General features: G+C 32.5%; 5 protein-coding genes across 6 annotated transcripts; 2 read left to right on the plus strand and 3 right to left on the minus strand.

Moving 5' to 3' along the window:
• Positions 1–27373: 27373 nt before the first annotated feature.
• LOC135962391 (CAAX prenyl protease 1 homolog) lies at positions 27374–31012 on the minus strand. The gene is made up of 3 exons (XM_065514300.1): positions 30994–31012; positions 30802–30926; positions 27374–28929 (listed from the first exon to the last, which is right to left on the minus strand). The coding sequence occupies exons 2-3, from the start codon at positions 30892–30894 to the stop codon at positions 27664–27666; spliced, it is 1359 nt and encodes a 452-aa protein (XP_065370372.1). The 5' UTR covers positions 30895–30926; positions 30994–31012; the 3' UTR covers positions 27374–27663.
• A 1526-nt stretch (positions 31013–32538) lies between these two features.
• On the minus strand, positions 32539–37142 carry Sting (sting). Of its 2 annotated transcripts, none has more exons than XM_065514302.1 (4): positions 36870–37142; positions 36263–36813; positions 35849–36131; positions 32539–32776 (listed from the first exon to the last, which is right to left on the minus strand). In XM_065514302.1, exons 1-4 carry the CDS (start codon positions 36970–36972, stop codon positions 32700–32702), a joined length of 1014 nt encoding a protein of 337 aa, XP_065370374.1. In that variant the 5' UTR covers positions 36973–37142; the 3' UTR covers positions 32539–32699. The 2 variants fall into 2 exon arrangements, with proteins under 2 accessions (XP_065370374.1, XP_065370373.1); XM_065514301.1 differs by lacking the exon at positions 32539–32776 and adding an exon at positions 34467–35468 and having other exon boundaries at positions 36870–37128.
• Orc6 (Origin recognition complex subunit 6) lies at positions 32854–34064 on the plus strand. The gene is made up of 3 exons (XM_065514304.1): positions 32854–32977; positions 33032–33161; positions 33232–34064. The coding sequence occupies exons 1-3, from the start codon at positions 32913–32915 to the stop codon at positions 33865–33867; spliced, it is 831 nt and encodes a 276-aa protein (XP_065370376.1). The 5' UTR covers positions 32854–32912; the 3' UTR covers positions 33868–34064.
• A 529-nt stretch (positions 37143–37671) lies between the features above and the next one.
• Positions 37672–39526, plus strand: wash (washout). Its single transcript, XM_065514299.1, has one exon. It carries the CDS (start codon positions 37767–37769, stop codon positions 39297–39299), a length of 1533 nt encoding a protein of 510 aa, XP_065370371.1. The 5' UTR covers positions 37672–37766; the 3' UTR covers positions 39300–39526.
• A 3299-nt stretch (positions 39527–42825) lies between these two features.
• PRAS40 (Proline-rich Akt substrate 40 kDa) lies at positions 42826–60436 on the minus strand. Its single transcript, XM_065511036.1, has 4 exons — positions 59452–60436; positions 43809–45177; positions 43565–43743; positions 42826–43494 (listed from the first exon to the last, which is right to left on the minus strand). The coding sequence occupies exons 1-4, from the start codon at positions 59827–59829 to the stop codon at positions 43381–43383; spliced, it is 2040 nt and encodes a 679-aa protein (XP_065367108.1). The 5' UTR covers positions 59830–60436; the 3' UTR covers positions 42826–43380.
• Positions 60437–60948: the final 512 nt, after the last annotated feature.

The raw sequence follows: 60948 nt of genomic DNA on the forward strand, positions 1-60948 counted from the left end.
TTACCCCCTCCCAAAAAAAAATAACTTAAAAACAGGAAACAGCTATAAAAATGAAATTTTAATCAAAAAATAACAAATAAATCTAATAAAAATACATATTTAAAGCATTAAACTTTACAAGTCCCTTAAAAATTAACAACAATCAAACATTATCTTAAATAAAATGTCCTCAAACATTAATTATCTTTAATAAAATTTAAGTCCTTTAAATTTATAAAAGTATGAAACATTATAATATTATCGTAATTAAACACCCTCTACCAAGTTTTAGCTGAAAACAACTGATGAGGTTGGGTCTTATTTAAACATTTTCATTATAACTTTTATTGTTATACATTGACCGACTGGCGTTTCTTTTAGTAGAATTTTGTCTTGTTCATTTTTTCTTTGGTACTTTGAGGCAACAAAGTTTAAGCAAATTTTCTTTGTTTAACACACAATTTGTTTTTAGTTGCTGTTTTTTTTTATAACTTTTTGTTAAGTTGTTGTGACTTTCTGTTGGCCAAGGGGGGCATAAATTGTCAAAAAAATTAAAAACAAAAGAAGCCAAAGTAGAGGTCAGAGCAACATTTAACATTTTTATTAATGAAAGTTACTAAATTATGGGAAATGTATTCATTGGCTTGTTTTATTTGTGAAACAATGTAATAATTTAATCGTAGGTCTTACCCTTGTAGGTTTTAGCTAAAATCATATACGATCTTCAATAGCTACGATCGAAATTTCAATCCTTTAATCATCTAAATGATTTCGACCAATTCTAGCTTCAATCGTACACCTTTTTGTAGTCCAATTCAAGCTTCAATCGTAATCCTGTCTTTACTCCAATTGTAGTCCTTTTTATATTCCAATTCTAGCTTTAATTGTGGTCCTTTTTCCAATCGAATTCTAGCTTCGATCGAAGTCTTTTTTGTATTCCAATTATAGCTTCAATTGTAGTTCTTTTTTTAGTCCAGTTCTAGCTTCAATTGTTGTCCTTTTTATAGTCCAGTTCTAGCTTCAATTGTAGTCCCTTATCTAGTCCAATTCAAGCTTCAGTCGTAGACCTTTTTGTGGTCCAATTCTTGCCTCAATAGTAGTACTTTTTGTAGTCCAATTCTAGCTTCAATCGTAGTCCATTTTGTATTCCAATACTAGCTTCAATTGTAGTCCTTTTGTAGTCGAATTCTGGATTCAATCCTAGTTCTTTTTGTAGTCCATATCTAGCTTCAATTTTAGTCCTTTTATAGTCCAATTCTAAGTTCGATTCTAGTCCTTTTTGTAGTTCACTTCTAGCTTCAATCGTAGTCGTTTTTGTAGTCCAATTCTAGCTTCAATCGTAGTAATTTTTGAGTTTCAATTCTAGCTTCAATTGTAGTCCTTTTGTAGTCGAATTCTGGATTCAATCATTTTTGTAGTCCATATCTAGCTTCAATTGTAGTCCTTTTATAGTCCAATTCTAAGTTCGATTCTAGTCCTTTTTGTAGTCCAGTTCTAGCTTCAATCGTAGTCCTTTTTGTGTTTCAATTCTAGCTTCAATCGTAGTCCATTTTGTATTCCAATACTAGCTTCAATTGTAGTCCTTTTGTAGTCGTATTCTGGATTCAATCCTAGTCCTTTTAGTAGTCCATACCTAGCTTCAATTGTAGTCCTTTTATAGTCCAATTCTAAGTTCGATCCTAGTCCTTAATGTAGTCCAGTTCTAGCTTCAATCATAGTCCTTTCTGTAATCCAATTCTAGCTTAAATTGTAGTCCTTTTTTAATCCAATTATAGCTTCAACCGTAGTACTTTCTGTAGTCCAATTCTGGCTTCAATTGTAATCCTTTTTGTAGTTCAATTCTAGCTTCAATCGTAATCCTTTATAAGTCCAATTTTAGCTTCTTTGTAGTCCTTTCTGTACTCCAATTCTAGCTTCAATCGTAGTCCCTTTTATAGTCAAATTCTAACTTCAATCGTAGTCCCTTTTGTACTCCAATTCTAGCTTCATTCGTAGTCCCTTTATAGTCCAATTCTAACTGCAATCGTAGTCCCTTTTGTACTCCAATTCTAGCTTCATTCGTAGTCCCTTTTATAGTCCAATTCTAACTTCAATCGCAGTCCCTTTTATAGTCCAATTATAGCTTAAGGGTTGCCGGTTCGATTCCCGCCAAATACTCTGGGTGTATCTGCAGACAATCAAAATGCTTTGCAGTTTGTGTTTGTTTAAAAGAAATCTTTTTAATTTTTAATTTTGTTTCTACCTGTTTTTATTTTAACAATAGAGTATTTAAAATTCGTACGAAATTAAAAAACCAAATTCGCAAAATGACCAATTCCCTTAAATTACAATCGACTGGCGTTTATTTCTTTATTTTTGTTTTTGTTTCACACAAAGTTTCATTTTTCCAATTAAACTTTAATGATATTAAAATGGTAGAAAATTATAAAAAGTTTCAAGCTATTAACATTTTAAAACAAATGGCCAAATGTTTGGCATATAAATGAGCACTAATTAGACATTGTTTTCACAACACATCTCTACAACAATTTCCAATATGTTAATGGTTTTTAAGGGAAGGTTTTTTTATAATTGAATTGTTAAGAACAGTTTGAATTATGTAAATATATAAGAGACTTATTTTTAATTTTATAGATTAAGAAGACTTAAGTTAAGGTATAGGTTGAGAAAAATATTTAAAATTTTTATTATTTTTATACAAATTCATGAACTAAAATGGCGAAAAACTTAGCGAAAATTTATTATTTAAAGAATTTAATAAAGAAATATAACTATTTTTCTTTACTTAAGCTGTTTATTAAACTGTTTTATAACTGGTGGCGTATGATTATTTTTTATTTCATAATATGTCCCAGTGAAATTCTAGTACATTAATCATACGCCTCCATTAATCTTTTAACAACACATTTTGCACTATTTACCAGTAACTTTATTAAAAATACAAAACCATGGTAAACCTAAATCTTTAGCATTTATCTAAATTTATATAAGCAACAACCTTCATCTTTAACTGTGTATTTATAAACCAAATAGTATGCAAATATAGGAGGGCCATTATAAAAGTTCATTAATCCCAGAAAATTTTGGAAATTTTAGGAATTTTTAGATCAACACTCACACAAAAAGTCTCTGGTAAATGCAGTCTCACGTCAATATAGTTTCTCGTCTATATAGTGTCTGGTCTATATAGTCTCTGGTCTATATAGTCTCTAGTCTATATAGTCTCTAGTCTATATAGTCTCTCGTCTATATAGTCTCTCGTCTATATAGTCTCTCTTCTATATAGTCTCTCGTATATATAGTCTCTCGTCTATATAGTCTCTCTTCTATATAGTATCTCGTCTATATAGTTTCCCGTCTATATAGTCTCTGGTCTATATAGTTTCTCGTCTATATAGTCTCTCGTCTATATAGTCTTTGGTTTATATAGTCTCTCGTCTATATAGTCTCTCGTCTATATAGTCTCTGGTCTATATAGTCTCTCTTCTATATAGTATCTTGTCTATATAGTCTCTCTTCTATATAGTCTCTCGTGTATATAGTTTCTCGTCTATATAGTCTCTGATATATATAGTCCCTCGTCTACATAGTCTCTCGTCTATATAATCTCTCTTCTATATAGTATCTCGTCTATACAGTTTCCCGTCAATATAGTCTCTCGTCTATATAGTCTCTCGTCTATATAGTCTCTCGTCTATATAGTCTCTCGTCTATATAGTCTCTCGTCTATATAGTCTCTGGTCTATATAATCTCTCGTCTATATAGTCTCTCTTCTATATATTCTCTCGTCTATATAGTCTCTCGTCTACATAGTCTCTCTTCTATATAGTATCTCGTCTATATAGTTTCCCGTCTATATAGTCTCTGGTCTATATAGTTTCTCGTCTATATAGTCTCTCGTCTATATAGTCTTTGGTTTATATAGTCTCTCGTCTATATAGTCTCTCGTCTATATAGTCTTTGGTTTATATAGTCTCTCGTCTATATAGTCTCTCGTCTATATAGTTTCCCGTCTATATAGTCTCTGGTCTATATAGTCTCTCTTCTATATAGTATCTTGTCTATATAGTCTCTCTTCTATATAGTCTCTCGTCTATATAGTCTCTGGTCTATATAATCTCTCGTCTATATAGCCTCTCTTCTATATAGTCTCTCGTGTATATAGTTTCTCGTCTATATAGTCTCTGATATATATAGTCTCTCGTCTACATAGTCTCTGGTCTATATAGTCGCTCTTCTATATAGTATCTTGTCTATATAGTCTCTCTTCTATATAGTCTCTCGTCTATATAGTCTCTGGTCTATATAATCTCTCGTCTATATAGCCTCTCTTCTATATAGTCTCTCGTGTATATAGTTTCTCGTCTATATAGTCTCTGATATATATAGTCTCTCGTCTACATAGTCTCTCGTCTATATAGTCTCTCTTCTATATAGTATCTCGTCTATACAGTTTCCCGTCAATATAGTCTCTCGTCTATATAGTCTCTCGTCTATATAATCTCTCATCTACTTAGTCTCTCGTCTATATAGTCTGTCATCTATATAGTCTCTCGTCTAAATAGTCTCTGGTCTATATAATCTCTCGTCTATATAGTCTCTCTTCTATATAGTATCTCGTCTATATAGTTTCCCGTCTATATAGTCTCTGGTCTATATAGTCTCTCGTCTATATAGTCTCTCGTCTATATAGTTCTCGTCTATATAGTCTCTGGTCTATATAGTCTCTCTTCTATATAGTATCTTGTCTATATAGTCTCTCTTCTATATAGTCTCTCGTCTATATAGTCTCTGGTCTATATAATCTCTCGTCTATATAGTCTCTCTTCTATATAGTCTCTCGTGTATATAGTTTCTCGTCCTTATAGTCTCTCGTCTATATAGTCTCTCGTCCTTATAGTCTCTCGTCTATACAGTCTCTCGCCTATATAGTATCCCGTCTATATAGTCTCCCGTCTCTCTTTTATATATTAAAGAAACTTAAAATTTTGACAAATTACTGCAACGTTTTCGACCTATCCTCGTTGACAGTTTAGTTACAATCTAATTTCCTGTATTTAGTTAACAAGACAAGGTTGTGAAAACTATTGTTTTACCAAAGAGGGTTTCTTCTTGTGGCTGTTTGCAACCATGTAAGAGTTTATATATGAATGTCGTCAGCTAAGAGTATGAGTTAAATAAATACCGACAAAAATCTAAATAAAACAACATGAAAGACTTAAATAAACAAATGTCAGTAAATATATTTTAAAAACTAAATACATACACATAGCTTGTACACCTGGTACACAATAAGACAAAGGCAGCCAACAACTTACAACTATTTTGAAGAGCTATAACAATGTAGGAACAACATTTTAAACGTTGTAATATTAAACGCTTATTTAAACAACAATCATGTAGAAAATAAAACAATAAAATCTCGTATTTACCCGAGAATTATATAAAAAATGTAATAAAGATTTAAACAAGGTTTTAGGTTTTAATAGAAAATAAGAATAGCCTCAAAAGTAGGACTATAAAAAAACGTACAACTGAAGCTAAAATATGACTGTATAAAGACCTATATAGTGTCTCTAAATAATCTCTCATCTACTTAGTCTCCCGTCTATATAGTCTATCATCTATAGTCTCTCGTCAATATAGTCTCTCGTCTATATAGTCTGTCATCTATATAGTCTCTCGTCTATATAGTCTCTCGTCAATATAGTCTCTCGTCAATATAGTCTCTCGTCTCTATAGTCTCTCGTCTATATAGTCTCTCGTCTATGTAGTCTCTCGTCAATATCGTATCTCGTCTAAATAGTCTCTCGTCTATATAGTCTCTCGTCTATATAGTCTCTCGTCTATATAGCCTCTCTTCTATATAGTCTCTCTTGTCAATATAGTCTCTCTTGTCAATATAGTCTCTCGTCTAAATAGTCTCTCGTCTATATAGTCTCTCGTCTATATAGTGTCTCGTCTATATAGTCTCTCGTATATATAGTCTCTCGTCTATATAGTCTCTCGTCTATATAGTATCTCGTCTATATAGTCTCTCGTCTATGTAGTCTCTCGTCAATATAGTCTCTCGTCTCTATAGTCTCTCGTCTATATAGTCTCTCGTCTCTATAGTCTCTCGTCTCTATAGTCTCTCGTCTATATAGTCTCTCGTGTATATAGTTTCTCGTCTATATAGTATCTGGTCTTTATAGTCGCTTGTCTATATAGTCTCTCGTTATATATGGCCTCATTTTATAAAACGAAGCGTTTAGAAACGAAAGTAATTTGTATGAAGAATACTGGGAAAAAGGTTTGAAACTTGAATTTTTTCCATACAAAATTTGTTTAACGTTTGTCGTTTCGTTTTACAAAATTAGAACCATAGTCTCTCGTCTATATAGTCTCTCGTCTACATAGTCTCTCGTCTATATAGACTCTCGTCTATATAGAATCTCGTCTATATAGTCTCTCTTGTCTATATAATCTCTCGTCTATATAGAATCTCGTCTATATAGTCTCTCTTGTCTATATAGTCTCTCGTCTATATAGTCTCTCTTGTCTATATAGTCTCTCGTCTATATAGTCTCTCGTCTATATAGTCTCTCGTCTATATAGTCTCTCGTCTATATAGTCTCTCGTCTATGTAGTCTCTCGTCAATATAGTCTCTCGTGTATATAGTTTCTCGTCTATATAGTATCTCGTCTATATAGTCTCTCGTCTATATAGTCTCTCGTCTATATAGTCTCTCGTCTATGTAGTCTCTCGTCAATATAGTCTCTTGTCAATATAGTCTCTCGTCTATATAGTCTCTCGTCTATATAGTCTCTCGTCTATATAGTTTCTCGTCTATATAGTATCTCGTCTATATAGTCTCTCGTCTATATAGTCTCTCGTCTATATAGTCTCTCGTCTATGTAGTCTCTCGTCAATATAGTCTCTTGTCAATATAGTCTCTCGTCTATATAGTCTCTCGTCTATATAGTCTCTCGTCTATATAGTTTCTCGTCTATATAGTATCTCGTCTATGTAGTCTCTCGTCAATATAGTCTCTCGTGTATATAGTTTCTCGTCTATATAGTATCTCGTCTATATAGTCTCTCGTCTATATAGTCTCTCGTCTATATAGTCTCTCGTCTATATAGTCTTTCGTCTATGTAGTCTCTCGTCAATATAGTCTCTCGTCTATATAGTCTCTCTTGTCAATATAGTGTCTTGTCTATATAGTCTCTCGTCTATATAGTCTCTCGTCTATATAGTTTCTCGTCTATATAGTCTCTCGTTTATATAGTCTTTCGTTTATATAGTCTTTCATCTATATAGTATCTGGTCTATATAGTCGCTTGTCTATATAATAATACAGTAATACAGGCTAAAATAATACTTTATAAAGACCTACGATTGTAGCTAAAATATGACTGTATAAAGGTCTACGATTGAAGCAAACATTTCACTGTATAAACTCCTTCAATATAAACTAAAGTATGACTGTATAAAACCTACAATAGAAGCTTAAATACGACTATATAAAGGGCAGAAATAGAAGCTTAAATATGACTCCAATTGAAACTAAAAACTACTGTATAAACCTCAACAGTAGTAGTTAAGATGTGACTGTTTATTAAAGCTAAAATATGACTGTTAAAGACCTACTAGGAATTAAAGAATATGGCTATTCTTTAATAAAAACCACTGTTAACATATCCGTAAGTATGCAATTAAATAAAGCAATCTATTTTATAATAAAAACGGATAGGAAATAAATACATACATTGTATGACGGCATGTGTAAGTCTATTTGTAAAATCGTGATGCATATAAAAACTGTTTAAATCTTTAGAGATTTGAAAATGAAATACAAAAAGAAAGCAGAGATTCAGTGAAATGAAATGAGGTTTCTAGTAACAATCATTAAAATGTCATAAAATAAATGGAAACATTTTTCATTTATTTCTTTTTCATATGTGGGAGAGAGAGAGATGAGGTGAAATTAATATTTCTAAAGAAAATTTCAAATAAAATTTAGTTGACAAGGCAGAAAATAATTACATGAGAACTAAAAAAGTTGAGGAAAACAAAAAGTTACCATAACTTTAATAAAAAATATTAAATATCTACTTTATATATCAATCAATATCAATCTTCATTCCAATATAAAACAAATAAATCTATATTTATAAAAATATTTTCATTAAACTTCTTTTTTTTCTGCTGCCACATACTATTACAGTTTTCAATGACTGAATAAAAGCCTGAAGGCCAGACAAAATCAATCACTTTAAATAAATCATTAGATATTTATTATAATGTAGTATGTAGTATATTCATTCTGTCGTAAACATGCACGTAACTTCTAAACAAATATCATGTTAATTTAATTTTCAACACAACCATTATTTATAGCTGCTTGAAAATATTTGGGAATTTTCTCATTCCTTTCAATACAAACCAAAAATACCATATATTACACATTTTACATATTTATAATGTTAAATATCTGTTCATGTAAATATGCATCGAAAATATGTGTAATTATATTCTTAATGTTGGTTTTAATAAAGCAAAAAAAGGGCGTAAGTGCCATTAACACTTGCTGGCTTACAAGAAAAACAAACATATTATAACAGTAGACTACCAGATATTTGCAAGTAATATAACTAAAATATAATTAAATCGTTTCCAAAGTATGATTATAGAGAAGTAAGTTACGCCCTTTTGTATTTTAAACAACCAGTAGTTACTAACATTTTGAATCGGAATTGGCAGCCGGTTTTAAAACTGTGGCAAGTCAATTGACCCTACATAGATTACAAAAAGACATTCTGGTAGTTAGTCCACAATGTTTCTTTGTAATACGAGTCAATATTTAGACTTTATGAAAACCTCATATTGAAATTAAAATATGACTGTATAAAGACAAACGATTGAAAATATGACTGCATAAAGACCTAAGATTCAAGCTTAAATATAAATGCTTCAAGTTAAATATAATTATACCAAGACCTACAATCGAAGCTAAAATATGACTGCAAAACCCCAACATTGGAAGCTAAAATATGACTATATGAAAACCTCATATTGAATCTAAAACTTTTTTTGGGGGGGATTCCTATTTCACTCCCTCTGGATCCGCACCAGGTCTAATGTTTTGTTCAACTAAATTTCTATACTATATCGTTTAACAGGATCACTATAAACTAGGTTATTGACTTAAAAAGATAAATATAATTAATGATTCCAACTGATTACAGCATTGTCTAATAGGGGACAGTAAAAGGACTGAAATAAAAACAAACACAATAATCTGAATCACAATAAAAATAAACTAAGTAACAAATACTACAACTCTGGAGTAAACTAGCAACTTGCTAAAATGAAATATAAGTAAAGTTTAAACTAACTACACTTTATATTACTGGGGGATAATAAAGGGGCCATTGATTCTACACTTGATAATCTAACATAAAAAAAATAGCTATTTCAGTTCTCTTCATATTACAAATTACTCATATGTATTAAATGACCCAAAAATACATAACTTGTCATGGAAACTAGATATTAATGGAAAAAAGATCACTATCAAATTAGAAGGGTTATTATAACTGTCTGTGCTCTTTCCAAAAAACCAATATAGTATATACTCATATGTACATTTATGAATGGTAACCATAACATTAGATATTTATATAAAGTTCCCAAACCATTTACATTTACTCGTTTGAAAATTGAACATATCGTCACCTAAAATGCAAAATAACGTAACGTCAAAGATAACAGAAACCAATGTTTAAATTGGAAATGTGTTTTTGTTTATCTGTTTAATGATTTAATGGCAGAAGTATAAGTTTATATCACAAATACTTTTAATTTTGCAATGGATTTTCGGCCATCACTTTAAACATTTTTGAAATGATGTTACGTTATTTTGCATTTTAGATAACGATATCTACAGAGTATGTCTAGGCACTAACTCAGACTCTTACATTATATTTTTTACATCTAAAATATGTTGGCATGTGTTTATTTGGCAGTTGGCTTATACATTTATAGTATATTTCAATGTTATCAAGATATTTCATATAAAAATTCATCTCATTTATTTAAATTCTTTCCTTAATTACACATTATATGCTGTTACACAAAAAAAAATAAAATAAAAGAAACGTAGGAATCTCGAAACATTAGTAAACCACAAAAAAGTTTAACTATACATTGGTTGTAAGTAAAACCAAATTTTATTTCTGAATGGGTTTTGTAATCATTAAAGACTAAAAACAAAATTGGAGCAGAGAAGATGAGAAGTTTTTGATAAGACAACATCACTCGTTATAGATGCTAATAGAAAAATTACTAAATTTATAACGTTGAATTAGATATCTAGAAAGTTCACTTAGTCTAGTTGCTGATATCTCCTACATGTCATCCAATATGTGTTTTTCCCAGATGCTATGTCTTGTGAACTCAACTAAATCTGTAAGATATGCCAGTGCTAGATCGAACAGGATCATCGTCTAGGAGAGTCCGCTAGCACAACACCTAAGGTACTGTAAGCATCTTCTTGGAATCCGCGACAGCTAACAAAATTCCAGCAAGTAGACCTAGTATTATGCGCAAAGTCAGTTGAAACGCAAGTTTCTGAGGGTAAAACCATAAACTAACTTAACAGCAGAACGTGATCTACAAGTGACTATCATAGATCGTAGTCAACCTGATGGTAAAATGTCTACGGACAGATGGGGGCTAATTGACGAATTCGTCTATATTTAGGATGATTCCTTTAATGCTTTCGATGGCATCAAATTGTGGCATCAAGGGTGTCAAGAGCTTTATCTCCTACATGTCATCCAATATATTTGTTTCCCTGTCTAAGAGAGTCTGCTAGCACAACACCTTAGGTGCTGTCTGCAACTTCCACACCTCGGGAATTTACGACAATTACCAAAATTCCAGCAAGTAGCCCTAATATTATGTGCAAAGCTCAGTTGAAACACAAGTTTCTGAGGGTAAAACCATCAACAAGCTTAACAGCACATATTTGGGATGATTCCTTTAATACCTTCGATGGCATCAAATTGCGGCATCAAGGATGTCAAGAGCTTTCTTGAATTCTGGTTCAATGCAAGAAGACACACTAACACTTATGAAGCGTCACAATGAAGGACTTGGTACAGAGGAGTGCACGATCCAACGATATCACACGAGGAACAAGGGAAAGGGAAGGATCTCTGGATCAAAATTGATACAGAATTCCTCCAGCTCCTGATGTATTCGCAAAGCATCATCAAAATTTGACTAAACCTTGTCCAAAAATTGTAAACTCAATGAGGAATCTATGCGGTTGAGGTTGGTACAGATAAATCAGCACTTCTCCAAAGCAGCAACATATATTGTAAAGTATCAAACTAATTCTAGTTCTCCGATCACCACAGGATAGTTTTACACAGAGAAAACAGATTCGTGATAGCAACCGAATTTGTTTCCAATCGAATGATTCGGTTGTACACATAGAATTTTTCGGTTCTATCAACCGGAAGTCAGTTGATAAAGAAGAATTTCGGTTGAAGCAACCAAACTTTTGTTAATCCTTTCAAAATAGCCACACCTTTAAAATTCGGTTACTAAGGTAGAATCATTCGATTGGCAACAAATTCGGTTGCTATCACGAATCTGTTTTCTCTGTGTACAATACAGAAAATACAGGATAGAGCAAATCTCTTTAGGAAACATACTGGGCAAATTTCACCTCTAGAAAGGTCTATACGAGATCTAGACGACAGAGTATGTTTTCGATCTAGCTCGTTAAGGTAATCATTCAGGCTTCGTGTAGGAAACGGCAGGGACCTAGAAAAATCAGGCAACCAGGGTGGAATCCTAGACTAATGCAGCTATGGAAAGAGTCTTAAGAAAAGTAGTAACAAGGTGAATAGGAACCTAGATTCCTTGAGTTGGGATGACTATCGTTGTAGCTGCAATACTTTCAAAATGGAACCAGAAGGTACATAGAGAGTATCATGGAGGCATAACGTCTGCAGAAATATTTATCCAAAGATCCCGGAATGCTTGTATACCTGATGAATTCAGATGGTATCATTACTGTATGTAATACCTAGATTCCTTGAATTGGGATACCTAGATTCCTCAGCTGCAATAATTTCAAAATGGAAACCAAAAAGACAAAGCGGGAACATAGAAAATACAACGGAGGCATCACGTCTGAAGAAAGAATTATCCAAAGATCCCGGTATTAAGGACAATCAATATGAGTGCTCTGGTTCAGATCACTTCCACATAAGTGAATTATAAACTTCCACAGTTAGTGAGGAGAAAATTTCGATGGCAGTGGTATTTTTTAAGCCATACAATTCTTCAGCGCTACATGGCATATTCCCAGTGTTACTCCAGCAAACGATATTAGGCATCATGCCGTGGCCTATTATGATATTTAGGAGGAAGCCTGGAATCAGGATACATTCCGAAAGATTGAAGATAGTTTACCGTGGTAAGTATTCCCAAACCGGGATAGATAAACCGCATTATCGCTAAGCATTACGGAACTAACTTATCGTTTTTACGACTGGAAATATCGGTTGATGTTCTACCATAACCATCTTCTGCATAAAATTTATGAATTTGATTTTGATAATGATCGAAAAATATTGATTACTAGCTGAACCCGGTCCGCGTTGCTGGCCCTTAGAAAACATCTGTTTTATATTGCATCTCGATTTTAATATACAGTTTCGGACAAAGTCGGTGATCCAATGAATTCAAAAATTCAGTAGGATCATCAAAGGCTTGTTCTTCGTTCATTACTGTGTCAACCTATTTGTATTTTATTATTTTGCCAGGCATTTTCAATTGTATTTGCTTATTGATCTTGTTAACATCATAATTTGTTGGTGCCAAAATTGCATGTTCCCACAGACAATCCAAATTGTTGTAGTTCGTTGTAAGACTTGGGAATACTTTGTCGACAACGTCTTGAATATTCATTTGCATTTGGCAGAAGTCCGGAAATGAAATCTCATTTGTGGACGGATCAATTGGAATTTTTCGTACCGTCATTGGGAAGCGTGAGCAATGATCCAAATCTGTGGTACATTTGGCCTTGAACTTTAAAGGTGGGCATGAAGCCGACGTCATTTGAAAGCATGTGTTGTACTTTAGGATATTTTGAAGGAAGTGTTTGGAAATAGGATTGGCGCCGGAAATGTAACTTAGTAGCAGCTCAAACGGCTCAATAACTGGTGGCAGAATAACTTTACCGTTCGAACAGCACATTCCCGGGGATTCCTTAGGGAACTTCAAAATGCTGCAATGTAAGTATGGTTGTTCATTGCGTCAATTAGTACATCCTTGTGATTCCTGTAGTCATCATACTTATTGTAATAAAATCCGGGCAACTTTAAATCGATTCTTTCTCTTGATCGAGCCATTCGGGAGCGAACAACAATATGCTGTTGAGGTGTTTCTGCAGCACTCGATGAAGATGCACTGCGATGCATTTGTTGAAGCCGTGATTCTCGTTCTCTTCCCGTTTCTACGACTCTAGACGTAGATGCCCTTTCGAAAACAAATTTTATTTGAATAAAACCGTTATTTTTTATTAAAAGTGATATGCGGAGAGTTATTCAAAATATTATTTTTTTAATAGATTTCATATGAAAATTTTTTAATCATGCACCTAATTGTTTATCATCGATTGATAATATAAAAGAACTTCTATAGTACCGGACATGTGTTGGAATGTATTCCTTTTTTCGCTTACACCAAATCATTAATTTTTAGAATGATGTTAAGCAACAAAATGAAAATTGTCATTGTCATATGACTTTACAGTGTTACCCGCTATGCTTTTGTGAAGATTCCGTGAAAATGTTATCAAAATCGGTCCAGCCGTTTTTGAGTCCATATGGAACATACACACACAGGTCTGTTTTTATATATAATGGCATTAACGATATAATGTAAATATTAGATTTTTACACACCTCTCCGCCCGCTGGGTTATTATCAAGATTCCCTGAAAATTTCATCAAAATCGGTCCAGAAGTTTTTTATATATATAGATGGTATTAGCGGTATAATGTAAAAATTTGATAATGCCACTCCCCTACGCCCACAGACCGAAAATCAAAAATCTGACTTTACAGTGTCATTCTGAAGATTCCCTGAAAATTTCATCAAAATCGGTGTAGCCGTTTTTTAGTTCATTCGGAACATACATACACACATACATACCCACATACAAACATCCATTTTTATATATACAAATAGATAGATTTGCCACATGATGTTCCCAGTTGCTTGATTTCTCATTATGATCCCCGAAACCGAGTAACGATTTCGTTTTTAAACGAATTCACATATTTTGGTGTTCTGTAAATGAAATCCACATGATTTACTCGTTTTACTTTGGAGTAAACAAACCGGTTTCAATATAGGAAATCGTGTGATTTGAATAACCTACCTTTTTTTGAATATTCATTTTTGAAAACCGCTCGTTTGTTGAAATCACTCGATTTACAGAACAGAGGGAGATAATTTGCATTCTCCCAAGGGATCCACTGATTTTGTCGCTCTAGGTTTATTTAATTTAAGTTTATTTAGGTGATTTTTGGCAGTTATATAGTCAGCAGTCTAGTTCAGGAGAGAGGATTTCATTATATAAAAGTACGTTCACGATATTATGCACAAATTTGCGAACTTTTAAAGGATATTTTGGTTCCTTAAAAGAACATGCAAGAAAGAGGGTTACTTTTCGCTATATTTGAAGCAAGTAATGTCTTTTGTTCTCTGCCAAAGTCTGCGAATAAAAGTCAAATGATCTTGCGGGTAATTGAAATTCAACGAAACTACTCGTCCTGTATATGTCCCTTTTATCATGATTCGGAAGTGGTCACCATCCACATATCAGAGTAGAGAGATGTAGAAGATTCAGTCCTTAAATATGACATTGGGATTAGGGATTACATATTATCTAAAGAACATGTGATCCTAATGCAATTATATCGCTGAAATACTACTTCGTTCTAGCCTGTTGTAGACTACCTTATTACCGAATCTTGGTATTGGAAGTTTTACAGCAGTATACATCAATTTGCACGAGTCTAAATCGTGTAGGCTTTGTTATTGAGGATTTACTCCTAGCACACTCTCTGTGTACCAGTTGCTAAGTATCTCCAAAGCAACGATCGTTAGTAACATCCCAATACCATTAGCTCCATATCATTCATCCAGTCCAGTACCACAAAATTTTAATTAATAAAAGAAATCATAATAATGATGAAGACTTTACAGCATCCTCTGCAAAATCAAATTCAAAAGTTCCTGGTGATTTGTATGGAGAAGACCTAAAAATTGCACAAAAGATTCTTTGGGAGGTAATTATGTCTTCCACGTTGTAAAAAATTGTTGGTCATATTTTGGCCACTTGGTAAAGAATACTAAGTCATTCTAGTGAAGATTCATATAATTTTTTCTAATAAATTTAACAACAATTCCTTAGATGTCACCATTATTTTCCTGATTTAACCAACTTTTGCCACCACTACACAACTACTACATAGAATCCAAATTTATTATTGACCTAACGAAAGCAAAAGTGAAATTCATAATGACCACATAAACTATAAAGAACAAAACCCAAATATTCGACATTCAAAAGGCAAAAAATAAAAATTATGAAGCGAACGAGAAAAAGCTGAAAAGACATCAAACAAAATACCACAAGACCAACAAACTAAAATTCAACTAGCAGCAAGCAAGCAAGCATCCAATGGATTTCATGAAAAGGCCACAAAAATTAAGAAAAGAAAAATTAAAGCAGCAAACGCTAGTCAAGCGTAAAAATAGCAAAGTTAGCAGAGTAACTGGCTGTGAACAGAGTTGGGATGATTGCTGATGAAAGCAGCAAAACAGCAGGCAGGATTTTGTATTGTACATAAATATGACCAAGAGCCAGTCAGTCAGCCAGCCTTCCTACCACTTACCTGCTTAAATTCAGTGTACTATTATTGTATGTGAGTATAAATATAAATAACACAGGATATTAAATAAAACTCTAGGCACATGCACTGCAGGCCTACAGTGTACAAGGATTAACAAATTGCGCTGACATTATACTTGGCAATGATACAAAAGATTTTCAATGAATGATAAGAGCACCAAACAACTGAACAAAAACCAAGTAGGATAACTATATTCGACAGTGCCGAATGTTATATACCCTTCACTAAAGCAGGCGCAGATTTCATGAAACCGAAAAGTGTTCATATAAAAAAGGAATAAAAAGAAAAATGTAGAACAAATTTCAATTTAACACACCCCCCCCAATGGCTGACCTGGATCCTCGTCTGCACTAAAGTATAATTCAAAATATAAAACAAAAACTATTTTTAGAGGAAATAAATTTAGTGAAAAGAAATTCTGGTGAAAAAAATGTTGGTGAAATTTTTTTTTTTTTGGAATAAAATTAGGTGAACAAATTTTGGTAAAACAAGTAAGAGAGCTATATTCGGCTGTGCCGAATCTTATATACCCTTCACCAAATTATAATAAAAATAAAAATTTTAAATATTTTTTTAGGTAAAAAAAATTATTTTTTTTTCCAAAGTATTTTTATCATTTTTTGGAAAAAAAATTTTCGAATTGTTTTTTTTTTAAATTTAAATTTTTTTTTTCAATTTTTATTTTGTCCGATTTTGACCCATTGGAGGTCCAGCTTACTATGATCTTATAACGTCGTTGCAAAGGTCTTTGAAATATCTATAATTATATCGAGCCCTTAGCGCCAAATTATCGTAAGCGACATTTTCTAATTTTTTTTTTTATTCAAAAAATTAAAAGTCGGATGTTTTAGCGTTCTCAGAATATCAAAATTGTTAATAACTTCAAAATTATAGGGGGTAAGATTTTATCGTAAGTCAATGTTTACATTTTACAGTAAACGAATTTTATCGTAAGCGACACATAGTGGTATAGAAAAAAAAAGAGCGAAATAAATCTGTAACTTCGAAATGGTTAGATTAATTTGAATGAAATTTGACATGCGCAAAGAAGAAGTGTTCTCGAGTTTAAATTATGAACGTGGACCTCATTTGCCCACCAGGGATCCTCAAAGTAGGACACCTCGGGTATATTACATTTTTAAAATGATCCTATTTCTTCGTTTGTGTTCCGATTTCAAAAAAAATTACACACATAAAATCTTTTCATTGAGTGCTACAAAAGACCTAGTCATAGCTATCAATTGTCTCTTATAGCTTAGGAGATATTCGCATTTGAAAGTTAAATTTTCAAAATTTTTACCCAATCTACTCCAGTTTTTTGATAACAGCGTATCCAAATTTTCTCCAGCATGTATCAAATAAGAAAAGAACTGTTTAAAAATAATGACTAAGTCTAAAGTTATAGAGTAACTTCGGGTATTGTGGACTATGCGTCTAATGTGGACCAGTGTCTTTTTTCAGAAACTATTGAAGGTATGATAAAACTGATTTGTCGTACATTTTACAATTTGTTTGAAACAACAATTACACATTTGCTTTCATGAGTTATTGATATGTTGACTTTTTATTCTTGTATTGAAATTAATGCGACAGCTCAACATTTTTTTCGGCTCAAGTAAGAAACAAAATTTGGTACAGTTACTTGGTAGAATTTAATGTTTGGTTGTTTTATATAGTTAAAGTGGACACGTAGTTTTGCATATATTTGGTAAGAATTTAAGCACATTTAGATTATTAGGTAAAAATAACTTTTTACCACTGTAACCCAAGTTCGTGTAATGTGGACCACTTAAATTACTTGATTATGTACTACTGGTCCATATTACCCGACAATAACTATGTACTTTGTAAGCAATCTATCTAAGCCACGAACGCGACTTTTTAGTTTGTATTAATAAAAATATATTGAAATTAAATTTTTTAATCATTCATGATTAGCTGGTTCATGAATTTTATGTATTAAATACTAGTCCACATTAGCCTCATATAGTGGTCCATATTACCCTCCAATTTTTTTAATGCTGATTTTTGGGTTCCTTACAGTATTTTCACATAAATTTTTTATCCTTTAACGGAAAAAATATTCAACTGCAAAAACCATTAGAGAATACCTTAGCTAATTTATTGCTTCACAACTCTTTTAATATCCATATATATTGTGGCCAAAATTTAGAAAAAACAAAACGGTAGTCCACATTACCCGAAGTTACTCTATGCATTTGAATTTAAAAAATGTTGAAAAGCCGATTTTTCGCTAATTGGGAAAAAAATAACTTTTTTTCTAAGAGGATGTATAAGGAATTTATACTTGCTGAAAGCTAAGTTTTCATAAAATATTTGAAATGAAAAAAAAAAAAAATTAAAAATTTTTGTTACCGAAGGGACCAGGTCCATTCAAAAAACACCTATTTTTTAGGTAAAATTAAACTTTAGGGCAAAAATTCTCAAATCGCATATTCGATATCAAAATATAATAACCGATTTTAGTTGGCCCAATATGCTTTTAATTATTTTGTAAAGGATTCCGATAACTCCGACCCTGGTATGGATATTATAGCCAAAAAACTAAAAATTTACATTTTTGGTATTTTTCAACACTTTTTGGGGAATTGCGGGATTGCTGATAATAAATTTCAAAACTCGTTTTTATTTTTCCATTTGAATTAGAAAATTTTACATAACTGTGAAATTTCATTAAAACCTATTCATAAATAAATATTTTATTTCAATTCGAAAAATTTGTATCTATGCAAAAATTCAATAAAAAATATTTTTTTGTCATATTTTTCAATAAAGTATCCCATGAATTTTTAATTGTCAAAAGTTATAAATATTTTTGAAAAATAGACAAATAGCTTGAACGAAATTGTATTATATCGCATCATAACATTTTTAATTTTATGTATAAATTTCAAAATAATCGAAAAAACCTTCTCCTGTAAAATTTGTGTTTTGTCGCTTACGATAATTTGGCGCTAAGGGCTCGATATATCCATACTAGCTTGACCCGGTGCGCTTCGCTACCCCTGTCAAAGTAAAATAAAAACAAGTAAGAGTGCTATATTCGGCTGTGCCGAATCTTATATATCTTATAAACAAAATTTAATTTTTTTTCCAGTGGTTTTTTCTTTTTTTTGGAAAAATTTTTTTTCGATTGTTATTTTAAATTTAAATTTTTTTTTTTTAAATTTAAAATTTTTTTTTTAAATTTTAAAATTTCTTTTTTGTTTTTTCAATTTTTTTTTGTGAAAAAAAAATTCGGTTTAAACATTTTTTTTCCGATTTTGACCCATTGTAGGTCCAACTTACTATGGTCTTATATACGTTGCAAATGTCTTTGAAATATCTATCATTAGATATCCATATTGTCTATATTAATGTCTTAGTAATCCAGATATAGGTCAAAAATAGGTCAAAAATCGAGGTTGTCTTGGTTTTTCCTCATATCTCAGCCATTTGTGAACCGATTTTGCTGATTTTAAATAGCAAAATTCTCGAAAGCATGTCTGACAGAATTATTGAAGATTTGGATCCCGAAGAATGATCCCGAAAATGGATTTCAACAGACAGACGGACAGACAGACAGACAGACGGACATGGCTTAATCGTCTCCGCTATCTATAAGGATCCAGAATATATATTCTTTATAGGGTCGGAAATGAAAAATGTAGAAATTACAAACGGAATGACAAGCTTATATATACCCTTCTCACGAAGGTGAATCTAATTGTAAGTCTTTAAACTTTGTGTAAATTACGTTGATGCCAGTGTCCTGTTATGCCAGAAATTAAGAAGGGGTGCCACACCCCTTGTTCCCAACCGTCCCATTTTTAGATAAACTTCATGTTCTGATAACAAATAAGAAATTGATTCATATAAAGTTTGAAGGCTGTCGCAATAATAGTTCTGCAGATATTCGAAAATACTATATACTTTGCATGGGAAGTTCCACGCCCACTTATCCACTCCCGCCCATTTTCAGCTATTCTAATGATAAGAGAGCTTTTCCGGCAAAGTTGGAAGAATCTAGTAATTATAGATCTAAAGATATTTAGAAATAACTAATTACTTTGTATGGGAGGTGACTCACCCCGAGTTCCAATCCTTCCCATTTTTTTTATTAACTTCTTGCACTGATAAGAAATTAACTCATATGAAGTTTGAAGCCTTTCACATTTACAGTTTTATAGATATTCGAAAATAACTATTTACTTTGTATGTTAGGTGCCACGCCCACTAATTTAATACCGCCCATTTTCAGCCAAACCATGTAAAATGATAAGGGTGCTATTCGGACTAAATTTCAAGACTTCCACAATTATAGTTCACCATATATTTGAAAATAACTATTTACTTTGTATGGGAGGTAACACACCCCCTAATCCGATCCGTCCCAGTGATACGAAATTGATTTGTATAAAGTTTGTAGATAGTCACAATTTTAGTTCTGCAGATATTCGAAAATAACTATTTACATTGTATGGGTGGTACAAATTTTGCCCTCTTTTGTCCCTTTGTGGTCCAAGTTAAGAAAAACTATATAGTCTATTATTGCTTCCAAGTAAAGGAATATCTATGTTCCAAATTTCAATCAAATCGGTGCAGCCGTTTACCCTTGATTGTTTAAGAACTAAAGGTACCAATTTTACCGGTTTTCCCCCTTTAAATCTCTTTCTGGTCCAAGTATTAAAAAAAGATATAGCCTATTGACGCTTCCAAGTAAGGATCTATCTATGTTCCAAATTTCAATAAAATCGGTTCAGCCGTTTAGGCGTGATGCTCAAATAAACCAACAAACAAACTTACAAAGATATTTATATATTTATATGGATTGTCTATATTAATGACTTAGTAATCCAGATATAGGTCAAAAATAGGTAAAAAATCGAGGTTGTCCTGTGGACCGATTTTCTCGATTTTAAATATCAGCAGAGCCGGAAGAATTCCGGAGATATTGATGTATGAATCGTGTATGTAAGTTATTTGGGGGCTTCGGAAAGTTGATTTAAACAGACAGACAGACGGACATGGCTTAATCGACTCCGCTATCTATAAGGATCCAGAATATATATACTTTATAGGGTCGGAAAATTATATTGTGGAAGTTACAAACCGAATGACACACTTATATATACCCTTCTCACGAATGTGAAGTGTATAAAAATTAGGTGGAAACTAAATTTTGGTGAAAAATTGCGGTGTCCCGGTTTTGTGCTTATATATCACTTATTTGTGGGCCGATTTTCTCTATTTAAAATAACAAACCTAAGTTAGACTATAGCGGATATATTGATGTATAAATCATGTATGTAAGTAATTTGGGGTCTTCGGAAAGTTGATTTCAACAGACAGACATATATGGCTACATCGACTCCGTTATAAATAACCATACAGAATATATGTACATACTTTATGGGGTCGCAAATGAAAAATATAGAAATTACAAACGTCATGACAAACTTATACATACCCTTGCCACTTCATGGTGAAGGATATAAAAACGAAAGAAGACGGCAAACTTAGGTTACCAACCATGATTATGGAAAAAAAATACATATAATATGTGACGTTACTTTTTATTTGGTTTTTGGCCCACTCATTTTTTTTAATATAAAATATGACAAAATCATTTTTATTTCTTTACGGCCAAAAGAAAAAAAGAGATGCCTATTTTTGGCAATCTTGAAGGGATTAAAAGCTTTTAAAGTAATGTACATATTTTAAAGTTTAATTTTAATATCTCAGTGCTTGAATTTATTTTAAATATTAAAGAAGACAAGTATTTTTCACATTTTAATCTTGTAGTTAATATAACAAAAGGATAATTCATATACATACCTTCATTCAAATCACATTAAGGTTCCATCAACCACCCCTCTCGATGAGGAGAAGGTGAAATTCAAGTAGAAAGTCTGACAGCCGCTCCAAAGGAGAACCTACTCTACCACACAGAGGGGGAGTGCAGTTCTTAGTTTAGCCTTCATTGTGTGTCCTTCTGGAATGGCTGACCTTTCTAAGGAAAACTACCGTGAAAACTAAAACGGTATATGACTTAAAAATGCGGGATTTTTTCACAGTTTTAGCTTAGTATTCAAAGTATTGGCCATTGCCTGGCAACATATGGATTCCAAGCCGAAGGACTGCTCAACTTTTGAGGCCAAGAATGAATCAAGTCAATTTCGGTTACTCTGTTCCAAAGTGAAGCGATTCCCAGAGAGAGCGTTCTGCATCGATCGAAACAAATAGTAATCGGACGGGGCACGGTCTGGACTATAAAGCGGGTGATGCAAAACATCCCAACCACTTCATTCTAAATAGTTTTTAACAGGTATTAGAACATGTGGCTGAGTTTTGTCATGATGGAATATTACGGTTCATGCCTGGCCGTCTGGACGTTTTTCAGTCAATTCTCGCTTCAAACGAATCAGTTGCGTTCGTTACAGGTTGCCTGAGATGGTCTGGTTAGATTTTAGCAGCTAATAATAGATAGGTAGTGTCATATCAGCAACATGCGGCTCGCGAGAAGATGTTACAAATCGCATCAAAAAAGGTAATCAAGCATTTGGGGCACTGCAAAAAGTATGGAAATCACCCCAAATTCATCTGAAGACCAAGCTCCTCCTTTTCTTTTCATTTACACAAACTGCCGAATGTTATCTCGAAGAGGCCTGTGGGAAAGAGCAGAGGAAACACCAATACATAACCAGATCATCAATCGTAAATGGAGTTGGGTTGGACATGTTCTCAAGAGCACCAACGACAACGTAGCCAAGATGACAATTGAATGGAACCCCAAGGCAATAGACGAAGAGGCACTAACACCTGGAGGAGACATATCGAGACTGAAACAAACTCAACTGGAAAGTCCTGGGCCGAAGTGAAGCTGATACCACGGTATATACACAATGGAAAAACTTTGTATAATAATAGATGGGACCCACCAAATACAGAGCATTACCCTGGCACCCTGGATATTTGGCTTTGGTGTACGATCTCTTACGCTTCGGTTTATCGTAATGGATCAATTTTTAATCACAAATAATGATTCGGTGCAAAAATGATTTTCTTTTATATCGTTCTAACATCATTTCGGACATACAAAATCGTCTTTCAAGGTCTCTCGACTTCAATTTCCCTGCTTTTGAATGAATCCTGCTGTTCTCAAACGTTTTGAAATTGCTGCTTCAGTAGCTACCAATGAATTTGCAAACTCTTGAGGAGTTTTGCAACAATCTTCATGGAGTAATGCCTCCAATTCTTGGTCTTCAAACTTTTTTATCTGGACTGGGCGATCTTTGTCTTCCGTTGAAACCGAAGGTACACATTCTCCATAAGCATTGGTGAGCAATCAGTGTGCTTCAGAGGCGCTTTTTTTCATATTAAAGAAGTAAATCAAAACTTCCCGCATATATCCAACGATGAAAAACTGGATCCCTGAGGATCTAATGCCCAGAAAAATGCCATTCACTACGGCCTTTAAGCTAAATGCGATTGGTGCGTGGAAACATGATCCATACGGTCACGCCTGTATAATTGGAAGTACACAGAATCTTCCAGATAATATTGATTATTGTATCTCTAGGCCCTTCATATCGACGAACTTCGTTTTCTCAATTCCGTACAACACGGAACAAATGGACGGACCATTACATAACATAACAAGTCTCTCAGTCTATACGGACGGTTCTAGGAAGGGAGATCGAGTTGGCGTAGGTGTCTATACTCAGGAATTCGAAACTCGGCTGCACATATTTTTGAATTCCAAATATCGGACATTAAAAGGGCGGCTAACTGGCTCAGTTATAACAAGATATCATGCATGGATATTCGTATATATACTGACAGTCAGGCCGCAATAAAATCTCACAGTTGTGTACACAACATCTAACTTAGACCAGGAATGCCGATCATCCTTAAACAGGATGGCGAGGCATTCAACAGTCGCACTCAAGTGGGTACGTGGACACGGAGATATTACGAGCAAGTGTGTTGCAGATGCTTTAGCGAAAAAGGCGTCATGTTGCCTGCCCTTTAACGACTTCGGTAGAAGTTGTCAAAATGAAGAGAATGATGAGACCAGTTTTCATCTTCGTTGTCATTGTCCGGCATTAGGAGATCTACGCTTAAGGTTTCTGGAATATCGTTCCTTGAATAGTCTTTCTGAGATTTCGGACATGCATCTGAAGCGCATCAATGCCTTTATCAGGAACAGAAATTGGCTAATCATGTCAGACACGGGAATCTCCTCGGAGAGACCTAATATCCGTCAATTGACAGGTACTTAATAATCTCCTCTTTTACTTCTTCATTACATCTGACTGTCCCCTTCTATTTTCTTTCATCTGTCCCTCTTTTCTATCTTTATTTTCAGGTAACACAAAGGGACCTATTGCTTGGACCCAAGTGAGCTGCTCTTTTTTTTGTCTCCACTGCGCGGCTGCCTGAGAACCTAACCGATGAGATGATTTCATCGTTGGAGTCAAATCTCTTTCCGTCGAGTCATTTCTTCAGGTTTGGAAACAAGAAATAGTCTCTAAATCCGGGGCTAAATCCGGAGAATAGGGCGGATTAAGGAGCAATTCATATCCTAATTCATGGATTTTTTGCCATGGAAACTGCACATGTGTGCTTCCTAGTATTGTCCTGGTAAAAATAAACTTCTTTCTTTGCAAAATGCTGTCGTTTTTTTAAATCCTCATTAAATTATACCGCGTGTATCTCCAAAAACTGTCGCCATGTCTTTATTGACTGACAAACTCACCTTGGCCTTGTTTGGTGCCCATTCTGCCCGAGAAACTCACTGTTTTGACTGCTGTTTGGTCTCTGATGTGTTATGATGGATCCACGTTTCGTCCATGGTTACGAGACCGCGGAACTCGTCCATATTGCAGTTAAACAACTCCAAATACTTCTGAATAGTTGCCACACGATTGTGTTTGTGGTAGATTGTTAGCAAACGTCTTGCGGAGTTTTCTCATACCCAAGTGATCATTCAAAATTTAAACCACTCAGTCATGTAAGATCTGCCAACACCATATCGTGAATGTTTCGGGTGTAGAGACCATAACTGGGCGTCCAGAACGTTCGGCATCTTGTACGGCCACAGCGAAATTCAGTAAAACACCTTTTTACCATTGAAATTGATGGTTCTCATAGCATTATCAAGCTTAGCCTTTGTTTGAGTGATGGTTGATGGGACTGCTTAATAAAAAAATTCGAAAAAAAATTCCACCGTGTCCGACAAATCTGGTATATGATGATTTATAGGATATGGTACATCTTCTGAGTAAAATAACTTACACGATTCATACATCAATATCTCCGGAATTCTTCCGGCTCGGATGCTATTTAAAATCGAGAAAATCGGTCCACAAATGGCTGAGATATACAGCCCAATTATGAATCAAAAATTCAGCGGGAGTTTGTTCCCCGGGAGTTTTTTCCCATTGAATTTTAATAGGAAAAATGAGAAAAGGGGAAAAACTCCCGGGGAATTTTTATTCATAATTGGGCTGATAAGGAAAAAACCAGGACAACCTCGATTTTTGACCAATATCTGGATTACTAAGTCATTAATTAGATATATACTATCTAATATAGATATTTCAAAGACCTTTGCAACGACGTATGTAAGACCATAGTAAAATCGAAAAAAAAATTTTAACCCGATTTTTGTTTACCAAAAGTTTTTTTTTTCAAAATATTAAAAAATTCAAAAACAAAAAAAAATTAAATTTAAAAAAAAAAATAAATTTAAAATATTTAAAAAAACAATTTGAAATTTTTTTTTGTCCAAAAAATTAAAAATATTAAGAATTTCCTTTTTTTTGGTTTTTTTAAAATTTAAAAAAAAAATTAAATTTAAAAAAAATTTTAAAATAATTCGAAAAAAAAATTTAACAAAAAATTAAAAAACAACTTTGGAAAAAAAATAAATTTTGTTTACCTAAAAATATTTAAAACTAGCTGACCCGACAGACGTTGTGCTGTCCAAGTTAACAAAATGCTTGTGTTCGATTTGAGAATTTCTGAGAAGCGATTTGAATAGGGTATACATACATAGAAGCGCTACTGAGAGACAAAGAACATAAGTTTGTTGTCCAAAACCTAAGTCTTGCAACAACATAATACATGTAAATCAGTGTACATACATATTATGAGTTTTTATATAAGTACTCGAATTTTGGTCTGAAATATGATTGATCACACACCGATGTATTTTGCAGATGTATTTAATAAGTGGACGTATTAGTGGACGTAGACAATTTTTATTTAAACTTTTGCGGACTATGTATTGCGAACATTAAAAAAAAATTGTTAAATCTTAAATTGGATTACTGTGATCATTTAAATAAAAAATTAGCCAAATCGATGTAGCCGTTTTCCGATTTTAGATAAATCGAAAAAGTGGGTGTAAAAGTGGGCGTGGTCAATTTGTATAAATCGGTCCGGCCGTTCTCTACTGATGCAATTACCAACGAACGACATTTGATTTTTATTTATATAGATTTTTATTTTTAAGTATAATTTGGTGAAGGGTATATAAGATTCGGAACAGCCGAATATAGCTCTCTTACATGTTTTCCTTTTATTCATACCATGTAAGGTTTACATGGACAGCCAGCCAGTCAGTCAGCCACCCAGGCAGATTTTAGAAAGAGATTCTGAGTCGGTATACTGTAAACGTCTGTATTTATTTCCTTTAAAATTTTATAGAGTATCAGCAACATAGTACGAGTATCTATGTAACCAGGCAGCTGTAAAAAATCTTCAGCTCTACTATCAATATTAGGATCGCCTGGTGGCCGAAATTCGACAACTTTAAACGCTTTTTACCACTTTTATGGAAAGAATTTTTAAACAATTTTTAATATTGTGCATATCTAGAGAAAATAACATTTTAAACCATATAATTTTCATCAATATTGGTGGACAATAACATACTTAAAAGTGTACAACAAAAAAAACGTGTGGCCTATTTATATATAAGACTAGTTGATCGCCCCCCGGCTTCGCCCGGTAGCCTTTAGTAATGTTAGTTCTTCACCTGCCTGTTCTTATTTATTTGCAAATAAAATATCTAAATTTGTACTGCATACTTTAGGGAGCTTTTTTATTAAAGTTGACTGCACTCAAAAAAAAAAAAAACCGTGATTTACCCGGAATTTTTAAATTTTTTTTCTTTACAAATCAGCCAAATCGCTCTAGCCGTTCTCACGTGATGCCATTACATACATGGACCATTTCATTTTTATATATATAGATATGTAAAATGTAACACAACATAATCAGCACAATTATGAATAAAAAATTCCCCGGGAGTTTTTTCCCATTGAATTTGAATAGGAAAAATGGGAAAAGGGAAAAAAACTCCCCGGGAATTTTTATTCATAATTGGGCTAAATTACTTTTCCCTGTTTGTGTACTTTTTTTTTTTTGGTCACAAGTTATGACCACAAAATTTTATTAAAATTTAAAAAAGTTTCTTTTAAATATATAAAAAATTAAAATACATAATAAAATATATACTACAACTGCTCCTTCGACATCTTATGATCTCCTCCATAATTGCATTTCATTAAAAAGCCGATAGAGTACTTACTATTGCAAAACTCATACGGTGTTGTTTTTGTAAAAAGTTAAAAACAAAAAAAAAAAAGGAAATTCTTAAAATTACGAAATTTCAGCAAAATTTTAGTTTGTCTTTTTATCAGCTGCCTCCAGTTCATCAAGTTTATGCATGCGTTGCAATAGAGTGGGATGAGAGTGATTCCAAGATGAATACAACCAATCGTGTATGGGGAAACCTAAATTGTCCAAATTAAGCTTAATTAAAGCCTTTTTCAGTTGAGCGGTGAAGCCTAATTTTTGGGCAAATTCATCGGCTTCATATTCGAAACGTCTGGACAGCATGGTCATGGCATAGCCGAGTAAGGCATTGTAGGGAGCCATGACATAGGTGAGTACAATGAAAAGACCTATTAGGATGGGACGTACACCGGGAGCAAAGCCCAAAGCTTCATAGAACGGAGGATATGTAAAGCAGTAGTTGAAGACAAAGAAGATGAGCAGCAAGTTCACCTGCATAATGATGATGTTTTTGGTAACATGACCCAATTTCCAGTGGCCCAATTCATGACCCAACACAGCCAATACCTCTTCATTGGTGCAGCCTTTGCCCTTGTCCTCCTCTTTGATGTCAGTATCATTCTCCTTGCCTTTATTTAGCAATAGAGTGTCGAACAGCACTATACGTTTGGAATTCCAGAGGCCATAGAAATAGGCATTGCTGTGGGAAGAACGCTTGGAACCCTCTACCACATACAATTTGGTCAAAGGGAATTTCAAACTGGCAGCCAACTTTTCTATAGACGACCTTAAATCGCCTTCTTCTAGGGGTGTATATTTATCGAACAAAGGAGCAATAAAGATGGGATAAATGGTGAGCATCACCAACGATACAATGCCGGCAAAGGCCCACAGATAAATAAAGAAATAATCTCCACCCCATTGCACTATAAAGATCAAAGCTGCCGATAGTAGCACCGAAAATACATTACTAACCAGCAAGCCCTTGATTTGATCCCAAACAAAGAAACCAGGTGTTTGTTTGTTGAAACCATGCTTTTGTTCCAATACAAAAGTACTGTAGATTTTAAAGGGCAAGTCCTTAACATAACCGAAGAGTGTTAGGATGAGTACGAAGAAACAGGAAACCATAATTTCGCTTTCAGCATTCAAATTACACTTTTCCACCACTTGCACCGACATTTGCCAAAAGTATGCAATGAGACCAAAGTATAATTCCAAAGGAACGATTAAAACATCCATTAAGAGATCTTTGAAAATGCCAAATTGTTCTCGGTCCAGGCCATAAACACGAGCCTTATGGAAGGTCTCATCGTTCATATGTTCCTTAAGTTCAGCGGGCACTTCTTTGGCATTTTTGTAAACTTTAACCTGAAAAAGAAAGTTTAATTGATTAATTTTGAAGCAAATTAAATTCATCATTTAGAGGTTTTTAAGATGGATTTATAAAATGTTAAGAATGTTTTTCATTGATTTAAAAGTGACATGAGGGGATAAGCGGAAATTGAGGATCCATATAAACATTTCTGGGAGGCCATGACGAACTCTATAATACATTAAGCTTAAACACTATTTTTGATTCATAATATCTTCTTATTTACATTAATATTTCGAGAGCACATAGCTCTTTTCTTATCATCAGGCAAAATAATGTATCGTGTGCTTAATTTTAAATCGAAAACTTTGATATTTTACAAAGTTTTGCCGCTTGTTGACTCTGTTGAAGTTGAAGTTATTAAAGCAATTGTCATGGACATATTTGTATGAAACTATGTAGCTTTTCTAGCTTGATATTAATTAACATTTAATAGTAAGATTCTTGTTTGTTTTCTTTAACATTTTCAACATCTTTTTTTGAAGCTTTTTTGAAAATTAGTGGGATTTGGACAGAGAAGTAATATTCTGCGTGAATTGGGAAAAATTAAACAATATTATTTGGATATTTTTCTCTTAACATATTTTGATTTTACTTACTTATGATTTGCTAACAGACTTGCTTATGCCCTTTAATTTTGCCTAAGAACTGTGAACATTTTTATATTAGTTCTTCTGGTTTTTTTTTCATACAAAGAATAACAAGAAGGAAAGGCTCTCATTTTTCCTACAACAACAACTTCTCTCTCTTCTCACATACAAGTAGTATGTGAATTCAACACACTTTTCTGTAAAAGACCTAACTCAGTTGTCAAAAACCTAAGTGATGAGAATGTATTAGTAAAAATATCTATGTTGAAAACAAAAACCGTCGTACGTCTCATTTTTTTTGTTTGAGTTTCCTTTTAGTTTTCGCTCTATGTGTATACATTCTTAGAGTTAGGTTTTTTATGACAGTAGACTTAGGTTTTTTGACAGCGTTTCACTGCTTGTTATTCTTTTTATTATTTTAATTGACAAGAAAAGAAACATTTTAAAATATGTTCAAACATTTTGTAACATTAAAAAAAAAACTTGAGAAACGGGCTGAAATTTAAGCTGAATTCCAATTAAATTTCTCAATTTAAATTTTGAGGGTGCTTATTGGGTTAATATTATTTATGATGATCTTTAACCGATATTTTAAACTTCCCAATTTTATTTGTATTGAGAAAAAAACTAATGGATATTTTAAAATCGAAAATGAAAATTGAAGTCGATAAAAACTAAATTAATGCGTATATGACTCAATAAAGCGGAATTTATATTTTATGGTGAACTAGAGGTTATAGCTAGCTTCTAATATTTAGCAGGAGGATTACGCTGGCTTTCTTGTATGAATAGTATAAAATTGGTTTAGATCAGGAATGCTGCGCATAAAATAGAGTTTAGAGTATTTGTTATACAAAACACAAATATGAAAAAAGTAGTCCGTAAAGCTGGTTTTAGAACACATATAGGATTTTTGAATAATATCCTTTTTCAAAAGATATTAACAAACGAATTGGCTAAAAATTAAAAAAACCTAATAGTGCTACAGTAAAATATTTCTTTGTCTACCTTAAAAAACCTATACTCCGCCTATAAACTATTTGCATAATTGGCATAAAAACTGCCTTAATTATTTATAGATCACTTATTGAACTTTTAACATTTAACAAAAAAAAAAAAAGTAACTAATCTTGATTGATACAAAAATTGTTAACAAAAGAACCAGAAATTTAACCTCACATTTCACAAAAGTTTAAAACAAGTAAAACAATTAACAAAATCCCCTTCTGATAAACAATAACATTTAAACAAATAGATAAATTATTATAAATTACTCACCTGACGCAAAGATAAATAATTTTCGAATAAATTTTCTAAAACAACTAAACCCAATATGCTGTAAAGCACCACATCAGCATCTGAGTAAGTCATCGTGTTATCGCTGTCCTTAAAATCAAGCTGAACTGCATAAAATTGTAAAAATATTATTAATAACTAGAAATATATATAATTCAGTTCACTATATCTTACCTTTCCTTATTAATTTCACAAATAAATGATACTGAAAAATATCTTTGCCGATTTTTTGTTAATAAATGCCGGAGAAAAAAAACAACCACCCCCTTTTGACAGTTCGACAATGTTGCCGACTATTTGTGCAAAATACGTGCCGCGCATTACCAAGTTGGTAATGCCAACCACGCGCTAGAAACCGCTTAAATGATGAGTATTGTATTCAAATTAGGGTAGAAACAAAATGTTGACTATTCGACTTTTTGGATTTATAAAAGTCGACCTTTCGACTGTTATTATTTACGAAAAGTCGATTTTTACCGAGTTTTCATTGTATTTTAATGTAGAGCGGAAACCAGAAAAAAACTGAAACAAAAAAATTACTCAAAATAATCACACATACGAGTGTTGTTTTTGTTTTCACATAATTTTTTCTACTAATACATTCTCACCACTTAGGTTTCTGACAACTGAGTTAGGTCTTTGACCGGAGATTTTCCGCTCTATGTCTATTATCTATGGTAAAAAGTATGTGATTGCTAGATTTATTTCTTTAAAGATCCAGAAAATATTTACTTCATGGGTTCGCAAATGAAAAATGTGGAAATTACAAACGGAGTGACAAACTTGTCATAAAATAATCAAAAGTTCGAAATCTCGTCTTTTTGTTTAAAATTTTCAGTTGAAATTTTTTAAACGCTAAAAACACAGGACCTGTAAGAGTAAATCGTTTTAGTTTCGTTTAGAAACGGACTGTACACCTCCATTTTGAAGTTTATGAAGACGAAACTGTAACAACAGTGGTTTTTAACAACATATACAGATTTTTGACAATTACGTTTCGTATTTGTGCTACCCATTTTCAATGACATAAGTCCTAAATTTCGACAAAATTAAACTAAAAATACTCCAAAGTGAAATGCAACAATCATGCGCTTATTTCAAAAACGCTGACAGACAAAACCGCAACTTTTAGTTTATTGAAAAGCGCTAAATTGCACTAAATCGCAAAAGGAACTAAATTGGCAACGCGACACCTACTAAATAGAGTTCTGATTGCATTGAGTGTTTGGGTACTCAGTACTCACTCAATTCTGTGTAGAAACTTTTCTGACAAACATTTGGTTTTCACTATTTTTGATTCCTCTGTGAGAATAATTTGCAAAAGAGATATGAGATTTTTCTGTTCTTACGAGCTTTACACGATAGCAGTGTGACTATAGCTTTTTTCGAGCTAAATTTAGTTTTATTTGTTTGGATTTAGCTTGAAATATTTCAGTTAGTTCTATTTTTTATCTCGTTATATTTGTATTTACCTTTTTCTAGCCTTTTCTGTATTTGAAATCGAATGTAATTGATTAACGATTGACTTAATACAGAAAAGGTGTATCTCGATTTATTCTTTGTCTTGTTAGTCTTTAAAATACAACTCCTTTTAAATATGAAGTAATCTTAAAGCCATAATTGAATTAATATTTTTCTTTGAAAGAAAAGTCCATAACTCATTTAAATTCGATTTAATATTTTCATTTTAGCTATCCATAAAAGGTTATTTTTTATTTTTGAATTTTCCTACACACCTGTTAAATAAAAAATCTTGTTGTTTGCGATTGATTTACATCTCTTTATAACTGTTATAGCATTATAACTTCTAAACCCAAGTTTCTTGGAATGTACCACTTTCGATTCGTATCTTTGTGCACTATTTGTTTTCTCCAGCTGCGTTAAAAATCGCTAGGTAACATCACTGGTCTAAGCAGCTGTTCACAATTTGCAGATTTGTTTGGCGCCAAATTTTTTTCTGTGAAACAAATGTAAACAAACTTTAATTTCGCAGAATAAACATTTTTATACAAATTAATTTAACAAAAAAAAAAGAAAAAAAGTACAAGAGTAAACAAATAATTCAACCTTGGCCTTAACTTTAAAAAGCAGTCATGACCACTTTATTACAACAATTAATTACAAAAATGGGTTTGAGAGATGAGCCAAACGTGCTGGAGTAAGTTAAACAAATTTTAGACGTTCAATATTTAATAGAGACATTTCTTTTCAGAAAAACAACTGAATTGGTAAGATTATTGGATTTGCGTTCTACTAATGTGCCGCTACAAATAAACGAATATGGTAAAATAGTGCTGTGTGCTGATATAGCTGCCAACTTAATGGGAATACCATTTGATAAGGTAAAGTTTAAGTTATAAGTTGTCTAAAGGCAACTACAATAATATGCATTTTAACATTGTAATTAAACAGGAACAAGCCTTAAAACTGTCTGGCCTACGTAAATCACATTATGCCAACAATAAAAGAATGTTTGAAAAACTTTTAGATCTTAACAAATTGGTGGGAGTTAATGACATCTGCATACAACTGAGTCTCAATCAGGTAAATAAAAAAGCCGAAGAACTTTTAGATCTCTATCGCAATGTCATAGCCAGTGAACAGTCGACCGATGTAGATATGAGTCATCCACAATATGCCGCCATGGCGGTATTCATGGCTTGTAAATTGTCTAAACAAAAAGTTTCCAAATCCAAACTAATGCCTTTCAGCAACTTAAAACCCTCACAATGGCAACAGTTGGAACAACGCTGGGAAAAGTTTATGACCAAACATTACAACGATGCCATGGATAATAAATTGAAAAAACAAAATTCTGATAATCAAGCGACGGCGGCCACGGACGATGATAGTTCGAAGAAAATTCAAGTTGACCAGAAAATGCGTACTGAAATTGAAGACTATGAGAAATGGAAGAAACGTATGTTAGCCATGGCTCAGGCTAAATTGAAAGAACAAGAGGCCGATTCTGAGTCTTCAGAACAAATGGATAACCCTAAAGATATCGAATTTACGGATGTTATAGATAATATGATATTGGGATGTTAAATACTTCAAAAATTCTGTAATTTTAATAGCCAGCTGCTGCAGTAAGTAGAAAGTAAAATTATTTCTGTAACAGTTTTTTATGTTGTTAACTATCATAAGAGCATTTAATTATGTATATTTCGATTTAACTAAAATGTTATTGAAATTTTTTATAAACAGGTTTAAAAGCCAATAAATTTTGTATTTATTCTTCAAAATGTGCTCCTGGAAAGAGTTGTTTGACTTCTTTTGCCTTACCAAAATCTGTTAGACCTTTTATTCTTCCTGATCCAAGTTTGCTTTTAACCCCCTGTCTATACTTGAAAATATTTATCATAACAATAAATGACATTTGTTGTCAAGACAAAGTTGTCTTTGCAAAAGCTCTAACAATTTTGTCATAACGAAGCAATAATACTAATAAATGGAGACTATACCTGATAATTTTTTATCTTGCCAACCATTTTGACGTTTATCATGATAAAAGTTTATCAAGTATAGACAGATTAAAAACAATTTTATAGTTAAACAAAATTGTTGGTGAAAAAAATGTTCGGTGAGTGTTTTGATAAAAATAGTCATTGATAATGAAAAAAATAGATAAAAATTAAAAAAATAACAAAAAATAATTAAAGATTTATTAAAACATTGCAAAAAGTGTGTACATTTAAAGAATATACATAAATACATATGAACGCAGTTTCGAAAGAATTAATTCTTAATTAAATTTAAAAATCAAATTAATTTTTTCTCTAAATCATTCCATTAAAGAATTCATTACGTATTAATACCTAGGCATAATTCCTTAGTACTTCAAACGTATTGAATTCATTCTTTTGAGAATTCCTTATTCATTCCTTTGAGAATTAATTCCTTATTGAATCACTAGTTTTCTTTAATAAAACCATTACAAAAAAAGTCTTAAGACATTTTTTGTTGAGAAATTTGTTATAATGGAGTGAATTGATGAAATTTTTAATTATGAATTAAGATTTTAGAGAATTAAGCTTAAATTGAGTTAATTAATTTCAAGCTCTGTATGTACATTAAACTATACCATGGCAATTTCTAGGAAACACCATTCAAACGATGCGTTTTAATGTGAAAATCAGAAAAACCAAAATTTCGAAATTTCTCAAAATTTTTTAAATTTTTCAAAATTGTACTGAATTTTTGTTATTCATGTTATAATGTACAAACAGGTTTTAACATTTGAATAATTTTTGTTAGGACATATAATTTTGAATATAATCAAGATTTTACTGTTTTTTTGGTCAAAGCTTGATACAAGAAAAAAGGTAACTTCACTTTTAAAACTTAAAAAATAAATTAAAATAGAATTCAATAATTTAGCATTACTTTCAATACTTAAAAAATTAATTTAGAAAATTACAAATTAAAAAAAAGTAAAAAATTTGGAAGCATAAAGTCAATATTTACAGATCTTTAATATAGCGAGAAAGAGATAAATTGAAATCACCTTTTTCATTGCATCTTTATATAGAGAGCTATATAAGTGATTTCTTAAACAGCATTTTAAGATTCCCCTTCATTCCACATATTGGTAATGTGGCTTAGTAAAACTTCACCCACATCTTGGGGACGACCGTCAGATTTGTAACCTAAATATATTATTAGAATTGTTGTATATTTAAAAAAGTAAGGGCCATTATTACAACTTGCCTTCCAATAGTAAAAGTTAACTTTAATGTTACCTTTTTCTATTGCTTAAAGTTAACTTTTACTATTGGGAATTTAAAGGCAAGTTGTAATAATGGCCCTAAGAGTGCTATATAAATATTGAAAACAATTTTTGGTGAAAAAAAAAAAAATTAGTGAAACAAATTTTGGTTAAAAAATTTTGAATTAGGTTTGGAAAGCTGATTTCAACATACAGATGGGGGGTCGCAAATGAAAAATGTGGAACTTAAAAAACTGAATGATAAACTTATTTATGCTCTTGCCAATCATGGTGAAGGATATAAAAAAATACAAAACTTACTGTTGTAGAGAACCAGTTCTGCTTTTCCCTGTGTTTCCGGCCATTTATTTAATAAATAATTTAAATGTTTATAGAATTTTAAAAGAATTTCTCTTTTCATCTCCTTCATTTGCCAAGTCGTAGACGGTTGAAAACTTAAGGCTTCAAAAAACGACAACATTGGGGTAGCTCCTTCCATAGCAACATAGTAGTAGGTGCCATTTATAGGTATGTTAAAACGATAAACATCATTTTTAAAAGGCCTTGCAACACCGGCACGATTCTTAACAATAGTTTCTAAAGGCTAAAATTCAAACATACATATAAACAAATTTGTTTCGAAATCTTATAAAACGTTTGCCTTTCAATAATAAATACAGCAACTTAAAAAACTATTTAAGTTGGTATGTAACGAAAATACTTAAATAAACTTACCATTACTCCATCTCTATGCAATATTTTGCTATCAATTTTTGAGTTTATAAACATTGTATTTGGTATCATAATAAACAGACGTTTTACTGCAAATTTAACTTTATGTTGATTCTCATATAAGGTCATACGTTCCCTGAGACCAGTATCACCATCATGTGTTGGCAGTACCAATTTCAGATAGCCGTGAAAGTAATTTGAAGCCATACCTTCAGCATAATCCAAACCATGTGGCTGTCGAATCCAATCGGCATAGTTTAAATGAGAATTACCCATAGCTAGACCCATAACTAACCAATAAAGCGGCATGAATGCAAAGTAATAGGCTGGCGGCCGGCTACCACGGCTAACCACACATACAAATGCCACAAATAAAAATACAATAAAGCCAATAGATGCAGCCAAATTCATGCCAAAAGATCTTTTTATAATTGTCAGTAATTTATTGTCGGGTTCATAGTAGTTGGAATATATCAAATATTCATAGAAAATGCGGTAAATACGTCTGATAATTTCGGCTGTCACCACCACAGCCATTATTTGAAAGTTATCCTCTGTAAGGAATATCATGAATGGAGTATGTGACTCATACATAGATTCGAGAACTTACCTAAAAAATCCATTACTAAGTGCAATTTCCTTTTCCAATTAGGTTTTACTTTATTACTTTTAATGTTATCTACTTCGCATTCAGACTTTTGTACCACATACATGCTCTTGTTGTGCTTTATGCTGACAATTGTTCTGGTTAGGAAATGATGAAACTACACCACAGATAAATAATCAAAACCTTGCGAATTCAATTTTTTTTTTAGTAAAACTTTTCAGATGTTTTTGCGTCGAATGAATAAATTGAAGGCCTATTCATTATAAGGTGAGACCGATTCAGCAACAAGTACAACATTTACAAAAACCACATGCAATTTTTCTTTGTTTATGTTGGCTGAAACTGTCAAAGTCTGCCTATTGTTTTTGTTGCTTTTCCGTTCGTTGTTGTATTCGCAACAACAAACACTTGTGAATTTGACAGCTTGAGCATCGAAACAAGTGATGGAAAAATAAACAACTGTCTAGCGACACCACCTTAATTTGAATGCATTTTTTGCAATCATTTGCTTATTATTGCCAATCTTTGAAATACCCACAATTTTAAAGGCAAATTAATGCGAATTCATTTTCCCAAAAAGCTTTTTCAATGTCCTATTCCCCTAGCACTCCATTTTGTATTTATGAATATGTTAAACTTGGCAACCATAATGTTATTTACTTTTCCTTTGTTTATTTTCTTATTTTGTTTTCGTTTGCAAATTCGTTTGTTTTCAGTTGACAGCCATCTGATTTTTTAGTTGGACTAAACAACAACTACAAACCACAATAAAGTGATAAAAATAAAGACGGACAAATCTTTGTTTTACTACAATAATTGCTTAAATACTATTTGAAATAATTTAGCAAACAACTTAAAAGAAAAAAAATCCAGTCTACCGTCCAATTTTTTTAAGCAACAATGTTTAAGGTGCCCATTATACCGCCTGATTTACGTCATGAAGAAACCATAACCCAAGCAGCCTACGCCCTTGATTGTCTACAAAATACAATTGTTACCATTTTTGGACGTATTGATAAACGAATTGAAAAAAATAATGTCAAAGTAAAAGAACTGCAAGAGCGTATAAACAAGTCCCAGGCTAAAATTAACAGTTTGCAGGGTACACGCAAGGCCATACACATCTATGCACCGGCTAGATTTCCGGCCACAGCTATATTCAAGGATCTGCCAGTAACGTTTGAACAACAGGATGAAAAAATAGCTGATATACCAGGCTTCAAATATCAAGTTGAAAGTAAATTGGACACAAATTTGCCCAGTCTCAATGAGAAATTAATATTTTTTCATGTAAGAGATCAGAATAGTGTGAAATTAACAGCGGAAAATAGTTTGACCCGAGAGCGTTGTAACATTAAACAAAATCAAGATTTGGGTAATATGCCCTCAGACTTAAGATCTATACCATCGGTATTATTATTCAATACTGACTATAGTGTATATGACCTGGATGAATGTGATAGCGAGTCGCAGGGACACTCGGATGCCTGGAGACGTGCTAAACTCTTTAAAAACAAACGACAACAACTTGGCAGTAATCAGCCAAATTCAGCTAAGCAAATTTTAGAACCAGCTCCACATTCTTTAGCCAATCGAAGAAATGAGAAGTTGACACCTTCGGGCGGTTTAAAATACACACCCAAATTAAGTGAGGCGCCTGAACTTGATTTGCCATTGGATTTACCAGACTTGCCAGGTATAGCCGATGACTTACGCTACGAAAGTCAGGAGGCTAAACAAAAAATTGCTCCCTCATTGGCGCTGGTAGTAGAAAATCTACCCGAACTGACGGAATTAATGAAAGATAATGATAAGAAGGAGCACATTCCTATCGAACAACAGAATAGTAATGCCACAACACCGCCTCCACCACCACCGCCGCCACTGCCTGTTGTACAATTTACAGCTCCTCCACCACCTCCTCCACCCCCAGCATTGCAGCAACAAACTACCCAAACCAAAACAGATCCTACTAACAAACCAAAAACTGTATCTCCTACGAATACCGATACGCGCTCCGAGTTAATGGCTGCCATACGAAATGCTGGCGGCCTTAGAAAAGCCGCTCTACGTAATACTGCTGCTGCTCCTTTAGCTGCTAATGACAACGATGTAGTCGATAATACACGTCCTCAGAATGCTTCTACTAAAACTCTAAATTCCAATCGCAGCTCACAGGGCGGTGATCTTATGGCCGACTTGCACAATAAACTATTAATGCGTCGTAAAGGCATTTCGGGCTCTAAAGATAATCCGGACACTAAGAATGTGAACAATACAACAGCAACAAATACACCTAGCGGCAATCCAGTTATATCTCGTCTTTCAGCTTTAATACCACCACCGCCTGTCACAAAACGCACAGCTCGTAATACTGCCAATACCTCGGAAGAGGATGAAGACGATTCAAACGATACTGATTGGGTTGATTAAATAATTATAGTAGTATGTATAATTTCTATAACAAATGTGCCTTGTGTGTATAAATGCTAATAAAATATCCATTTAAATTAAGTGAAACACAAAATTTGTAATAAATTCATAAACACAAAATAATTTGTTTTTAAAATATCTTTTAAAAATTATGTATTTTAAAATATCTTAAAGATTGTAATTTATATTTCAAGTAGGTATAAATAAATTCCACATCATAATTGAAATGTATTTTTATTTAGAACTTAATGATGGTTTACAGGATGTTTTTGTCGCATCAACTCTTTAATTTGTTTGATTTTTTCACACTACGAATCTCCAGTCCAGCCGTTGAACACTATAAATAAAACTTCGGGTACTAAAATTAATGCTAAAATGAAGTCAGAGGAAATTTGCGTCAGAGCAAACAGTTTACCCTCACCTTAGATGGAATTGATGTACCTTGCAGTAGATTTTAACAAACTGATGCAATTTAATAACCACGGTCGTCTATTAGAAAGGCAAAACGAATTTCTGGCATGTTTCGCTAAATAATCAACACCTTCCTTACGGCGGTACGTTCCACACATTTCTGCACTGGAGATTTGAGGACATGGTCTCTCGTAGAGGTGATGTGAAATGGACACACAAATCGTGCGATTTGACACCGTTAGACTTTATCTTGTGGGGTTTTCTAAAGTCTCAGGTCTATGTAAATAAGACACGAACTACAGCCGCCCTCAAAGCCAACATAACCCATTCACAATAGTATAACATTAATTTAATAACAGCTAAATTAATGCATAATTTTGAGAGAAAGAAAACTTTAATTTTTTAATCCTAATTTTTCAATTTCATTCAGCAAACATAAATTATTTAGTACATCCATAGATGTTGTTGATAAAATTTCATTGGTTTCTTCATCTTCGTTGATGTCTCCTGTTGAGCTCTCAATGCTTAACAAACTCGACAGCTACAGGTGGCTTCTGTTGCCACATGCGTCTGTTTAACTATTTTGTAGAGATAAGGGGATCGGACGTATCAGTAGATCCGTTAAATATGTCCAAAAGATTATTCGATCGGCTGTTTTTACGAGCGTAATGCAATCTGTCAGCCTTATAAATTTTGTGACTGGACTCAGCATCTGCTTCTTCGAAGTAACCAATCGGAAGCACAGTGTTGTCAATAATCTACTTGGAATGTATAAGCACTTTGTGGACTGTAGCTGTCATTGGCAATCAAGGATAAAGCTTTTGGAAAGCAGAACGTCTCAAATTTTGTGGTTTTCAGAGGAAACTGGCATGATAAACAAATAAATATAATTTTAAAACGGTAAATTAATGTCTGATCAACGCCCGTAATGTTAGCAAAGATTTTGTGATCGGTGAATGCTATACGCGCAGTGTTTTCGTCATTTGTGCGGCCATAGCCGCCAACTTTCGGCATAGCAACACAAAAAAAAAGATTGAATATTCACCCTTATCGTGGTTGGCGTAAACGTCATACGCCTACGACAGTTTCGTACTAGATTAAAGAAACAGTTTGCATTTTAGCTTTAATCTAGTACGAAACAGTCGTAGGCGTAAGACGATTACGCCAACCACGATAAGGGTGATTATTCTTTCTTTTTGAAACAGCCAATATGACGTTTTCAGATCGAGTTTGGTATTTTTGCACTTCACATTTGTAACCTAAATGTAATATGAACTCGAAAAATCGAATGCAGCAATGGGCTTAAACCATATTCGGGGTTGTCATAGTCGGAATCGGTTTTGAAAACGACAAATGTTTGATTTGATTTGGTTCGAGTCGAAATATTTAAAGCTTTCCCGTCAATAAGTGTTAAATACAAATCAAAGGAGACTTCCACAATTTTCAAACAACTTTTTTTAAAATGGGTCAAAATCGGGAAAAATATTTTTTAACCCGAATTTTTTTCACCAAAAAATATTTTTTTTTAATATTTCTTTCACTAATAAATTAAAAAAAAAATTAAGAAGCAATTTTTAAAAAAAAAAATTTTTTTTTTAAATTTTGTTCACCTAAAAATATTGAAAATTTTTATTTTAAAATATAATTTGGTGAAGGGTATATAAGATTCGGAACAGCCGAATATAGATCTATTACTTATTTTAATCAAATTTAAAGATATTTCACCAAAAAAAAATTTTTGGTAAAATTTCTTTCACTAATAAATTTAAAAAAAATTAAAAAGCAATTTTTAAAAAAAAAAATTTGTATTAAAATTTGTTTCACTAATAAATTAAAAAGCAATTTAAAAAAAAAAAAATTGGATTAAAATTTGTTTCACTAAAAATTAGAAAAAAAAAATTGAAAATTTGAAATTTTTTTTTTTTTAAATTTTGTCACCTAAACTCCAACCTCGCTATTTTTTTAAAAAAAAAAAATTGTTAAATTTCTTTCACTAATAAATTAAAAAAAAATTTAAAAAGCAATTTTTTTAAAAAACATTTGGATTAAAAATTAGAAAAAAAAATTTTAAATTTTTTTTTGTAAATTTTGTTCACCTAACCTCCAACCTCACCGAAGCCTCCAAATTAATTACAAACATGATTGGTACATCAATATATCGGATATAGTCCTGGTTCGGTGGCTACTTAAAATCGAGACACATATTTTTCCAAAAACATTTTTATTTAAATATTTATTTATCTTAAAGTAATTCAACTTGAGAGATACATAAGATTCGGCAGTCGTGGTTTTTTGCTTATATCTCAGCTATTTGTGTTTGTTTCAAATAATTCAAAAATGTTGTTGGAAATTCGAATCCGCAATGGTCCAATTTCTGTTCAAATATTATAAACTCCAAATATGTTCACAAAATTTTGTTTAGTAAAAATTTAGTTTAACAAAAAAATAGTTTTTTAATCGTTTCTACGTTCCCCCAAACTCCCCGACTTTAGAGGCATACAATATTCTCACTTAAACGTAATGTTACCCTATGTCTATACACCTGCTAAATTTTTGTCATGATAAACGTCAAAATGGTTGTCAAGATAAAAAAATTATCAGGTATAGTCACCATTTATTTGCATTATTACTTCGTGCTTTTTTTTAGTGCTTTTGCTTAAACAACAAACGTCATTAATTGTTATGATAATTATTTGTCTGGTATAGTTAGTTAGTTACGAATTAGCTGCTACAATTTTATTAACCCATTAGCGAACACAACTCCATAAATCTATATATATAAAAATGAAATGGTCCATGTATGTATTGTCATCACGTGAGAACGGCTGGAGCGATTTGGCTGATTTTTTTTTATTCGATTCGAAATTTTCAGGGGATTTTCAGAAAAAAAAGAAAAAATTCCGGGTAAAACTCGGAAATTCTTTTTTTTGTGAGTCCAGTCAACTGCAATAAAAAAGCTCCCTAAAGTATGCAGTACAAATTTAGATATTTTTTTTGCAAATAAATAAGAACAGGCAGGAGAGTATGCGGGTTTGAGAAACTTGAAGAACTAACATTAGTAAATGCTACCGGGCGAAGCCGGTGTCGGTCAACTAGTATTAAATAAAAATATAAATTTATTATATAAACATTTATTTAAACATATTATTTGTATTATTTTTCGTTAACAAAACACCTTAAACATAATAAAGATGTTTAAATATGAATTTTATGCTGTTGGATTTGATTTATTTATTATGTAGGTATTAATATTTAAAAAAAAAATGATGAGCATGGTCAAGTTGTGGGGTTTTTTGTAGTTGTTATGTTTAAACATTATAGTCTATAATATTAATGCATCAATAAAAAAAATATATAAAATTTTTTATGAATTTTTGAAAAAAAAAGTAGAAATATTCTTAAATAAAAAAAATTATTCAGTTCTAAAAAAAAGAAAGAAAAAAAATTATTACACATAATTAAACTTAACATAAAGACATCATTGTGTTTAGAAAAAAAGTAGTAACTTAAAACTAATATTTTGTTGCTGAAATAGCGTCAGTATGAAAAAAAAAAAATAATTAATTAATTAAAAATGTATAAAAGTCTTCATAGATTTTGAAGCTATTATTAAATATGTAGACAATTAATAAAAAACATCATCATCATCATCGTAATCATTATGTTGTATTTAAATTTGTGAACGCAAACGGGGTCTGGGTAAATCACCAAACACCGCCTCTCCATGGACACTTTTAGCTAAAGCTTTAATGCTGGCCGCTATATCAACATTATTGTCAAGTTCCTGCAAATTGTAAATTTTATTACGATTAATACAAATAGTGTTTTAATAAAATAAATTAATGTAAACATACATCTTCATCCGATTCTAAAGTGGCCATATAACTGCGTCCAACAGCTAGCGGAGAGTTAGCTATTTCTATAGGTAGACTTTTAGCAAAATTTGCTACTTGTGCTGCGGTTTTCGAATTTATGCGTCTGTGGGGGGTTGCAGTCATGGCTATTGGCATTGAGGTATCCAAATCCAGAGCATCTAAAAGTGAAAATTTGATTTTTAAATCTGACTCTTGTTTTTTTCTTCTTTTAAATTCAACCTACCTTCAGCTTCTTCAGCATCATCACTCTCATCTAAATCGCTCATATGGTTTTCCGGCTGTGCATTAATATAACTTAAGCTACGCTGATAGCTGTTGTAAGGTGGCAGTATTTGATGTGGCACATTTTGTGGCTGCTGTTGCTGCGACTGTAAAAGACGCATTGGTGATGGTGGATATTGTAAATACATCGTACGATTCTGTTGCTGCTGCTGCTGCTGCTGCTGTTGGTGTTGGGGTGAAACTATGTTGCTGCCATCAACACCCTCCAATTCGAAGAGACAATCGTCAGCGGTTTCGACAGAGGGTGTTGAATATTGTTGCTGAACTGTTTGCTGTTGGCTGGCAAATACATTGTGTTGCTGCTGGCGAAATGTGGGACTATTGCCCACACTCATGGGTATAGCTTCGGGTGTAGCTGGTGGTGTATCGAAATTTGACATTTTACGATTCAAAGCTGAGCTACTAACACTGCCAACAGTGGTTGGGGTAGTGGAAGTGGCTATGCTGGCCGTTGACGTCACCCCTGTTGTTGAGTGAGTATTATTTGCTGCAGTAATTATGGCACTTGTAGGTGAAGTAGGCGTGGCAGTCATAGAATTTCTCACATAATTCTCTCTATTCAAATTATATATAGTGTTCGGTGGTTGTATTGCAGTTGGTGTAGTTGGGGCCGTACTAAGTTCACGACGACTGGAAATGGTATTACGTCTGCGTGCACCGGCATACGCTAAATTGCCACCATTATGGCTGACATCTAGTGCGGGTGGTTGACGTTCGAGCCACTCGTTGGCCTGCTGCTCGGGTATGCATTGTATTAGCGTCACTAACATTTGGTATTCCTGTTCAGACTTTTCACGGAAACTTTTCAGCAAAGCAAACTGCTGGGCCGTATAGCGCTGTATGCGCTCATCCGTCTCGGCTATTTCTCTTTGCAGGCGTTGCTGCAAATTGCCCTGCAATTGCCGTAAGCGCAATTGTTTCGAATCCAAATGGAGGTTCGTCGAAGACGATGTTGCAAAGGAGGTGGACATTGAGCCGATTGTTAAATTGCTGTTTGTATTTTGATTATTTGCGCTAACCACATCCATTTTTGGATGATCCATTATCAGTATACCGAAAGTATCGGAGAACGCTTTGTCTGATCGTTTTTGGGATAATTCCTCGTTGTTGGTCAGCAGACCACAATTGATGAGATATTGTGGTGGACTATTGTGCAGACGTTTGGCACACAAGGCCACATTGCAATTGCTGCAGACACTCAGTTGCCACAATGATTTTGATTGTGCTTCGGTAATTTCCAATGTTAGACTATAGATAAGATCCCTTTGACTAAGGACGTTTATTGTTAAATCGGGCACTGGTCCAATGGCCTGTAAATGGAATTTAGAAAATAGTAATATACATTATTAAAAAGGTGTTTAGAATTTAAAAGTTTTTAGAAGAAATTTTTAAAAAAAATTTAGATAAAATACTATGGAAATGACTTTAGAATAAAATCATATTTCCCCCAATGCTCTTAATGTAAGTGCTTTTATTCTTACTTCTTTCTCTTTTAACATATTACTTGCCTCTACATTTATTTATTATCAACAACATTACTTCAATTGATATTTGACACTTCATTAAAGTAAACAAACAATTAAATAACATTTTATAATTAAAATTTAATTTGTCACAAGTACTCTTCTATATACGGTTAAGAATTAAAAAAATAAACAAATATTTTGTTATTTATTGTGGTTTTGTGCTTCTGTATAATTTGGCTTAAAATATGAAATTTATAAATAAGTTGTACTTAAATTGTTTAGATATAACAAAGATGTTTTTCCTCTAAAACCGCAGATACTCTCGGTTTCAATTGTTTATTATTATACCCTTTATTATGAATGTGATAAGGGTATATATAAGTTTGTCATTCCGTTTGTAATTTCTGCTAGATTAATCCGCTGAATCCGCGGAATTTTCTTTAGACCAATCGATCGTATTATCTTCAGCACATATTTCACTTGCCCGCCTACCATTTAATTGATAAATAGCAGTAGAGTCTCTTCATAATGATGCGTTCACACCTTGGAAGGGGGGTACCGCGACAAAGCGATAAATTTCCACTTCTAAGTGGGAAATTACATCTCTTTGCCAGAATATCCCAGATATAATAATCTGGTACACCTTAGTGACTGACCCTGTATTCAGTCCAAGTGTGGAATGTCTCGTCATATCTGTAAAAAAAACCTATACCAGTTCACGGCCCTCCGACATTTTAGTTTGCAAAATACCACATTTGTCCGGAAGTCTGAAAGATACACCCGGCCTTTTCCGTTCTATATAAAAGCCATCGGTGAATATCAGAAGATCATCATTCACACGACAGACAGTTCTACGAAACGGCATGAGCCGAGTTCACTAGGCAACGGGCACTCAACAACCACTAATGTTACAACAACTACCAGCAGATCATAGATATGTATATTGATAGATTTGAAGGGGTGTGTACTATAAGAAGTAAACTTCCACTCGGAGGCCCATAGGAACCATTGCGATAACCATTAGTAATATAACTATGTGTGAACTAGATGTGAAGAGAATGAAATTGGAGAAAAAAAGAAGTCAAGTGATATAAAATGAAAAACCCAGACCAAACCAGTAAGAGAGCTAAATTAGGCTGTGCCGACTTATATACCCTTCATCAAACTATACTTTAACATAAAATTTTTTAAATATTTTTAGGTAAACAAAATTTAAATTGTTTTGGAATTTTTTTTTTGTAATTGTTTTTTAATTTTTTTGAAAAAGTTTTTTCCAATTTTTTTTTTTGAAATTTTTTTTTTTAGATTTTAAAAAAAGTATTTAAAAAAAGAATTTATGACAAAAAAAATTTTTTGATGAAAAAAAAAAAATTCGGGTTAAAAAATATTTTTCCCGATTTTGACCCATTGTAGGTCCAATTTACTAAGCTTTATATACATCGTTGCAAAAGTCTTTGAAATATCTATCTTTAGATATCCATATTGTCTATATTAATGACATAGTAATCCAGATATAGATCAACAAGTAAGAGAGCTATATTCGGCTGTGCCGAATCTTATATGCCCTTCACCAAATTATACTTCAATATAAAAATTTTAAATATTTTTAGGTAAACAAAATTAATTTTTTTAATTTTTTGGTAAAATTTTTTTTCCAATTGTTATTTTAACATTTTTTTTTAATTTTTTTTTAAATTTTTAAATTTAAAATTTTTTTAAAATTAAATTTTTTTTAAATTTAAAAAAAATAAAAAATTTTTGGTCACAGGTCTTTGAAATATCTATCATTAGATATCCATATTGTCTATATTAATGACTTAGTAATCCAGATATAGGTCAAAAATCGAGGTTGTCTTTGGTTTTTTCCTCATATCTCAGCCATTTGTGGACCAATATTGAAAGACAGACGGACATGGCTAAATCGACTCCGCTATCTATAAGGATCCAGAATATATATACTTTATAGGGTCGGAAAATTATATTCTGGAAATTACAAATGGAATGACAAACTTATATATACTCTTCTCACAAAGGTGAAGGGTATAAAAATAGGCCAAAAATCGAGGTTGTCCCGGTTTTTTCCTTATATCTCAGTCATTTGTGGACCGATTTTGTCGATTTTAAATAGCAAGCGAGCCGGAAGAATTCTCGATATATTGATGTATGAATCATGTATGTAAGTTATTTGGGGGCTACGGAAATTTGATTTCAACATACAGACGGACATGGCTATATCGATTTCGCTATCTATTACGATCCAGAATATATATACTTTGTGGGGTCGCAAATGAAAAATGTAGAAATTACAAACGGAATGACAAACTTATATATTCCCTGCCACTAATGGTGAAGGGTATAAAAAGGGCAGGAAATAAGTATAGACTGGGATTCTTAGAGTCCTGTCGCCTATTCTTCTGATAAAACCTAACAGATTACCTAGATCACATCTAGCTATATCCCACAGTTCAACATGGAATCTTTCCCCCATTTTTGCCTGAGACCCTGTAATCCAGAACAGTTACAAATAATATGTTCCACTGTTTCTAGTTTCTCAATATCCTCGCACAACCTACAGCAGTCCTGTGCTCACATATCCCATTTACCAATGAAGGCTCCAATTGAGCAATGACCGGTTATCATTCCTACTAAAGACCTGAAACTTTTATTATCCAACCCAATTAGTATTCTGGTTACCTTTGCATCCAACTTTGACCAAATAGCCTTGGACACCCTGCAATCCGTCCTACCACACCAGGATTGATACCTAGTGTCCCGGAATCTTTCGAAGATCAACCTCATTTCTCTGTATGTTACAGTGCCCTGGTACTCTTACTGTCAGCACTACGTTCGAGAGTACCATATGAAATTTCAAAGCCCTCAGTGCTGACTATCTACATAAATTGTCGCTATACACCCATCTGTGACGTGTATCCTTATCAAATACCTGACTTTCCAGATCGCTAGGATCTCTGCCTGGAAGGCGCTGCATTCGTCTGGGAGTCTGTATGACACTTTGATGTCCTCATCTAATACATAAACTCCGGCTCCAGTGCCAGATTCCATTTTGGATCCATCAGTGAAAACTTCAACCCGTTCAAATTCTACCCACTCGTCCTTACTTGGAAACTTGGAATTGGAGGTGAAATAGCGAAGTTTAAACTCGTTACCCTATGGTCAGAAATCCCAGTAGGGATGCTAGCCTGATCAATTAGACCTACCTCGTACAAAATTTTCGTGTGACCATTTTGGTTCCATCAGTGAAAACTTTACCCCCTTCAAACAGCTGTTCAAATCCCACCCACTCCTAGGCCTAGGTAATAGGCCTTACAATCGACACGTAAATTCAGTTTGGCATTGAGACCCCTTTTAAGCCTTTCCTGAGTATTCTTCTTCCATGATATTTTGTTATCAAGGAAGGTCCCTAAATACTTGACTCCATCTGATAGAGTAAGCTAAACGCCGTCTATTTTCGGCAAACTAAAACTTTCTACCCTATATTTTCTGGTAAACCCCCTTGATCCCTTTGGTCACCTAGAGCCACTTGCATGATTTCGCTGATTGTCGAAAGAAACATTCCCTTGATCAGAAAGACAACGTCTGCGTAGACAACTATCTTCCTACCCTTAGATTCAAAGAACTTGAGAGTAGATTTCACCGCTAGTAATCATAACTGGGGAGACAATACTCCGATGTACCCCTGGTAACTCGTCTTCTAATCCTGTCATCCCCTGTTTGTGTTAAAATTTTCACCAAGCATGGAAACTATCCAAATCACCAGGAAGTCCATAACTCCGAGTTCAACTAACGATTCTATCATTGCATCTATCCTAATGTTATTAAAGGCTTCCTATATGTCCAAAAACGCAGCTAAAGTATTTTCCCTATGCTCTAAGTCGTGCTCAATGCAACCCACAATCTCATGCAGCGGACTCTCCACAGAATTACCCTTGAGGTAGGCGTGGTGCTGAGCATTGCTAATGTGATGGGTCTAAAATTCTTTGGTTTCGATTGGAGAGCTTTACCGGCTTTATTGCATATATTCTAATTTTATTAAAGGCTTCCTATATGTCCAAAAACGCAGCTAAAGTATTTTCCCAACCTCATGAAGCGAACTCTCCACAGAATTACCCTTGAGGTAGACGTGCTGAGCATTGCTAATGTGATGAGTATCTATATTGCTCCTATGATAAAGATCTATCAGTCGCTCATGAGTCTTCAACATAAAAGACGATAGGCTGCTGATAGGTCTAAAATATTTTGGTTTCGAGTGGCAAACCTTACCGGCTTTAGGTATAAAGATTAACTTTACCTCTCTCCAATCTCTGGGCAGATACCCCCCCCTGAGACATCTGCCGGAAATATCAGTCAATAGAAATAATGCGTCATGTGGAATATTGCATGTGTGGAATAACCCATCCGGACCCGGTGATCTATACGGGTGATTTAAAATAAAGATTAAAAATATTTTTTTTAATTTTACTATAAATGTTTATTTTGTTTAAAATGCTCGGGTAGGTCCGACTTACTATTCCGTTGTATAGGTATGGATATCCATATTGTCAATATTAATCACCTATAAATCAATCACGACTACCTCGATAGTCGTGGTTTTTTGCTTATATCTGAGCGATTTGTATGTCGATTTAAAATAGCAACTGAACCGGGACCGTTCAACATACATACAGACGGACATGGCTATATCGACATCAAATTACATATTTTCAGTTTTTAAAAACTTTACCTACCACCTTCGTAGCTACATGTTTGTTTAATGTTATTTTGTTCTTTATTTTATTTTTTTTTTTTTTGGCAAAATTCCTATTATTTTTGTTTTGTTTGCTTTTTTCTTCTCTACTTTATGAACGATAAAAATCGTTAGTTAAATGTATAATTATGTCAATTTGTTTTTGTATGAGTGCGTAAACAACTTAAATTTTAATTTGATTACATACATTTAATTACATTTGTTCATTTAACTTTATCTCTATAAAATATTTAGGTGATTTTAAGGCATAAAAATAGAAATTATCATTTATTAAGGCAAATAAAAATAAAAGTAAATAAAAACAAACATATTCCTTTATAAAGAAATTGTTTATCATGTTTAGAATGGAATGACATAAAGTAAATAAAAGTTTTCTTTTAAAAGTAATTAGTTAAACATTTGTTTTGCTAGTAGTTATTGTTTCAAAACAATAACATATATAAAATTTTTAAAAAGTATTGCTTTAAAAAGTTCAATAAACTTTTTGGCAGACAGCTAAAAACTAAACAGAGTAATAAATTTATTATAAATATTTATGCTATAGATATGTATCATCTGTATTAGGGTATCTAAATTATTCGATTTTTCTTTTGTTCGAATAAATAAGAATAAGAGATTTCAACTTGTTCGAATAATATAAAGTTGTGTCTTATGGCTCGATTATGGATGGCAACCCAACTTCAGTTGCGTTGCCATCTGTAATAACCAGGGAAACCAAAATATGCAAATGCATGTTTTTTCTGGTGAGTCTAATGAGCACATGGATAAGATATTTACACGTTTCAGAACTATTTAAGAATTTTGGCATCGATATTTTAGTGCATATTTTTGCATATTTTACCCTTAAATACATATTTTTGCATATATTTGTTTTAAGAGCATATTTATGTCATATTTTGCGTTTTTAGAGCATATTTTACTGTTTAATAGCATATTTTGAGTTTATCAAAAACAAATTTTGTCTTAGTTATTTTTCGCTGTTGTGTTACAGGTTTTTACTTCCTTTGTTTAAAATTCAAAATTGAAAAATAGATGGCTTTTCACCAAAAAAAAGAATTTTTTTTTTAAAATTTAAAATAACAATTCGAAAAAATATTTTATCCAAAAAATGAAAAAACTGAAAAAAAATGTTCACCTAAAAAAAAAAAATTTTTTCCAAAAAATTCAAAAACTGAACAAAAATTTTTGTTCACCTAAAAATAGTTAAATTTTTTATTTTGAAGTATAATTATGTGAAGGGTATATAAGATTCGGCACAGCCGAATAGCTCTCTTACTTGTTTTAATATAAAATAAGCACTATTCTAATAATAGCTCCATCTAAATATCAAATTTTAGTTCTAATTCAAACTTAACCGTTCTAAGTGTTAAAGAAATATTGTCTTTTAAATTTGCTCCTGTAACATCAGTTGATGTCGAAAGAACATTTTCTATGTACAAAAATGTTTTCAGATTCAATAGACAACGATTTTTATTTGAAAATTTAAGTAAATTTTTTTTGGTTAAAAATTATGAAAAAGTTTGTTTTTTTAAGAGCATATTTTTTAAATTTTAAGAGCATATTTTAAAGTTTTTACTGCATATTTAAAGCGCCTAAAACGCTTTTTTTAGAGCATATTTCTGGTTTCCCTGGTAATAACATTTAGGCAACTGACAGCTATCATTTCTTTTGCTGAATTGGCAACCAGAAATTTGTGGTTGCCCTCTGGCAACGTAACTGAAGTTCGGTTGCCATCCATTATCGGTCGGTCAATTACTTATGGTTGCACAGTTTGGTGGGAGGCAATGAGAAAAAGTAGTTATAGGAAGATACTCAATAAAGCTAAAAGATTAGCTTCCATTGACATAAATGGCGCCATCTGTAGCACACCTCAGACAGCAGTGGATATAATACTAAACGTACAAACCTTTAGAATTTTTAAATTTTTGTTTTTAAATTTTTTTTGGTGAAAAAAATTCGGGTTAAAAAATATTTTTCCGATTTTCACCCATTGTAAGTCCAACTTACTGTGGTCTTAGATACGTCGTTGCAAAGGTCTTTGAAATATCTATCATTAGATATCCATATTGTCTATATTAATGACTTAGTAATCCATATATACGTCAAAAATAGGTCAAAAATCGGTCACTGCTCCATTGGGGCCTTCATTGGTAAATGGGATATTTGGACACAGGACTTTTGTAGGATGTGCGAGAATATCGATGAGCTGGAAACAGTATAACACATTTTGTGTAACTTTCCTAGATTACAAGGCCTCAGACAAAAATTTGACCAAAGTTGGATGCAATGGCAACTAGAATACTATGTAATTGGCTTGGATAGGAAAACGTCTTTATAATTCTTTATTAGGAGTGACAACCGGTCACTGAAAACTTCCAGGTTTTATAAGTGGATAAATCTGTTTTTTTTTTTAATGGCAATTCTCCGGCAGAATTCCGGTCTATACTTATTTTCTTTCTCTCAGGGATTTCATTTCTTTTACGTCTCACTTATTTCATTTCTTCTTAACAAGGTCTATTCCTGAAGGATATCACAATTGATCCAATGGGTCTCCGAGTGAAAGTGTATTTTATACAACCCTTCTAATATAATAAAATCTATTTGTGCACTTGGGGTCAAGTCTCTTTAACTTCGGACGTCATACAAATGTTCATCATTAGTAAAATGTCATATTTTTGAAAACTGAAATTACTGAATACAAAGGGTCTTTCATTAAGAGCTTCCTATCTTTATATTTAAATGAAACAATGTGTGTGGGATATCATCAAAATTTGTTATTCTTTTAAAAGGCTTTTAAGGTTTAAAAGGATGTTCCATGACTCTGAGGGCCGCTTTGGTTGTGGCTTATTTGCATAAACTAGTGACTTAAGAAAACCCCACAAGAAATAGTTTAACGGGGTCAAATTGCACGATCTCGGAGCCTAGATCACATCATCTCGACGTGAGATGACCATGATCTCAAATCGATCGTGCAGAATATCCAATGTGGAATGAGCTGTTTGGCGCGTAACGCCGTCCTGTTGGAATAAAATGTGGTTGGTGTCCATATCATCTAATTCAGGCCAAACAAAATTTGTATTCATCGACCTATAGCGCTCGCCGTTAACGGTGATGGCCTGGCCAATGTCGTTCTCAAAGAAATACGAAATACTCTGCCAGCCCAAAATTCACACTAAACAGTGACTTTTTCGGGATGCATTTCCACATGGATCTCATATGGATTTGTATGGTCTCAAATTCTACAATTTTGTTAAGACATACCCATAATTCCTTCAGAAATCTTAAAAGATCAAAAATACCATATAGGATTGTTTATTAATCATAATTTTTCAACCATCTCCTCTTCCATTTAAATTTATATTTAGGTTTGAGAATGATTTGAAAAAATTAGCAAACTATTTTTCTCAAATCAATCTCAAATGAAATTCTAATTTGAAACTCAAATCTTTCCCCCGTAAAAATGATAAAATAATATGAATAAATAAATAAAATGATTTTAATACATTATTTTCTACAATGTTGATGTAGTTAATAAATTATCTTAATTATTCTTTCGGTTTTTGGCCGAAAGCAACTCGCAATCGTTCGGGAGCTTAGATCCAATTGCAATGGGAACGAATTCTTTCAATATTAAACAACTGCTGTTTCTATTTAAGCCAAAAGAATATTTAGAAAAATAAATTTAGTTTTAGAGAATCATGTTTGATACCAACAAATGTTAAATCGTTTGACTTTGTGTTTGCTGGGTACGTGACACTACATATAAATACAACATCACCCACTAGCCCCTCTTACCGCCCCTGAAAACATATGGTAATGGTTATTAAAATAAAAAAACGTGTTTATATGAATTGCCCATTTTTTTTTATATTGTGTATTATTATTTAGCCTACTAAAGAGCTCGGCAAATAATTTATACATACAAAATGGTATTTGTATGAAGATGTATGAGTGTATGTGCCCAGCGGGAAAAAAATGCAGTAAAGAGGGCCTCCTAAAGGCCTTTTTTCAAAGACTCAAAGACACCCAGATGCATTGCAAAATCGTTTACATTTTAAAAGCCGTGTCATTGGGAGCCAAGGCCTTGTATAACCGTTTCTGTTAGAGGGTTGATAGAAGGCGTAATTAAAATGTCATATTAGAGCGTGTTCCGTTGAAGGTATTTAAGGAGACCTGTCGCGTAATGCCTCATAGTACGTCTAGATAGCAATTTCTATTAAAAGTTCTCAAAATTTAAGCACAATTGATGGTCTACTGAATCAATCTTTTAAATAGGTTTATAGGGAAAATATTCTTAATGAATTCATCATAAATGCACTTTAAAGAATCACGTGTGTAGTATTATATACGAGGGTAAGTCAAAAAGTCAAAAGTTTTCAATAAATCACAGGTTTTTGGAAAAAAAATATTTTATTTTTTATAGTCTCCTATGAGCTCTATACATTTTGTTCAACGTTTCTCCAATTTTTGTATCACTTCCAAAAACTAAGATCAAAATAGGTATTTTTGTGAGATGATTTCATTGTTGGATTCTAAGCTCTTTCCGCCGAGACATTTCTTCAGGTTTGGAAACAAGAAATGTCAGTGGAGACTAAATCCGAAGAATAGGAAGGAAGAGGGAACACTTCGTAGCCTAATTCATAGATTTTTGTCATGGAAACTGCACATGTGTTTACCCGATTTGTAAGCAAACGCGGCAGCCATCTTGCTGAAAGCTTTCTCATACACAAATGATCACAAATTTAAACCACTGAGACATATGAGATGCTCATGGCTTCCAAAATCTCTCGCATGAATCAATCTCCGATCGTCCAACACCGTATCGTGATTTCTTTGAATTGTTTCGGGTGTAAAGACCTCAACTGGGAATCCAGAACGTTCGGCTTCTTCGGTGCTTGTAGGAACACTAATTTAAACCACTGAGGCATATAAGATGCACATGGCTTCCACAATCTCTTGCACTTTCAATCGTCCAACACCATGTCGTGAATTTTATACTCTTTACCTTAGTGAGAGGGGATTTATAAGTTTGTCATTCAGTTTGTAATTTCTACATTTTTCATTTCGGCCCTATAATTATATATATTCTGGATCCTTATAGATAGCAGAATCGATTAAGCCATGTCCGTCTGTCTGTTGAAATCAATTTTCTGAAGACCCCAGATATCTTCGGGATCCATATCTTCAATAATTCTGTCAGACATGCTTTCGACAAGTTTGCTATTTAAAATCAGCAAAATCGATCCACAAATGGCTGAGATATGAGAAAAAAACCAGGACAACCTCGATTTTTGACCTATGTCTGTCATTACTATAGACAATAAGTAAAAATCGGAAAAAAAATTTTTAACCAGAATTTTTTTTTTCACCAAAAGTTTATTTTTTTGCTAAATATAAAAAAAAAATTTAAATTTAAAAAAAAAAATTTAAATTTAAAAAAAAAAAAATTTAAATTTAAAAAAAAAATCGGTGCTAGTAAGGAACCCAACAAAATTCAGTAAATCACATTTTTAATACTGAAATATATGGTGCAGAGTTCCTATAATATTTATTTGAGTGATGGGTTTTTCCGCAAAAAATAATGCTACGGGTAGTCAAGTTACGAGGTAGTCTCCTAATAATGTCTGTTAAATACAAACTAAATGACGCAGATTGTTCAAATTTTGACAGGAGTCAACTGACAGATGCCTCTTGATAGGAGCAGTGTTACCATTTAAGTGCGGGAAATTCAAGTAGACTAACTCTTAGTCCGATTTGAATGAAATTTGACATATGCAAAGAAGTATTGACGAGTTTCAGTTTTGAATTTTGACCGCATGGGCCCACCAGGGGTGCGGCCAGGGGTCCCCAAAGTAGGACACCTCGGGTATGTTAAATTTTTATAACGATCCTATTTCTTCGTCTGCGTATCTCCTACAAAAAAACCCGTTGTAGCTATCAATTATCTCTTATGATTTAGGAGATTTTGGAATTGGAAAATTTAATTAACATTTTTACCCACCCTACTCCAGTTTTTCGATAACAGCATATCCAAATATTTGCCGATTTTAAAAGAATTGTTTAAAACTCGTGACTGACACCAAAGTAATATGCATTTGAATTTAAAATTTTTAAAAAATACTAAATTTTTTTTGATAGCTGAGTTGACAGCCCTTGTCGAGTGAACTCGGGTCATTCCAGTGCGTAGAACCGGCTGTCGTGGGAATGAGAAGAATTTTTACCTTCTTCTGATTTCATGTAACGATTCACTTATTAATTTTTATTACTCGTGTCGTAGATAGTAAAAAAAAAATAAATGTTATCCTTGTAGAATATAGAAACAACACATGAGAGTACATAATTGCAAAACTATTTATTTTTGATTTTTAAATAAAGGTTTTTAGACCTTATTTTGTAATGCCATTTTGAATGTGCATGAAATTGCAAGGAATTGAATTTTAGAACGATAAGCAAAGTACTTCTTTCTGTAAGATTTTTTAGAGAAAAGACAGATTGGAATGTGTAAATAGTTATTTTAGAAGGCCTACAAAGTGAAGCCCTTGTAATTTTTATCGCTGGTTAAGTCTGTCTATCTCTGTTTATATTTAACAGACACATCTACAAAAACTGTTTACGTTTTTATTTTGGTTTGGTTAAAAATTCACATCGGAAATTTTTATTGTTGAGTTGTTTTTATTATAAAAAAAATATGTATTTTTTTAACTATTGTTGTTTTCATTTTCGTTTTTTCCTTATTTTTATTTTTTTATTATGGTTTAATTTATGTATTTGTGTGTATGTTTATATTTTGGGATTTCATTTGATGTTTGTTGCTTTTTATCGTCGATTATATTTTGTGCTTTAATTTGTTTACAATTAGAAGAAATAAGCAAAAGAGTAATACATGCATGCATACATACATACTGTATGTAGTTGTTTTTGTATTTTTAGATATTTTCTGCGAAAATAGAAATACTTACATACATATGTACATGTGTATTATTGTTTTTAATTTAGTTCATCATTTATTTTTTTTTGTTTTCTCTTTCTTTTGGACATGTTTAATTTGTTATTTCTTTTTTCAAATCAAATTTTATTTAATATTACAACATTCACACATACACATATGAATATTTTAAATTTCATATTAAATAAATAATAAATTCTTTAAAATTTTAAATGTAACTGTATTTTAAAGTATGTATTTAGTTTAAAACAGAGCGAAAGAAAACATCCTATTTCTAAACAAAACATTTGTTTTTTTATAATTATTAATTACAGTAATTAAAAGTTTTAAAAGTACCTACTAACAGCTAAGGCTTTCCACTTCAAATTTACTATTATTATTGGCATATTTTAAAGAAAATAATATAATAAGTTCTTTAAACAATCCAATTTCAGTAATGAATTTATAAATTTGTTCAATGTCGTGCTGTGACAAGTATTTAAGGCATACAGGTTGTTGTGGTCCGAATATTTTTACTCTAGCGCTGTTGAAAGATGGGTAATCGTAAGTATGTGCTTTATGTTGAGTTGAGTATTACATGTGGAGCATATTGGGGACCTAATTCTATCCAGTAAGTATTTATGGGTTGCAATTCTTATTTGTACAATTAGGTTTGTTACCTTTTTGTGACAAGATTTAGAAAAGTTAGGTTTATTACCCATAGGATTCAAGTTTTTGTAGCCATATTGACAGTCACATTATTTACGACTTTTGAATTATGCATAAAAAGAATAAATTTAAAATATAGACTTAAAATATCACGATTTTCATATGTAGACAAAGTAAGTAGAGGTCTTCTGCGGCTGCAGTATCTGCATATTCGTTGCCCGGAATATCAATATTCGAGAGGATCCATCCATAACAATTTAATTTTGTTGGAGTTATTAATGCAAATTAATTTAATTTCTAATTTGAGTAATGAAATAATCATATAATGAGTTTTTTATCACATCACAACCGAAAGGCTGTCAGTGCTTATGACAAATTTTGATTGGAGTTGAGAAGCTGTAATGTTGGAACAATGATAATCAAGAATGCCACTACTAATGTCTTTGTCATCATTATGTACCTCGACAAGGTGATAAAATTATTTCATTTTGACGCATCAGTGAATATTAATTAATTTCCATTCATTTTTTTGTAGATATAGGCTAATGTTGAAGAAGATTTGTTTGTACACAAGTGATGCAGACGAGGACTTTAGAAATGTGTTATTTGAATCAATAAAATTAAAACATTCCAGCAGCCATGGTAGTTTGGAGGGAGTTTTAACATAATTGTTCGGAGAAATCAATACATTTAAATAAAGTGAATTTAAATTTTGCAGTTCTAGTGTGATTTTATACTTTTATTAGTTCGTTGCATTTTATTGCGGCATACCATTACTTTAGGAATTTATAAATACTAGGATCGCCTGGTGGCCGAAATTCGACCACTTTTAAAATGCTTTTTACCACTTTTATGGAAAGAATTTTTAAATATTTTTTATATTGTGCACATCTAGAGAAAAAAGCTTTTAAACCGTATATGTTTCATCAATATTGGTGGACAATAACATACTTAAAAGTGTACCACAAAAAACGTGTGGCCTATTTAAATACATAATAAGATGTGAGTAATAAAATGCTGTCCTGATGGCATTCCAGCATCAGCAAATATATTTTTTATGAGACTGGTACAAAAAGCTCCAATACTGCGTCTAATTCCTGCTTGATAATAATGGAAGCACCAACTTTTAATTGTTAACGATAAGGTGGAAAACCTGGTAAATCCAATGAATTCAAAAATTCTGTGAGCTAATTAACAGTGTCATATTGATATGATACAAACCTCGCCAGGAACGTGGATTAAAATATATGCATTCAATGCACCAAAATTTTTATTTTTCGCAGCCATTAGTATCGCTATTTCAGCTAATCAATTGTGATTTAAATAATTTTGCGCAATGTTTGGGAAAATATTTGAAACTAGTTCTTGTTTTTTTGGTGCGAAAATTCTAAAGTAAACGGGCAAGGTGATTAAGACAGTAACACGATCAATATCAATTTATCCTGTTTCGTAGAAAATGCATTGGCCGATGGATTTCAACCAAACTTAACATAAACCATATAAGTTCCAACACCTACCTTGTGTATAAGTTTGGTGGTAATAGGTTGACGCATTTGAGTTTGATTCGGCGACATACTTAAGGCCAAAATCTCCTCTTTTTTTAAATAGATATGTATATAGAAGATAAAACTACACACATATTGTTCAATAAAATAAAATTTTGCCATGGGGCAATAGATAGTGAAATGATAATTTACAAAATCATCGTTTTGTATAATAAAAAAAATATACCTATATTGTATTAATTTTGTTTATTTACCTGTTTAAAGAAATCCATGCACTGTGAATAAAATACAAAATTTCTGGGATATTTTTGTAGAAATGTTTGCCTTAAAACATTGGTTAGTGAAAAAGACTCGTTGTTCATCACGTCGTCGTTACTGGGTTTCGGAATTGAGTTGTTATTGGAAGACGTTGCTGCTAACAAAGTGTTGTTGCAATCATTAGACGATTGTTGCATAGCAACAGCTGCCACTGCTGCTGCATTATTCTTCTTTAAGTCAGCTGTTGCAACATCAGCAGCTGTTGTTGCAACCGGCAGTTGCTGTTGCGACACATTCTGCAATTGCTGCTGTTGCTTTTGTTGATTATTACTTGTTGTAGCAATAAAGTTTAGACATTTGCACGAGATCAACATAATTATTTTTATTTTTTTTTTTGTATTATATTAGAGATGGAACAATATAAAAACACTAACACAGAGACACAAACAGACTTATCTATATTTTATATGTAATATATTCTTTGTTAGGAGTATTAATTATGGCCACTTTTTTTATTATTTTTTTGTGTTACAAAGAATACTTTTTTTTACTTGATACTTATTCACTTGTGCGTTTTACTTTTCTCGTTTTTCCTCTTTCTCGTTATATTTTTCTTATTTTTTCCTCTTTGCTCTTACACACCATACTTTTTTTCACGTAAATTTTCTTTTATTTTGGATGGCTTTTGAAATTACGTTCTATCTTGGTTATAATTCCCTTTATGCAAATTAATTGATTTTTAATTTATTTGTTGGTTAATTTTAACGCAAGTTTCTTTACAAAAAATTTAATATTGTTTTAATTCCAGCTTTTTTCTTTTATAAAAAGTAGGAATTTTATGTAAAATGTAATATTAATGCACAATAAAATAGAATTTAATTTTCTATTTTTCTTCTACACCACACAAAAAAATCTTGATATCTTTCTTTCCAAAAACACCGAACGAAATTCTCACTCGTTGAGTGTTAGTTATTCAGCGATTTTCTTGGCGAATCTAGCGACTTTGAAAACAGTTTAGGGAGAAAAATTGTGTTTTATTTAACACCATAAATATCGCGGGAAATATGTATGTAGCTCTGGTAAAAATTTGGTAACAATCCGGAGTGGCGCCCTTAAACTAAAGTTTAACCTAGGCATTTGATTTCAATAATTTATTATTAAATACTTTGAATTTTAAATAAAAAAAATGCAGCTGTTTTCTACCGTTTATTTGCACAGATTAATTGGTTTTGATAAAAAAAGTTGTCAACACTGCAATCAACTATTGATTAAAAGTAATCAAAAATTATAAAAACAATACTGTAGTGGTGAACTCAATTTGTACAACTACAAGTGCAAGTGGTGAATTGTTTGAGGTATTGTTTTTGTTTCTTCAAATACAGTTAAACCAAAGAAAAAATCGTCCCGTTCGGCGATGATTCGAAAACAATAAGCTAAATTCGGTAACCTTACATCTTTTAAGGTAATACTGATAGCATCTTTCGCTATTTAAA

Source organism: Calliphora vicina, chromosome 5 (genome assembly GCF_958450345.1).
Source record: "Calliphora vicina chromosome 5, idCalVici1.1, whole genome shotgun sequence".
Classification (NCBI taxonomy): domain Eukaryota; kingdom Metazoa; phylum Arthropoda; class Insecta; order Diptera; family Calliphoridae; genus Calliphora; species Calliphora vicina.

What these genes read in the sequence shown, in the direction of transcription:
- LOC135962391 (XM_065514300.1), bottom strand. Translation starts at nt 30,894, where the DNA reads ATGACTTACTCAGATGCTGATGTGGTGCTTTACAGCATATTGGGTTTA. An exon ending in ATTATTTATCTTTGCGTCAG is followed by an intron (nt 28,930 to 30,801) that starts GTGAGTAATTTA and finishes TTTCTTTTTCAG; the next exon opens with GTTAAAGTTTACAAAAATGC.
- Orc6 (XM_065514304.1), top strand. Translation starts at nt 32,913, where the DNA reads ATGACCACTTTATTACAACAATTAATTACAAAAATGGGTTTGAGAGAT. An exon ending in GATGAGCCAAACGTGCTGGA is followed by an intron (nt 32,978 to 33,031) that starts GTAAGTTAAACA and finishes ATTTCTTTTCAG; the next exon opens with AAAAACAACTGAATTGGTAA. An exon ending in TGGGAATACCATTTGATAAG is followed by an intron (nt 33,162 to 33,231) that starts GTAAAGTTTAAG and finishes GTAATTAAACAG; the next exon opens with GAACAAGCCTTAAAACTGTC.
- Sting (XM_065514301.1), bottom strand. Translation starts at nt 36,972, where the DNA reads ATGTATGTGGTACAAAAGTCTGAATGCGAAGTAGATAACATTAAAAGT. An exon ending in TGCATAGAGATGGAGTAATG is followed by an intron (nt 36,132 to 36,262) that starts GTAAGTTTATTT and finishes TTTGAATTTTAG; the next exon opens with CCTTTAGAAACTATTGTTAA. An exon ending in AGAACTGGTTCTCTACAACA is followed by an intron (nt 35,469 to 35,848) that starts GTAAGTTTTGTA and finishes TAATATATTTAG; the next exon opens with GTTACAAATCTGACGGTCGT.
- wash (XM_065514299.1), top strand. Translation starts at nt 37,767, where the DNA reads ATGTTTAAGGTGCCCATTATACCGCCTGATTTACGTCATGAAGAAACC.
- PRAS40 (XM_065511036.1), bottom strand. Translation starts at nt 59,829, where the DNA reads ATGTTGATCTCGTGCAAATGTCTAAACTTTATTGCTACAACAAGTAAT. An exon ending in GCATGGATTTCTTTAAACAG is followed by an intron (nt 45,178 to 59,451) that starts GTAAATAAACAA and finishes TTCCATTTACAG; the next exon opens with GCCATTGGACCAGTGCCCGA. An exon ending in TGATGCTGAAGAAGCTGAAG is followed by an intron (nt 43,744 to 43,808) that starts GTAGGTTGAATT and finishes TTTCACTTTTAG; the next exon opens with ATGCTCTGGATTTGGATACC.